Raw genomic sequence first — 70,901 nt, 5'->3', positions numbered from 1 at the left:
GCCGGTAATAAAAACAACATCTGGTCATCGAGTCTGCCTCCTGCTTTGTCATTCATTTCGCTATTACTGTAAACTGCCCTTTTGTTCACTGTGTCTTTAAATGAGGCAAGGCAAGGCTTCTGTGTTTGTTTGCAGCCCTTGCATAAGCTATTCTCTGCTTTCTTTGTGACAGTTGTGCCCAGCAGAAGAAAAACAAAATGCATACATAAATGTAATTAAGGAAATCCACCATGGGGAAAAAAACAGGAATCCATCACTGCTAAAAAATCACACCAAAGGAACACAGAGCACCTTCCAACCTACCAAATACTGACCCTTTCCTAAGGAACCATCTCCCTTGGCTCTGGGCAGCTGTGCCTGGCCCTGTGTGCTGCGTCTCCGCCAGAGAGAGAAATGGGGAGGGCTAATCTGGGGCAGATGGTACATGATGCTAATTAAGAGCCTTTGCCTTCCCCACAGAACACATCCGTCAGCGCCACCGCTGCTTCTGCGGAGGAACCCAGAGCTGACCGGACTGGACAGGGCCAGAGCGGATTCTGACTGATCTGGACTCAGGATCTGTTGTGTGTGTTTCATCAAGTGTGTGCCCACTGAGCAGGCGGCTACAGTGCTATACTCTGGGGGCATGATGTTAAAGATGCCCCCAGAATGTAGCACTGTAGCTGGCTGGCTACTTTAGCTGTTGGCTGCAGCAACTCGAGCTGGGTAGCACCGTTTTTTTTTTTTTTTTTATTTGGTACCGACAGTACTCGACAAACAGAGATCTATGTGAAAAATCACCGGAATTCTCCTTTAAGTTACAGTACATTAACTGCATTGCTACATTCCTAAAATACAACATTCCTGTTTTTCTAATCAATATATGGCTTCTAGTGATGCTAGAGGCCCTTCCACTTTATTCTTTATGTTTTTATTTGCTCCTGAACCTTAACAGATGCTTTGCAATGTTCTACTGTATGTTATGTCTATACCAAACTGTTTAATATTACAACTGTTTTTTCCCTTGAGTACTGTGCAATACTTAGACATCAGTGTGGCCCCATAAAGATTATAATCTTCAGAATTTTGTAATTTCATCATTATTTACATCACTTAAAAACTCATGATTGACAAGCTAGTTTGGACTTGGCACTACGTTTTAACAAAGCTTTATGTCTACCATCCAATCATATTTGCCCTGCTGCACACACTCTGCAAGTTTTATTGGTCCCTTGAAGTGGAGTCTGAGGAGCATTGTAACCATTTTATTACAGTTATCTTGCTGGCTTTGGAAATTCTGCCAGTTGAGCATGGAGAACTGATAAGCTTGCTAATGAAGACATGGAAGTGCGTTTAGGACACAGTGGGGGTGGCTTACTCATCATTAGTGCTCCAAGCATTACATTTCACTGGGCAGAAGGAATCATGAAAAACGAAATGACACTGAATCACACCGTCTTTTCCAGTCCCAAGAAAACACATCCCGTCCCAAACTCCCATCCCGAGACATTCACCCCTGCACTAAGATGGCAACACTGAGGAATTCAGCCTAGCAGAAGCAAGAGAGAGCACAGGCTGTCCAGGGGGAACAAACCCCCAATTCATCCAGGGCTGGTGGAGGGTAAAAAGCATCTTCATTAGTCATACACGTCTCCTTGTGTACACCTTCATTAACTTTCACACCACTTATCAGGCTAATGACCCGTGATGAGCAGGAGAACTTTCCTGTCCCCTGACAGTGTGCCAGGTCACAATTCACCGATCAGGGTCAAACTGGACATCAGCGTTAGCTAATTGATGCTAATTGTTGTTAATTATTTATTTTATATTGGGAAAAGGGCAGAAGTGAAAAAAACATTGGCACTATAACCAAGCTCTCTAAATAACAAATCTAAATAGAAAATGGGAGTCATAGAGTTTATAGTCAAATGTTGAATCAATTGGTGCATTAGTATACATTGATTCACAGATTAAATTTCATTCCATTTCATGAGATTACATTCTATACTGGAGTACTTTGGTAATCTTACCCATCTCTGTCAACTCAAAGTAGTGTGGTCTAAGAGCCAGACAAGATCTTCACTGTGCCCTTGTCACGGTGAGGCATTGATCATTGTGAATACACAACTCTAGAAGTGGGGAACATGAAAGTGAAGAGAAATACCTGACTACGCTGAATAGTCAAAACTGGATAAAACTACAGAAATCACACAAAGGCTGGCCCGTATCTCACAGCTCATACGTGCTGAATATCAAGTGTGAGCTTGTTGTCAAAGTGTGCATTTCGAATGTATCTCTTGCCAGTCCTACACACAAGCACTGTTTTGTCGTGGCGTTAGAGAAAGCTTGCCCCCACAAAGGGCACATAATGTACTTTCACTGTACAGTCTATTAACAGACACAACACTAAATCCCTATATCTTATGCCACATTCATAAAAGATAAACAAACCCCTCTTCAGCACCACTTGCTGTGAATACACATTCATTCTCAGTTGCAAAACAAGATACATTAAGGGTCAAATACAAGGCCCCATATCCTTGGAAGTCGTAAAAATATGCATTTCTGCATTTCTAGGATTTTTGGCACTATGGTAAAAGTAAATAGTAAAAGCTGTGCCTCATATGACTTTGCTATGGCACTTTGAGTACCTATCGTCAGGTCATGACAATTAAAAAATAATCAGCAGAGATGTTATGCCCCTTGTCTGCTCTATGTTAGCAAATGATTTTACATTGTGTATAACCTCATTGGTACATTTACACATACTATACTGCATATCAGGGCAATTCATTTGCAGATGGGTCATGGCTCTTTCTGCAACAATTCAACATTAGAAAATGGGAAGACATCAGTTTTTCTGAGTAAGCAAGGGGAATCTATAACTGCATGAGATCCCTGCCACTCTTTACAAAGAACAAAGAACTTCCTCCCCATTAAACCAGCTGGCGCAGTGTACTCCTTCACTGATGTACAGAGCAAGAGAAATGACTGAGTTAAATGAGGATGATTTGGAAGAAAATAAATTAAATCTCTTTGGACTCTTTCCCATCAAAACAGGCCATCTGAAGTTGGACAGGAGAGATGCATATACACACACAGACATCTGTGAGGGTTCCTGCACATTGAGTGACCCACTTCTCCTGCATCCTGCTGTGGCTGAAATGCTCGAAGGAGCACACAGGAACTCTCACTGACACTAACACCTCATTTCAGGTGCAGGAGACAGGTGTGATAATGAATTATCACAACCTATGCCAGGCCCTCCTGTGAATTCAGGAACTATGGCATTCACAAAAGTTGTGGAGAAAACACATTTATTCTCTTGAGCACTATTTCTGGTACCTGTCTGTGTAATATGTTTTGCAAGCATGCATGTGTATTAGACAAATGAGCAAGGTGGAAATACCCCCAATATAAGATACATTAGAACCAGCAAATAAAAGAGGCTATGTATATGCAACCAAGGTCATTAAGGAATATAAGTCAGTAGTGCCACTCAGGACAAAGTGTACCCTCATGTTACAAATATCTATAAAAGACTTGGGTCTTTGCATTCACGCAGTGATTGTAACGCTCATATTATCCAAACGCAACTACACGCGTCCTACTCCCTCTCGCTCTCTGACTCCCACACCGTCCAATGGCAATTAGAGATGCTTTACGAACAGGAAACCTTCCGTCCTCTGTGTGTTGTGTGTGAATCTTTTTAAGAGAATGCGCCAGTGTCTTGTCATCAGGACAATTCTGCCTAATGCTGAACTTGGCTTTGAGGTTAAACGTGATGGATCACGGTTCGCTGTTTGTGCAGATGAACCGTCAGCCTGCACTGGGCATGAAGGAGAGGCACTGGCTAAATTTCTGCTTAACTTTTAAATTGCAATCAGACCTGCAATGCATGCTCTGCGAATAGCAATATAAAACGAAGACAGACAGACACAAAAGACATTTAAACGATTTTTTCATCTCATTTAAGAAAATCTTTCCAGTAAAAAAATCTTTTCAAGTTAAGTGGGTAAAGTGGTGTCAATATGGGCATTTTGCGCGTCATAGTAAGTCTTTGTTTTGTGGTGGCAGCAAGTGCTTGATAATACATTTTAGCCATGTCCTTACCCTCAACTGCCACTGCACACTGCAGCAGAAGTAGGAGCATTCCTATGGATACCATACATTTTACGAACATTCCCTGCTGACCGACTCTCCGTCCGTTTTTCCATGAACAAGCAGCTGCTCCCCAGCGTATTGCTCTCACCGCGCACCGGATTCGGGGGTCCCCTCCGCAGGTATCCAATTCGGCGAAATCTCTCTGCGCACTCCTTAGACTGGAAGCCATTTGCGTTTCCAAAGGATGCGTTGCAGCAGCTGCAACCGTGCACAAGACATCTGATCAGTTCGTGAGCCTGTGGTGATCGCTGCGGTCCTTCAGAGCCTTGTCTGTGCCTGCAAGGAGGCAGCAGCAGAACTGCAAATTTAAGGGATGCTTTTGTGGAGAGCTCAGCACAGTCCACCCATCACTGCGACGCAGCGTGACGGAAAGGGATCCTGGAGACGCATGCAATATCGCTTGCGCGTTGGTGACTGAAGAACTTGAGTACCTACCATACGAGGTAAACTGTTTCTGCGGTCACCACCGAAAATGATACACAAATATAAGTGGCATCGTTTTACCTGCCAAAAACGAGTAAAGTTGTGGCTGTTCCACTCTAATATCCGACCCCTTGTGGATAGAAATAGAAATTACACCAGTAGGCGACTAAAGAATGCACCACATTTTAATGTTCTGACTAATAGGGCTTGAGAAGATTGATCCCGGTAGCTCGATCAGTCTATCTAGGCTACTTTACTGCATGCCTCTAAATAAGCACGCATAAACTTAAAAGCCGTAATTTTGTATATTACTGTGCCAGACACTGGATGTCACATTACATAAATGTGCACTGACACCAAACATACATACATATATAGATTACAATAAATACATTTTTGGACTATACAATGGGGATACTCCATTGCCATGGCACAACCAATTGTCTTCCAAATCTGTATCAATGATTTCCATATGCACATGCAATATATCCCAATATGTGCAGTTTATTGTTTATTTGTGTAGTAGGATACACTGTCCAAACTATGACAACTGGTATAATATAAAATCATTCACAGCAATTTAGTTGTGTAGGCATCTAAATCATTACTTCATGTCAAGGAACCCAGTTTTGTGTAGCTTTGAGTGTTCATCAATAACCTTAGCCACAAGAGGGCAGTATATATTACTCGCCATCCGAAGCCCATGTGCTCACCCTTTGTTATAAGGTATTACGTAATGCTGCTGGAAACCACTAACACTCCAGATTGCAGATCACTCCCGTCCCAGACAATAATGAAACACAGACTTCAGACAGAATGCAGCAATAGATTTTTTTTTTTAATTCAAAGTGAATCTTGACGATAATACACCATAAAGTTTTATTTTGACACTCACCAAAAAAAGTCACCTGGAAAACCCGCTCAATGTGACAAAGGAGAGAAGGCTTGGTCACATCTAAATGACTGAGAACTAGAGGAAACACTATCGCAAACTGTAGACATTACAGAGAGTATTTCTTTCCCAGTCCTCATTCTGTCAAATATTGCACAGTGCAATTGCTACATGGCAAACTAGCGTAGCATTAAACCAAAAAAGCAAATCAAAAAGGGGAACAAAAAAGAATAAAGCCACTGAAATAAAATCTAAGAATCCTTAAAAACAGTAACAGTTTGGGTTGAGTGATCAAGCCTATCTGATGAGTAATCTTAAGATGATGATTCTATAACTTGCAGCGTGAATTAACTTTTACAGACTTCAGTGAGATCTTAAAGCAACCAGTAGAACTGTTAGAAGTAGATACAAAAAATGAAGCTCACATGAGGAGTATGGTCATCAGGATAACAGTAGCAATGTCAGATTAATATAAAGACCCTGAATTCACTTTTCTAAGAGCATAATACCATTTGAAAGGTGTCAAATCACATGTTAGAAGCAATCATAGAGGCAATTAAAAACGGCTGTTTTTAACACGTCTTGTTAAAAAAAAAAAATGAATAGGTCAAATACATTTTCATATTCTTACTGCTGATTAGTGAAACAAAAGAATACAAAGGGGAAAAAATAGTTCCGTTGATTTTCTTTTAAATATACAGAACATTGTACATGGGAAACTGTGCATGAATAGTCGCTGGTGATTGCCACTTCACAGGAATCGAAATACAGCTATGGTTTAGACACAGAGCAATTAGGGGGTTGGGAGGGGAGGGGGGGGGGGGAAGAGACAAAGGCCATGCTTTTCAGGTCAAACGAAATAACACTGGTCTTTGCCCCCTCCTCAACAGTCAAGCTGATCAAACCCACAACCATCCAAACAGTGTATTTCACCTACTAACACCTACTGTTAAAGCACAGAGCAGCTCAGCAAGCTAGTCATAGTCAACAAGACAGTCAAGGCAACAACTGCCATCTGTTATTTAGTTTTATACAGCCCTAGGAGTCAGAGTATGAACAGAGGTGCTCAAACTTTAACTGTGTGTGGGTGAACCTCACTTTCGACATGCACAGTGTGTGTGTGTGTGTGTGCCATTAAAGGTACATGTGAGACAGCAGGTTACTGCAGTATGTGTTGAACACGTGAATACGTGTGTGTGTGTGTGTGTGACACACCTGCAGTCCTGGGGTTCCGAGCCTGTGAGGAGCTAAGCTGGACCCCAGTGAGATCTAAGAACACTTAAAAGAGTGCAAAGACTGCAAGGCCAAAAAACTAGGGAGGCCACGTGTCCAGCACTAACGAGAAATCAACAGTATAGTAATACTGAGTCGCCGAGCTAAAGGAGAAAAAGAGCAGGTTTCACCGCTGAAACAGCAAGAGTGCAAGTGCCCTTTTTGCTTGAGGTCTACTTGAGGGTTTTTTTCGTTATTACTTAAGCTGTGGACAACGGAACAGTCTAGGGTGCGTGGAGAAGCAAACAAGTAACAAACAAATCTTCCGTAAGATGTATTTCGATCCCTGGAATGACTGAAATTGTTTTTTTTTTGTTTTTTTTTGTCTATTTTGTGTTTCTTTTGGTCAATTTGCCCCATGTGTATGTGCATGTGTGTATTGTATCATTTTTGCATGGGTAAACTGATCTGTAATGTACACCACCTCTTACATAAATCTTTTCCCTTTCTTGGAGGACAGGGAGAGACCAAGAGATAGAGAGAGAGAGATGGATAGAAAGAGAAAGACAAAGAGAGGGCAGCAACATTCTTTCAATGCTCTTAACCACAGATTCTCAAGGCACGTAAACAGTAAATAACACCAACTTCAACATCAGTGAGGAAAAACAAACAACTGGCATGATTTGCTCTTATACGTTCTGTTTTTGATTAAACAACTGATTCATCCTGTTTTTTCCTTTCCACACTAGTTTGTTGATTAACAGAGACATTAACAGCTTGAACTGGACTAAATTGGATCTCAGTTAAAAAAGAAAAAAGAAAAGTAGACTGAAGATTTCATGGTTTGGTACGCGAGAGACAAATTCACATCTCATATCCTCAACAGACAACAACCCTGGGTGACCCCCGATTCCAACGGCAACTACTGCATTTACTAACAAGTGCTTTGTGATGAGTGATGTAACAAAAGCAATCACACGCACACACATACACACACAACCCCTTCACCAGTATCATTCACTCCAAAACATCTCAGAGCAGTGCAGAGCCCCATTCAAAGCCTAAACGTCTGTTAGTAGAATTTGATCTACTATAATGTAAAAAGTTAAATCAATCCTGCAAGCTATGACTGTTACATGTCAACAACAACAAAAAAAAAAAAAACACCAATATGAAAACATACAAAAATTAAGTTACATCGATACATCCATTTATATGCAGTGATGAGCCCAAAAAGGTTAATGAGGATAAAATACTGATTCCAAACAAACACACACCCTAAAACATAAACAAATGCAACTAATATCCATTATCATCATTACAGTAGTTACAATGACACTCCAACCAATGAAAGCCAAAAATATATATTAAAAATCAGAAAAAAAAAACACTTCTATTTCAGGTAATTAGAGAGACCTACACAAAAAGAATGCTAGGTATGAACAAAGAGAAATCACCTCATTTCACAGCTATTTGAAGTGGCAATCATTATATAGCAGCTTAATCTATGATACATTCAAGATAAATGATACAACTTATTACTCGCTCAAGAAGCTAAACATAACCTCAGCCGCTTTTTAAACGCTTTTTTTTTTCTTTAAAATTTACCCCCAAGACTAAAATTCCTACAGTATACTTGAGTTCTACGCAGACAAACAAAAACAAAACAAATGAGTAGCTACCTTGCTCAGGAAATGAATTACAGTCTTTGGTGCTGCACAAGCAACTTCATTGTAAAAGTAAGAGACAAAAGAAAAATAAGGGGAAAAAAAACACACACACAACCTTTACACACACAACTAGCAAAACAAACTGTAAAATTAAAAACCCACACAGCATATATATATACTTTTCTCCCTGACGGAATGTATAAAATAAGCAGTCGACACCAATAAGCTTTGAAACAAATGGTAAAATAAAGAGGGGGTGAGGAGGAGGGGAGTTAAAGTCTCGTCACACATGCATAAATGAGAAAATTGCACACTGTATAACTCACACCTTTGTCAAGCTTCAGCACTAAATAGACTAGCTCTATATAATATATATATATATATTTTATATATATTCAGATATATATGTGTCTATATCAAATACTGCATGGTCTTCTCAGGCTAAGATGAATCCATACCATGAACCAAAGACCGACTTGCATTTTTGTCTTCATCTAGTCAAAGCCATGCCCACCATACTTCTAGACAACTAGGAAAATGAAAAACAACCCAATCAAACAAAATCAAAATACACGTACACGAAAAACAAACAAAAAAAAATCAACAACTATTTAGATTGTATTGCAGTTTCATTAAACAGTACAAATACTGTTAGTAGTAAGAGTTTTTACTAAATAGAAATTGATTATCAAACATTAAGCTATATTCAACGTTTGCTCTTTGTACACTAGTTTCGATCAGGGAAGGTAACAAAAAGACAAATTATGAACATTTAAAACTGAACAGCGAGCATTCGCGACAGCAAAGCATGCTGTTCTCCTATTAAGGAACAACAAGTAACTCACTATTCTCCAATATACACTGAATCCAAAAATAAGCACTGCCTGTATACGCAATGCATCACATCCATGCCTATCTATGCATGAATACATATATCTGAGTGTGTATATACATATACATATACATATACACACGTCGAATGCAAGGACTGATCTGAATTTCAAGTGCTGCAGTCCAGTACATTACATTATATAATATATATATATATATATATATATATATATATATATATGTATTTGTATATAAGTAGTAACATGAACGACTTACGAAATATTTAAGGCACTATGGGTGGGGACACATCAACAATGCAGCAAGTCTGGTGACACAAACATTAAGAGCAACGTCTAGGCATCTTTCCGTTAACATTTCTGCTCATGCAAGAACACATGCAGCGTGGGGGGAACAACCTTTTTTATAATCTGGTATGTGACTAGACACTGAAAACACCAAGGACACTGAAAAAGGTACAAATACTCGAAACGGGAAACACCAAACTGTGGACACATGTGCATCTGTCGGCCATTTTGAACAGGATAACTCTGTGGTTTTACAACTGTAGATGTGTCTTGCACAAGTTAGAAGAAGGCAATATAGAAAAATAGGTTTGGGATGGGCGGGACTGTGATTTTTTTTTCTCTCTAAACGCCCAATATTTTTCACCTGTTTAGAGGAGCACTCATAGAAGATCCGATGAGAAAGTGTATTAAATGTGCAAAACACATTAAAAGTGTTTCTTATTTCATTCATTTCATTCAATCATTCGTCCATTTTCTTTCTGTGAATTTCTCGGTCTTGTCTCAACTGACCCCTCTTCTGCTTGTTTTGTAACCGGCACCTGTCCAGACTATTTTATTTTTCCCCATTTCAACCATTTTTTTTTTTTTAAAGCTCAAAGTTCAATTGCACCAAAGTCGACATGATTCAAAAATATAGCTTGCTTTCTCTGATGTGCCATGGCTTTGGGCATGAGAATCAGATGGTGGCTTGTGTTCTCAACAAAGGCCCCTCGCAGCCCCAGAGGGCCAGCGGACATGGAGGTGGAAATAAGGGGGCAGACGTAAGGGCAGCAGATGCATGGGGGGGCCCTTGTCCCGCCATAGAGCACCTCTGGCGGAGGCCTCAGATGTAGTACTGGCTGAGCTTGGTGGGGCTGAGGGGGAAGCCTGCGTAGGCGGGTGAGGCGATGTACGAGTGCGGGGGGAAGAGAGGCTTGAACTGGCCCTGTGGGTGGAGGGTGGGCGACGGCAGCAGCCGCGGGTTGAGCCCCACCGTCACCTGGTGGACGATATGCCCGGCGGCCGGGTGCGAGATGCTGTAGGCCGGCTGCAGGACATGGGAGCCCCGCGTAGCCCCAGGCGAGGCCAGCAGGTGGGCCATGGGGGCGGCGGTAGCCAGGGGGCCGGAGGGCGGGTACGAGAGCAGGGCCGGCTGGGCGTGCGGGTGGACGCCCAGGTGAGGGGGCGGCGGCGGTGGGGGGTGGCCCGAGGTGTGGGTGGGGCTGCCGTGCTGCAGTGTGAAGGTGTGGCCATGCACAGTGGGCGGGATGTAGGCCTGCGGCCGCCGGTGGGTGTAGTTGCCGTTCCACTCGTGGTGGGAGGAGCCGTAGTGCTGCACCTAGAGGAGGACGGGACAGAAGATAACGGGTTAGAAGGAAGAGAAGCAGAAGATTCAGTCCTCCACTGACCATTCCACTACACAAAAAAACAAGAGGCCTGACGCATGTTGTCCATCTGTGCTAAAGGCAGGGATACCCAGCTAATGTTCTGTGTAAGCCTCCTTCAAGAATAATCAGTATTGAAGTTACATTATGGCTCTATAGCAGGGGCAATTCTAGGATCAAACCTTTAGGGGTTCTTAGCCCCAAACAGGGGCGTCACTAGACCTTGGGCTGCACTGGGGTAGAAGACCCCCTAGGGGAGGCTGGGGGCATGGTCCCCCGTAAGAACATTTTGTATATTTTTATGCTTTTAAATGCATCAATCTGGTGCACTTTGAAAAGAAATTCAGGAGGTTAGACTTGATTATTTTTTATCTATGGGTAGAAATATTTGTGCTGTAGCCTTAACTATTTTGCACTTCAGAATTTTAACCATGCACACACAGGTGGAATAGTTATGATGATTGCAATAAGTTTACAACCACAAAGCATATTTGCTACGTTTCAAAGTTCAGAAATGGTCAAAAATAGTGTACATTTCAGCACACCATGAAACTATAGTAGTAGTGGTCACCCGTGTTGTTGCCTCAGTAAAAAGGGTCCAGTGACGCCCTTGGCCCCTAATGAGCAGCTGACAATGGATCTCATCCCAAGAAGTGGGCAGTTTTGTCCAGTTTGAAGATATTTAAGAATATACCTACATGAACAATCAAAATATGATTGTTTGAACTGTAGCCTATTTATTTATTTTATTTATTAATTATTTTGAATGGTGTTGGGACACAACTAAAAAATGTGGTTATGTAGGTGTTATCACCAAAACATATCATATCCCCCAGTAAATAGCCTCTGAGTGACTATCAGCAATTGTAGTATAACAGGCATTGTATAAAATGAGTTAATCAGCTAGGTTGATGTACAAGAGATAGGCCTAACACACCCTCAGGCTGGTAGGCAAGACTGCACTGGATCCCTCCCATGTGTTACATAAGGAGTACCAGCTCCTGCCATCCGGAAGACGCTTTAGGATGCCCAGCTGTAGGAGAAATAAATACAAACACTCTTTTCTCCTTCAGTCTGAATCAACAGAGGAGAGTAAAGTAGATCTCTCACTCCTAGTCTAATCAACAGAGGAGAGTAAAGTAGATCTCTCACTCCTAGTCTAATCAACAGAGGAGAGTAAAGTAGATCTCTCACTCCTAGTCTAATCAACAGAGGAGAGTAAAGTAGATCTCTCACTCCTAGTCTAAACAACAGAGGAGAGTAAAGTAGATCTCTCACTCCTAGTCTAATGGACATTATCTGTGCGTAGGCTATACCTGTTACATGTGGCATGAATTATTTTATGATCTTGAATGTTATTTTTAATGTCTTTCTATGCCGATTGCTGAGCTATAATGCAAAACAAATTTCTGTGTAAAAGTATCATCATATCTTAACATTAAATCACTGACCTCGATGTCCAGCTCTTATCAGGTGATTTCTAATAGTCTAGCAGTTTCATTTTGTCTAATCATATTGACTTATTTTTTGCGTGTTTTTATTGTTAGTTTATTTTATAATTGAAGTAGTTACCATTTCAACTCGTAAAGGGTAAAGTTGTGTGATGACACAGAAGGTTTCAGTTTGGTGAGCTAACTATTTTTTATAGGCTGTAGTTTGAATAAAATAGCAAACCCTCATTGACAACAGTTAGCAACTTAGACTGAGAGAGACTGATGTGCTGTCTCGTCCTTTGAGCTATGCCTTTATAATAAATCTCATCAATAAAGGTGTGGATACTGAACATTAACTACATGCCATATTGCAAAATATGACGCTCTATTAGCACACACGCTTCACTGATCTTCGTGTATAACCGTACAGGAACTCGCGAATTTCGTCATGTTCAGATTATTGACAACACCATTTTTGCTAGACTAGCTTCCCCTTGGGAAGCAAGAAAGAAAGAAAGAAAGAAAGAAAGAAAGAAAGAAAGAAAGAAAGAAAGAAAGAAAGATGGATTCTATCTTGTTTGTCGTTGTTAAGCTTAACGTCTGGGGCTAGGCTATCTGGTCAATTGCAAGATGCATCAAGATATTATTCATAGTGGTTTAATGTCATAGCAGTGTCAAACAATGCAGAGACTTAAGCCACCCTGTGTATACCTGTCGTCAATGAGTGGCACGACATGAACGCTGCTCCAAAGTATGCATGCACATTAATTTCAGTGATGGCAAATTGGTGGTAGACGCCAAGGTTGCAGTCTCGCGGAATTAGAGCTAAGATATTTGGCACGCTATAGTCTACGTATTTCACTTATATTGAATGCCCTAATAAATAGTTTAAAAACTTGTGAAACTAAACTCATCAAAAGTCAGAGAACTTGAGCACACCTGGGGTCAGCCTGTGCACACAATTACTTATTGTTTTTAGGGGTGCTGAGATTAAATTTAGGGGTGAGCCTAAAAATAGCCTAAACTTTACAGAATGCTCTATAGAAATAGAGCTAGAAATAGATCTTAAAATTAATTTAATTAACGACTGATTTAACTACTGATCCGATCACTTTACATTTATTCATTTAGCAGACACTGTTGTCCAAAGTGACTAGGGATGTAACGGTATGAAAATTTGGTAACACTTTACTTGACACACTAGACCAGCTCCTTAACCACTACATTACCCCCTACTTGGTTCTGATATTCACCGACATACCCACATAGAGCTGGAGGGTCTGATTCCGTTGCATGATCATACAGCCCACACAGTGCACGTCATGCCTCAACCTCAGCCTTGGTGGTTCTGATTTGCTTACCTGGCCATAGGTGAGGGGAGGCGGCGGCGGATGATGCTGGGGAGTTTGCTGTGGCTGGAATGCGGGGGCGATCTTCTGGGAGCGGTTGAGGAGGGGCGTAGAGTGGGGGGCCTGGCGGCCGGGCCCATTGCGCCCTTTGGATGGGCATGAAGATTCTAAGACTGAGAGAGGAGGGAAGAGGGTAGGCAGACATTAGCATTTAAGAAGCAAAAACAACCCTAAATCTTAAAGGCCCACAGCATAAAACACTATTTAACCATTGTCAACCCGCTTCAAGGAGGGTGGCAAAAGGCATAGCTGTCAGAAATCTAATCAAGTCTTGCTGTCCGATCTTCAGGCGAGCTAGCGGCTCAACAGATTCATTTTTTGGCCACCTTCCTGTCTGATCTTGTCAGACCTCTCTTGCACTACAAATATGTCACCGTTTATGCAAAACAGGGCCAGTGATGACAGTGGCACTTGCAAAAAGCCTGGAGCTGAGTAAAAATAAGACTTGACTTGTCATCGAGATCTCAGGGAGAGGGGTGGTGGGGGCTATGAGCCAATTGGTAACTAATCTCGTTCGTGTTTCGAGTTGTGGGTCATGCCGCAGTCTAAAAATACACCGTGAGCAGGCCTAGAATAGTACACTGTGGCCTTTTAAGAGTGCAGCGGATGGGAGTGTTTGAATGTGAGAAAGAGGAGAGATGGGGGGAGGGGTGGGGTGGCAGGAGAAGAGCGGGAAGAGGTATCTGTTTCAAGGAGTCAAATGTCAAACCGTGTTCCGTAGTTGACCTATGCTGGACAAAGCACTTACATAGGACAGAGATACCAACAGAGACAGGCAACAACTCCTGGAAAGGTTACATAAGGCATGCATGGCACCTGCACGTTATGAGAACGACACATCCACAAGCTCATAGGCTCTGAGAGGCAAGAGGCCGTGGTGAACCCATGAATGCATAGGCCAACTGTGAAAACATCTGTGGAGGTGTCGCCAACGCCACTATGCACCCTTTTGAACAACATGCTCAGAGTCGACACGCTCAGGACCAAACATCAGAGAGAGGGGGAGGGGGAGCAGGTGGCTCTTAACACCTCTTAAAAAAAAGAGATATTTCGAGAACAAAGTGTTTGTCAGTGTGGAAAATAGGCAACTAAACAAGAGGACAGAGTCAAGCACAGCATCCAGACACGCAGAGCAGCCAGGGGGGCAGGCTGGGCCGCCAGTGACGCGGCAGCCGTTATCACCTGCGGGAGCCTCGGTGACCTAGAAAGGCTGCGTAATCCCACGACAATTCACCTGCGGAGCAGACAGCAACACTGGTGATTGCGTCTTTGACCTGTTAACAGTGTGCCTATTAGCCCTGTGACCAGGGTGGAATTAGCCATGTTCCAGGCCTCTACTCAACAGTTTGTAAAGGGATCAGGGATCAGAGATTAGCACACCGTTATCCAGACACATGCACAAGGGCAGACTGACAGGCTAGAGGACCAATGAACTAGCAAATGAAACATGGACGGGGGCCTAGCAGACTAGTAACACACTTTTGAACTAGCAAATGAAACATGGACAGGTAACACACATTTGCTGATAACCCGTGGAAAACTACAACTCCATGGCATATGCAGCTAGGATTTTAATATAAAGTTCCAACAATAATGCACTAAGATCAACCATTGGCAACTCTATGCAATATACACATATCTAAATAGCGTCATCATAAAAGAGAATACATGCATCTACCCATGTTCATACCCGTGTACATGTTTGTTTATTACAAATACTTGCAGGCCTATTCTATGCATGACTCTACAGTTCAAGTAGGTACATAGAGTATGTGCTGCTTCTCCATCTCCTCTTTAGTCTCAGGGTGTGGCAGCGTGGGCTCACCTGTGTTGGTGCTCTGCTGCCTGACCATGTTGTTGTTCTGCATCCTCATGGGCGGCACCACCATGGTGCGCACCGGCGGCTTGTTGCGCTCCATCTCCGTGGTGACGCAGGGCTTGTGGTTCTGGTTGTCGTCGGCGGTGTAACGGCCCCCCAAGAAGGGGCTGTCGTTCCGCCCGGAGGAGTCGGACGCCGGCGAGCCGTCTATCGTGTCGCAGCCACTCTCCTGCTCGTCTTCGGACACGCTGCGAAGACGAATGACAACACAGATGAGCTGAAGAGACGATTCATCACGCTACGCGTTTAATCACACACTTGTAAATTAGACACAGGATCATGCACTGGGACACTACAATGTAAGGTCTTTTCACATGGTCGCCAACCACATTAATACCATCAAAAAATGAGCCATGAGTCTTACGTGACCCAGCAATAATATGTTTGTGATTATTCAGTTACTCTTGGATGATGGCGTACATGTGAATAGGATGTGTGTGTGTGTGTGTGTGTGTGTGAGTGTATGTGAGTGTATGTGAGTGTGAGTGTGTGTGTGTGTGAGTGTGTGTGTGTGTGTGTGTGTGTGTGTGTATGTGAGTGTGTGTGTATGTGAGTGTGTGTGTATGTGAGTGTGTGTGTGTGTGTATGTGAGTGTGGGACAGAGCAGAGTGAGAGAAGGACGGAGAGCAGAGTCGTACCTGTTGGGCCGTTTGCAGGGCGAGCCGCTGGACTGCACTGAGGCAGAGGAGCTGGTGCTGAGGGTGGAGTCTGGGCTACTGAGGGAACACACACGCTCCATGGTCAGCGTGCTCTGACACGCCTCACACTCAGGGCTGCCCTTACACCTGACACACACACAAACGCACATACGCACACACACGCACACATACACGCACACGCACACACACACGCACGCACACGCGCACATACACACACACACATACACACACACGCACATACACACACACACGCGCGCACACGCGCACACACACACGCACATGCACACAGAGAAAGCAAAAAACAGGTCAGACTCAGCATCTCAGGGTTGTAGAAATGAATGCCAACAGAATGCAGTGCTTATTGTGCTGAAACTGCTCTTCTTGCACTGAGCCTGACCAGCAGGCATTAAAAGTTTCATTCATAATCTCATTAACTATGTAAGTAGAGTGTAATAACAGTGCCACAGAAATGTAGGCAAGCTCGAACAACTGCTTAGGCAAGTATTAAATAAGATTAGCTGGTCATGACTTAAATATCCAAGGAGTTGAAAACCCAGTGAGAACATATACAGGCTTTAACTGCTAGGAGTGTCCCTATGAACCAAGCCTGCCAAAATCTACTGCAAACATCAGGTAAACCACTCATTTGGCAGATGCAGTCCTGTTCGCCCTGTCGGGACTTATTTTCCCCATAATGACCGGCGTTCTATACATTATCCCTTATTTATGAAATTAGCTTTCAGCCGGCACGTCTGACTTACTCTCCCATCGAGTGCCTCTGCGTCCGGTCCTCCTCGTCCGTGTCGGAGCTGATGCTTATGACGCTGACCGCTGGACTGGGCGAGTCGGTGATGACCATCGACTGCCGCTGCTGTTTCTTCGCCACCACCAGCTCCTCCTCTTCCTCCTCCTCCAGCTTGCAACAGTTGCGCTCCTGCTGTTGCTCCTCCACCGCGTCCTCTTCCTGTCGTCTGACGTCCGTCCGGTCGGACGCGCACTCCCTGCGCTCGGCCTCGGCGTACCTCCGCCGCTCCTTGCTCTCCTCGGACTCCGCGCTCTTGGTGATGGTGGCCATCTTTGGGCTCTGGCACGCTGAGCTTTGGGTGTTTGTGCTGTGTGTGAAATTGTTGCTCCTGACATGAGAACAAACGCACATAGTCAGCCATTAGTACACACACACACACACACACACACACACACACACACACACACACACACACACACCACAGATGTTTAAGTCATCATAACTTAACCTGACTGAGCTGACCTGCCCCATCTATCAAAACCACGATACCATAAGCCAGATTTTAATATTTCAACATCTAAGAATAGCCAGAAACTCACTGGAGAATGTGAATGTGTTCCTCAATGTGTTTCTAATCTCTTCTTGCTCTCTTTACTCAACACGTCAGTCTACTGGCACTGGCACAGTGCACTTCGCAATCGCTTGGCTAACAGAAACCTTGTGTGTGTGTGTGTGTGTGTGTGTGTGTGTGTGTGTGTGTGTGTGTGTGTGTGTGTGTGTGTGTGCGCGCGTTTGTGTGTGTAGTTGTTGAGCTGGCAGTGGAGCTAGTGCGACTGCGCTGGGGTGAGGAGCCGAACCTGTTGACACAGGGCTTGTTGCGTTTGTTAGCAGCGGGCTGTGGCCACACCACATGGGCAATGCCAATGCTGATGGGCTGGTGGGCTGACATGGTCATTTGGTTGGTTAGGAGTGGCTGGGGGTGGGGCAGCATGGAGCTGTAATGGTTGCCATGGGGACGAACTTTCCTGCAAAGACAAGAAACAAACACAAAAAAGAGGGTGGATGAAGTCATGGGAAGGTGTGAAGAAGGGGGAAATAGCCAATTCCAAAAAAGCATGGAAACAGCATGGTATTGATGGACACTGCATTGCCACCAAGTACATAGATAAATCACACAGACAGACACACACAGACAGACACACAAGACTGAGACAGGAAGCAATGAACTGAAGGCTTTTGGAGACTACCCCATCACGAGGTGCCGGGTCTTACAAGCTGAACACTAACCCCCAGTCTGCCAGTCGCTGTGGACCTGCCACAGTGTCCGCGGCTAGCGTTGTGGGTGGCGGTGCTACCGGCGTCACCTGCTGCCAGGCGGGGACCAGGATTTGTTGGGGGCGATTGGACCAAGCCTGCGGAAGCAGAAGGACCGTTGTCATTCACAATTCAGGCAAGTGAGACATGCGGCACTGCTGCAACAGTACACATCTCTGCAAGGGCACAGCAAGGGTGCCCACAGAGTAAAGGGGCCATTTTAACAGAAGCTGGCACAGGAGGAGGCATTGTGCCAGAGTCTAATGTTTGACTTCCAATGGCTTTTAGGGCAGGGGTGGACAAAACACAGAGTTTTGGCAATGGACCTTGACCTTGTCTCATGACCCACCCCCCTCACCTGAGTGATGACTCCTGGTCGGATCTGTATGGGCTGAATGGAAGGGGCCTGGGTGACCAGCGGAACGGTCGTTTCCATGCGGACCGAGTAGCCTGCCGGTTTGCTGGGGTTGGTGGGGATTCCTGTGGCACAAAACACAGTCACGATGCATTACACAACACTGAAAAAGTTTCATGCCACAGAATAATTTCTTGTGTTTACCCATTTGGTAAATATTGAGATAAGCACGAGACAAGCTGTCTGACATACCACTGAACAAAAGCTTCCTTCTACAAAAAAATACCACAAACAGCACATCTAAAACACACCTTCTGTGAATAACACTTTTCTTTATCTGTGCAGGCATTCATCTGGTGCCGTGCAACCACATTAAAACAGCACGGAGACACGAGACGTGAAAAATGTTCCAGAAGAGAGTAACTGCTTGATAATTCTAGGGTACTTTCATGGGTGAAAGCCAGGCAACCGCTTATGAAAGTCCCCAGTGTTCCAGCGAGGGTAATGGAATGTACCTTGGATAGTTGGAGGACATAGGATGAGCGCCTGCTGGAACGAGTCAGTGCAGCCAAACTGCGCATTTCCTGTCTGCAGAGGTATCCCAGGGTGCATTTGGGCTGATGGGGGTAAAGCCTGAAAAACACAAGCGAATAAAAGGAGTAAGACTCAGGCGTGAGGATGAAACGTGCTGTGCACGCTTTTAACTCCCAACACTCTTTTGGGCGACACTTACACCAAGCTACGATTGGGCGGATACATCTAAAATTAGCCGATTTTGTAACAACGCAAATCATTACATCACCATGTTACAGTGCAAAACTATTGTTACATACTAACTCCAGTACACAATATTTGAACTGTTTCAACGCCTGAATAAGTGCACATTCTGACAGACATTATGACAAGAGAATCGATGAAAGAGAATGCAGGGCACACATGATAAGAGCTAGAACTAATACTGCTCGTCAGGTCATTTGTTTACATCTGTGCTGAACTGTACATGCGGTTCCACTCTGTAAATACCAGCAGTTGCACAATACTATTTCTCACTTGGAGTAATGCAAGAGATACAATGCAATTTAGGAGTGGCAAAGCCAAATTTGAACCTAAATAAATTGTATATTAAAAGGAACACAGATGGGAGAAGGTGTACAACTCAAATCAGTCATTCATCTGGCAGCAGTGCTGCACAATGGCCAGTAGGTGGCACTGTTAGAGCTTACTGCGAGAGCCCATTCCCATCTAAAAAACCTATCTTTGGCTCAAAGTTCACTCGCTCCAGTGTAACTGCTTAATCAGGGTTATTGAATTATGCCCATAATGCCATGGCAGCTCAAACGTGATGAGAGCACTGTGTGAACGCCAGTTCTAGATCAGGAACTAAAGGTCGTACTCCATTACCCTTGATTACACCCAGCAGGATTGTTTTTGCTTTGTTCCTCATGGAGTAACAATGAGCAGACCCAGTGTTTTTCTCTGCCCCCTTCCCCCATAACACTGTGTATTGGTCCTAATCTGGGTGTACCTATTCCGCCGATGAAAATGTGATTTGTGCTGTCGGCTCTGACGCACGGGGGGCTACACATGTGACACAAAGTGCTCTTCATGTTCCTCTATTTGATTATTTCATCAGAAAAGGACTTCTTGAGCAAAAACAAAAAATTCTAGCAGGTCAATTTCGTAACAGCTACAGGAGTGCAACTCAGAACAGTGACGCAAAATCAAAATGACTACCAAAAATGACTACAATCCTGCACCATCCTCTTCTCTCCCCTGGCAACCAAACGCACGCTCTCGGCGTTGCCATGACGTCAACGCTCTGGCATGGCAACGGAGCGTCGTGGCAACGCAGTAAGGTGACACATTAGCCTAGGCCTTCGAGAACAATGGTGCCAAGGTAAACAAGCTGGCGTCACCGGAGAAGGCAGCGTGCGGGAAGACTGACTGACATCAGCACCCATCTGGCTTGCCGCCGCCCGCTGCTTCCTAGAATAGGGAGCGCCGCCTCTGAAGGCTCAACCTCATTCGACGACACCAAGACGCCCCAAAAAAACGCCCCCAGGTGAGCTCAGTAAACAAATATTTCTCGTCTGGGTTTGGAATTCACCCGTGTGCCATGTTTGACGTAACATCTCTCGTCGGGGGCGTCTGAGACAACATCAGAGTGCAACACACACACACACACATTATTCAACATGTTATTATGACCGCCCGGCATAGCGGTCATATAGGTTTAGTCAGATTTTTTTTTTTTTCTTTTTCGCATGCCCAAATTTCCGTCAATGATTCCCGGGACACTGAAAGACCGGGTACACGAAACTTGGTGGACATGTAACCCCACATGGATAGCATGGAACCATCGTTTTTTCGTTTTGATCTGTAGCCCCCGCTGAATTGGACCCCGAAAGGAGGTAGGGCAGACACAGTTTTCTGTGAATATCTCGAAAACCGTGGGGTTTAGGAGGACCATTTTTTTTTATATGTTGATCTCAAGGGGCCATGTCAACCCATTCCATAACCACTCATTTCATGTATAGCCCACCTAGTTAAACACAAAAAAAAAAAAATGAGGTGGTGTAATTGAAGGTATCTGTGACCTAACATAGTCAAAACTGCACGAAATTGGAAGTGTAGGATCATTATGACACCCTCTGTATGCACGCCAAGTTTTGTGGAATTCCGTTCATGGGGGCCACACAATAAATTAATTTATGTTACTATACACCAACTGGCCTGTAGGTGGCGGAGACAGTTTTCTGTGAATATCTCGAGAACTGTAGGGCCTAGGAGGTCCACCTTTTTTGTATGTTGGTCTTAGGGGCATGTCAACCCATCCCATTACCACTTATTTCATGTATAGCGCCACCTAGTTAAAAAATTAAAAGCAAAAAATTAGGTGTTTTCATCTCAATATCTCTGGCCAAAAAAGTCAAAAGCAATTAAAATTAAAAGTGTAGGATCATTATGACACCCTCTGAATGCATGCCAAGTTGTGTGTACTTTCGTTCATGGGGGCCTTACAATAAAATAATTTATGTGTACATTTAGTGGCGTACACCAACAAGGATTCCCGACACTGAAAGACCGGGGTACACAAAACTTGGTGGGCATGTACCCCCACATGGATAGCATGGAACCGTCATTTTTTAGTTTTCATCTGCAGCCCCCGCTGGACTGGACCCCCGAAAGGAGGGTAGGGCAGACACAGTTCTCTGTGAATCTTTTATGGTATGTTGGTCTCAAGGGCCCACATCAACCTGGCTCATAATCACTCATTTGTGATTGGCTACTTCATTCGCGCTTTCATTGACTCATGGAGCTGCGTGAATGTTATTACAACTTTTCGCCACGATATGACAGTTTAAGTCCGCTTGATACTGTAAAGTAAGCCATTGGTTTCAAAGGAGATTTTATTTGTGTCGCCAGCATAGCCTATTGACAATTTATGTTGTAAATAGGCCTACCTTATAATCCTACCTGTAGCTTAGGGAAGCCAACAGCTTTCTATTAGGATCTAGTTTGTTAGTTACCGTTTTGTCATAACTCCCTGATGCATTTTTGCATTTAGAATAGCCAGAGCGTGTATATCTCAATCGGAAAATTAAACAATATCGGTGCCTATGGACTAGGCTGGGTGAACCCAGCCTGATCTGCCCGCTATTTATTTTTGATTTCTTAAAAGATTGAGCTTGGTCTGATGAAAGCCAGACTAGCCATGGACCTCAGTTAAACAATGCAAGGGAACATGAATCAGCCTATATTTGCACTAACAATAACGGACAAAAAAGCTCTTCAACTTTGGCCCGTTAAAATGTGTATGAACAGTCTAGCTGACGCATTTCATCAAGGCCCATTTGGACATGTCAGTTATTTGCACCACTGGTTAGATGTAAAACAGCATTTCGTTTCAGACTAGGCTACTGTTACTTAATTTGTGCATTAACAATAACGTTTCAGACCACTGTTACTTAATTTGTGCATTGACAATAAAGTATTACATGAACTAAAGATGACTAAAATCTTATGTAGAAGAAACATTCACAAAAAATCCATCCATCCAAAAATGACCTTTGTTTTTGATAGCTGTTGAAAACGGCATGGAACTGACAGAGATGTTTTTGTTTAAAAATACATTTAAAAAAAAAAAAAAAAAACACCTTATGCTGATACCTTTTGCTTTTCCCAAATACAATGTAGCCTACAGGTGTAAGTGACCTTTCATCAATCCAGTTGCAATGGATGAACTGTGATGAACTGCCCTACTTGTGATTGTTTAGAGATTTTAAAGGTTTTATAACAATGCTACATCTTCTTTGGCTATTCTACAATCTATTCACCTTTTCAGCACCAGTAGGCTACTTTCTGTGCAGCCGCACACACACACTCAGGCATGCCAAACAAGCATACACAAAAAGTTTCAAGAGTGGGGATGGAGTAAAATATGGAGACAAATTGAAGTGTGATTTATTTTCGCGGAACGGATGTACAGGACTGAGCGGCGGTCATATTTTGTACCGCTATGCGGTACATCTAGTTTTACAAGCTGTAATGACGAGTGGGTGGATAGGTCGTAACAGAGAAAAGGCTGAAGCTAAGCCCATCAGCTCCGCCATAAAATCCTCGCCATAAAACTGGGGGGAAAAAACACGACGGTGCGTTGGTTTCGTGAGTACCCAGTGCTGCTAATGCAATCCAAAAGTGTTTACATTTAAGCTGACGTTGCTCCCGTGCATTACAAAGTTAATGAGAAGGTTCGGTGACATTTACTTGTGTGTGAACGCCAGCCATTTTGCTGAATGGCACAGTGTGGCTGGGCCCCGTGGTGGTGGTCATTGGGCGGATGTAGGGGGCCTTATTGCGGTTGGCTGTGTCGTGCGTGCCGGGGCGTGACAGGCAAACGTCCATGATGTGGAAACAGGACTTCACACTGTGGAGTGGAGAGGGGAGAGAGAGAGAGCGAGAGAGCGAGAGAGCGAGAGGACCAGTAGAGGAGAGGTGAGGGAATGAGAGAACAAGAGAATACAAAACAGAAATAGGAGGTTAGATTCACACGGCATTGGATTCAAGGTTCATCTATTTCCAGCATCAACAGAGCTACATAATTAAATGCACATCATCAAGAGTAAAACTTAAATCTGGGATATCCAACCGTTCTGAAAAACCTACACCTCCACAAAGCACAGGCCAATTACAGCTCATCTGATTCAGCTAATGAAAGCTCTTCAGGAGCCTCTACGCCTACTAATGCTTTCAACTAGAAACAGCCGGGAGAAAATCAGACTTTCAGAGTCTTGTTATTGAATGAAAACAAACACTGATCATATGAGTGTGCTGACGTCTGTTAGGGCATCGGAACACTAGCTCAGGGGTGACTTTAGCTATGAACTTCACAGCTCGACTGCATTTGAACAGAAAGATATATGGGGTTCAGGTGTGTTATGGGGGATAAATCTCTCTTTTACAGCTGTTTTACTGTCTTGAGGGCTGTGTGTGTGTGTGTGTGTGTGGCTGCTCACTGGTTGCTGTGGGGGAAATCCAACAGGTGTTGCATTGTGACAAAGGGGTGGTTGAGTGCCTCACTCGGGGCTATCCTCTTCTCCGCATCAATCAACAACATCTTCTTCAGCAAGCTCACAAACTCTCCACGATCCACTTTCTCGGCCAACAAGTCACTGCCTTCCAGATTCATCACCAAATTCACCTGCAGGACAGTTCAACAGGGTAAATCAGGAGAGTAGACGTCAGCACTACGGCCAGTTCTGAGAATAGGTCAGGGACACTTTGACACAGTTGTTGTGCCGTTTTTGCTTGCAATTTCTATTTAACAAAACACTGAAGACAATCGCACTTCCTTAATATAGAATCAGGTTTTTCATCCGGCAGACACATTTAATAAAAAGTCAACCTCCCTTAAATAACAGCCACAACCTGACAACAGTTCAAATCAGGCTCCTTGTGAACATTTGTGTCATTTGTTATAAGCAGAGACAGCCTTCAGCTTGTCTACATGCTGTAAAAACAAAACAAAAAAAACTGCAAACTGGGACATACGTGCGCAATATCATCCAAACAGCTGAAGATGTACTTTCTGGCTTCCTTAGATTTCATCCCCGTCTCTGTCTCGTGCTCCTCTGTGGACTGCGGGAAAGAAGGGGGTCGGGAGAGAGACAGGAAATAAGAGAGAACATTCAGCAAGAAGGCAGGGCTTGCAGACACATCCGCATGACAAAGCCTGCGGAAAGGCCAGGACTAAGAAAGGATGAAGTAGGCCAAGCGGTACCGTGCACAGTTCCTCTGTTCGCTAGAACAGTGGAGGTAGTGTTGTGTTGCAGGTTAAGGGGCCTTGACTGTGTGGGTGAGTGTGCGTGTGGGGGTGTGTGAGAGAAAGACAAAGAGCGTGTGTGTGCGTGTGTGTGTGTGTGTGAGAGAGAGACAGTGTGTGTGTGTGTGTGTGTGCGTGTGTGTGTGTGTGTGTGTGTGTGAGAGAGAGAGAGACAGTGTGTGTGTGTGTATCGGGGTCGCGGCCTTACTTTCAGTCTCCACGCTGCATAGGGGGAATCAGGCTCCCGGCAGAAGAAGCGAGACGTCTTTGTCCCCACTTTCAACAGGTGCTCCCCGGGCAACCCCTGCGTCTGAGAAATGTAACGGATCTGGGGAGAGGAGCGCACACACACACACACACACACACACACACACACACAGAGGTCACTCGCTGAAGATAAACACAAGCAATCCTGCAGAGAAAACGCACACTATTCAGACTTTGACATCGACTTTGACATCGGCCTCGTCTTGCCAGCGCAACACTCCCTGCATAGACTGTGCCAATCAGCTCATATTAGCCAGAGCCCCTGAGACGAGGCAGCGCGGCATCAGACAGCCAGGGAGAGCTGCAGGGGGCCTGGGACAAACATCTACCGCAAACAGCAAAAAAACAAAGACAGAGACGATGTGTTTTTGTATATGGGAGTGTGTGTGTTTGTGTGTGAGAGAGAGTGTGTTTGAAACAAACAGGGTGATCGAGAGCAAGAGAGAGGGGAAAGAGAAAGAGAGAGGCAAGTGTGTCTCTGTGTGTTTGACAGAGAGACAGGATGACAGAGTGTTTGTAAGAGACAGACAGAACAAGAGAGAGAGCGACTGTGTGTGTGTGTGTGTGTGTGTGTGTGTTCTGACGTCAGTGGCGTCTGTATGTGAGAAACAACATCCATTAGAGGTGGGCTGTGGTGGTGGCGGCGAGGCGACTGGAATCCAGGCCTCTGGAATTTCAGAGCCTCGGGTCAGAGGCGCCCTTCATCTTTAACTTCTGACCCCAGAGGAGCCCACCAGCCGTCAAACTCCTGGAAGGTAAACACTCACATAACACTCCAGGGCTCGCCTGTGTGTGTCTGAGTGTACACGTGTTGACCTGGGCTTGCGTGTCAAGGACTGTCTAGGGTGGTAAACACGTCTTTGCAGTAAAAACACAGGAACTCGATCTACGTCTGCCCTTGAATGGCATGAGAAATGCTCATGACGTGCTCAAAAACAGGGTAAGGGAGGTGCACTGGTGGTGATGCGTCCCATATCTACACAGGCCTAGAAGATTGGGTGCCCGTAGACAGCCGAGTTTAAGTCTGACCTCCTGTTTCTTTATTCAACTCAACTCATTTCCTGTCTGCTTGGGACCATTAGGATAGGGGAATAAACGTGAAAAAGCTGCAAAAACCAATGCCAGTAATGTGCGCGCACTCACACGCACAAAGAATTCCGAGGGCAGGAAGTGAGCGGTGCTTCCTGGGATAAATGTTTTGATTGGCACGTTGTGCGCGGCTCCGCACGTCCCCATTGGCAGTAAAACAGACAAGGGGAGTCCATTCATCAACATTCCAGTCTGTTACATCACAGTCAATCTCCTCCGCTCTACTCTCCTCCACAGTCTCTGTCCCGCTCACCTCTGCAAGCCAGCCATAAACATACACAGCTCCCCGGCCTAATCAAATCCAACCAACCAATCAACACGCAGTAGCACAACCAGACCTCCAGCCATAACCATACACAGCTCCCCGGCCTCATCACATCCAACTAACTAACTAACGCGCGGCGGCACAACCAGACCTCCAGCTTATTAGATAACCACTCTCTTATGCTGTTTAGCTTTTTCTCTCTCCCTCTTCCCTTCTCTCTCAAGGATTCTCTCGCTCTGTGCCTTTGTCAGCTCAAACAAAAAAAAAAAAAAAAAAAAAAACAGACGCCAAGAAAGGTCAACAATCCATCACAGGCAGGCCAAATACAACCTCATCTCCTCTCCTCTCCTCTCCTCATCTGTTCAGCTCTCCTTGTGGCCTTTTCAGTTCCGCTGCATTGACTCCACTCTCTGCTTGCCAGCTTGTGTAACCTTGCGTTTGGGTGTTTTTACATCTTTGACATCAGGAGACAAAGGAATAAAAACACTGAGTGTGACAGTTTGCAGGACTGTGTGCGTTTGTGTGTGCGAGAGAGGGAGTGTTTAAGAGTTTGTGTGTGTGTATGTGTGTGAGAGAAAGAGAGAGAGGGATGGAATGTTTTTATGTGTGTGTGTGTGTGTGTGTGTGTATGTATGTGTGTGTGTGTGTGTGTGTGTGTCACAGAGGGAGTATTAGTGCCCCTATATGAGGCTGGTATCAATCCCAAGCCTAAACTCCTCCCTTTCTGTTACAAGTCCTCTCGTTGCTGGGGAGGTAGGTGAAGGCAGAGATGTGGCCTACAAGCCTGGACCTGCACGCTGTGCTGCTCTGCAGTCAACCAAGCAACAGTCATAACGAAACCAATATCTTCTGAAAGTTCCAGCCAACGCCCCTTCATCCACCCACACAACACAACACAACACACACATGTACAGAAGCACATGGTTACATCCCCCCCTCTCTCGTTCTCCCAAACACGTAATGTATATGCTCACAGTCATAAGGGACATTCCAGGGACGGTATGTCTGATGATCTATAAGGGCCGCTGGTGGGCTGTCGTAATGTTGCAGGAAGGCTAGATATCTCGCTGAGCTGACAGGCTACTGATGGAGCTGGGCCTTGACAGGGAAAGCGAGCTGGGATCGTTGGGGGGTGTGGCATTGAAGTGGGTGGTTGGGAGGGAAGTTATTAATACATTCTGCTGTGTGGGGTGGAACTGGACCCCCCCACCCCCCGCTGCCTTATAGGCCTCATGGCATGGCCGTGTCCCTTACCACTGGCTCGCCCACCTTGACCTCTGGGGCCTGACACCGACACCGACACTCCAGCGCGCGCGGAGCTTTCCGTAGGTCAGGGGGCCCTGCAGGACAGATGACCCGCCGCACGAATCTACGCCTGTTTACTAATAACAGCTCAACAGCTCCCCATGCCAACCCCCCGGCCCCCTCTACTCACAGGTCTCGAAATATGTTTTAATTTCTGCTAACCGCAAGCTAATGAGAAATAGCTGGGGCCTACCCTCGGCTCCCGGCCATCTGGCTACGGAGCTAACTGAATATTACCCCCGGGTCTCCCACGCAGCCGTCCATTTGCATAATTTCTTCATCAGCTCCGTTCAAAAACTGGGTTGCGTCACGGAGTTGATTCTAGCGCCTGCAGCCGCTGCGTACAGAGCAGTCAGAGGTCTGGTCGGAGAGAGAGTGAGATCGCTCAGGCCTTCAGGAATGCTAACTGTAGCTCTGCGAGCGCTGCCTCGTGTCCAGAAGTCCACCGGTTTGCTGATAAACAAGCTGCTTTTCCAGCGTGAGGTCAGAGAGATTGATCTGCGCGTCCAGAGCTCTGCTCTCACGGCTCTGCTCTCACGGCTCTTTAACAGGCTATCAGGACTTGCCTGGTTGGTCTGTTCAAGGACACGGTGTTCCATCCGCACGTAGAGAGCAGCATCATGCGTACTGCCTGAAGGCTGCGTGATCTATTACTAGGCCTATATTTTTATTTACTCTATTCTATTTTGATGTAGAAAGCACTTTGAGATCCGCATTTGTTGTATTGAAAGTGCTATAAATAAAAGTGTTATTATTATTATTATTATGATTACTGTTATGATGAGGTGGGGACATTAATCTACCTCCTATCCTTGTTTCTTTCCTTCGCAGGGCAAATCAACAAGACGCAGCACGGGGCAGCACAGCTACGCATTGGCTGCAAGGAGAGGCTCCCCTCGGAATATGCTGATCTGTCCGTGTGAAAACACGCTCCTTATTTTTAGTGTGACCGTAAATTCCCAGATTCGCTTTCGAAGGTGTTCAGTTATCCCCCCCACTGCAATGAGCAGAGGTGGTGTTAGCATGGAGTAGGGAGGGTCGATGGATGGGTGTGTGTGTGTGTGTGTGTGGGGGGGGGCGGCGCATGAAAAATGATGCTGGGCAGTAAAAATACTGTGGCGTCTGCACACTCTGCTCAGGCAGGTCTATAACGCAACGTGGTGTGATGCGTGTGGAGAGTGGGCAGGGCCTGAACATAGGGGTGCATTCCTATGGCATTTTCTGAATTCCTGAAAGCCCCATACGCTAACTTTGCACAGGAAACACTGCTAGGGGTGAGTGTGTGTGTGTGTGTGTGTGTGTGTGTGTGTGTGTGTGTGTGTGTGGTGGTGGTGGTGAAGGTACTGCTGATGGTCACAGCGGGTGTGAGGGAGGATCCAGCACCTTCCTCCCCTCTCTGGTATCACACCACCCCCCTGCTCCCACTCACAGGGCCCCCACCTCTCGGGGGGATTCCGAGAGAGAGATCTTCTCGCAACATGCCCTCCCCAGAAACAGTGTGCTAATCCAGGCCTGTTGCTGCCCGTCAGTTGCCGCTCTACCTCCCCCTTTCGCTCCCTATCTGCACAACCCCCCCTCTCTCTCTCTCCTTGCCAGCAGGAGTGTGGGGAAGGGACAACCCCCCCATAACATCGCAAGTGAGCTCCTCGTTGTAGACACACTAGGCTGAATAGAATTAATGTCAGACTACTGAATTAATGGCATCTGCCTGCAATAAAAAGCTTCTACTGTGGACCAGTCAGTGTAACCATGCACACCGAAAAAAAACAAACAGAGGGAGAGAGAGAAAGCACTGAATGAGAGAATGAGAAAGACTGAGCAGAGAACTGAGAGAATAGGGAAAGAGGAAAGAGAGCAGACAGACAAAAAAAGACACACATAAATGGACTGAGAATGTGAGAAAGAGAGGGAGAGAGAGAGAGAAATCATGGCATCTCATTCCTGGTTTGTGTTGGCCTGGCAGCAAATTCCAGCCAGCTCACGCTCTAACTCGCGCTTTAATAGATGACATCAGCATGAGGTGATGTGGAGTGGCTGGAAACAGATAGCTTGGGTTCGGGGAAAACAGAGGAGATGAAAGTGTGAAAGAGAGAGAGATAGAGATAGAGACAGAAGAGGGATTGTGAGAGAGAGAGAGAGACAGACAGAAGAGGGATAGTGAGACAGAGAGAGAGAGAGAGAGAGAGAGAGAGAGAGAGAGAGAGAGAGAGAGAGAGAGAGAGAGAGAGAGATAGAAAGAGAAAAAAAGGGGGAAAGGGGGACAGAGTGACAGAGTGAAAGATTATGAACACATGCTTCTGGACGTTTTCAGACGCCAGGTGCCTTTGCTATTAGTGCCACTGCACTATGCCACGCTCTGAGACGTGCTAATAATACGCTTGTGAGCTTCTGCGGCTAGGGCAGGGCTGGCCAGCTGCTGTCTCGGGTACGACATGAGAGGAGAAGTGTAGGTGTGGGCGGATGGGCTGTATGATTAGAGCTCCAAAGTGCCATCAACACACCATGGGAAAATAAGCTCATCAACACTGACACATGCCAAGGCCCCACGGACAAACCTTTACCTTAGGTCTCTGAGCAACTCTGCTGCAAGACTGTTTGCAAAGCATTCAGGAATGAGTATACAGACCATCATACGATGAGGTAGGTGAGGGGGGTTTCTTTAAAAAGTACTGTGATTCACCACCTTACAACTGATATTGTGCTATAGAAATATGATAATGTAATTCATTATTTTCATCAGTTAATCTAGTTGTCTTTTTCCAACCAATTAGGCCTAAGTAGTGTCATTATTCTTTTGTAAATTATTGTTTCCCAACTGTCTGCACTCAGATTTTTAGTGTGATTTTTAGTGTTTAGTGCAATTGCCAAAAGTGAGCAAAACACAGAAGATGATTATCTTTTGGTCAAGATAATAGTGTAGTGAAAATCTGATGTCGTGACAACTCTACTTCTGTGTTTCACTTTCCAGACCTGTGGAGAATTTTTCCCTGCTCCAGTGACTAGCCAGCTGAATTAAAAAAAAAAAAAACATGTTGCCTGCTGCCTGAGATCACTGTCAGCAGGACACCGGTGGGGACAAGGCGCTTGCTAGCCGAGAGATAAAAACAGCATTAATAAAATGGCTGGAAACAGGTGTCTCCCTTTACCCCTTCAGCTCCCCCTGAGGCTGTTTAGCAGTCACCACTATGCCTCTGTGTCTGGAGGAGGTGAGGTTATCCCTACCCTTGATATGTGTGCGAGCTTTTTCACAATGGGAAAGTGTGTGTTGCATTTCTGAACAATACTTGGATACTGTGTTGGTATTTTGCAAATAACTACATATTATCAAATCCGACCTGATGTCACTGGTTTTCAATGTGTGATCTGATCATTGTATCTTTTATATCGAATAACTGCGGGTTTTGGAGAAAATGGTGTGTGTGTGTGTGTGTGTGTGTGTGTGTGTGTGTATGTGTGTGCACGTGTGTATGTGTGTGTGTGTGTGTGTGTGTGCTGGCATGTGTTTGTGTACCATAACTTTACCTGATCATACTCCAAGGCCCCAGGGTAGAGTGGCCAGCCCAGGAAGAGCTCGGCGATCACACAGCCCAGCGACCACATGTCTATGGCTTCACAAAACGGCAGCCCCAGAATGATCTCCGGAGCCCTGCAGAGTAGGGGGTGGGGTGGGGAGGGGGGGGGGGACAAAAACAAACCAAACAACAGTTAACAGGCGTGAAGCTCTGGCCTTTCACCGGCAAAACAGGAACACTCCTGCTGCTGCTGCGGTGGCTGCCACCCGCGCCACCCACCGCCACCACCAGCGCATCTGGCCAACACAGAACAGCCCCGCAGCAGCGGGAGTGGGCCTGTGCGTTTCATTCTGGAAACGTTGGGCGCTTCATTGTGGCCCCGGGGTAGCGTCTGGCAGGTTATCACGTGGTTCACTTTAGTGTAGGGCGATGCGGTGTTATACGACCAGTCATGACAAGGGAGCACCAAACAAACGAGCGGCTAAGGTTTACGGCCCGAGACCTAATGTCCGGCAGGGAAATGTGAAGGCACTGACGGGGCCAGATGGAAGCAGCATCCCACTTAAACACGTCTGGAGGGAATAAATCTGAGATGACGCAGCCAGAACACCACAGGCTGTGGGGCACTGGAGGTTGCGTGACGCTCCCTGGAGCCTCGGCTTGAGCTCCCTCCCTGCCCTCCGTGGCCCATATGAAGGGTTAGCAGGTCAGCCAGCCAGCTCAATGGCCTCCAAACCCAGCCACTCTGGCTTGACCTCTTTTCCTTTTTTTACCTCTTCCGCTCTCCCGCTGTCTGTCTCCCTCTCGGCCTTTTACATAAGCGTGACCATGGCGACGCGAGAAGCCCTGGCTGCTTAGTGACAGATCGCGGCAGTGATCCCTCTGAGTGGTATTAACCCACCCGCTCCACGTGAGCTTGCCGGAGCAATGACGCACTAGCGGTGTCAGCGCTCATTCTGCTAAGTCAGTCTGACAGCGGCTCTCCGCCATTACTCCCGTTAGAGAGGCTTGACTCGGCCCCACCGCTGTAACGCACAGAGGTTTACGAACCCTGGCCTCCGGCACGACGCGACGCTGTGCGGGCCACTTCCATATGCACCGCAGAAGAACAGGAACAGACCCTCGGCTCGTGATGGCATTTTTCCACATGCATTTCAGGGGCCCTCCCTGAGCTCGAAAGAGAAGTTCGCGAAATGAAAATGTCATCTGCAAAGAGTAATTATACCGGGTGTTAAAAAACGGCCGGCAGCCTAAAGGCGGACAGATGAAGCAGTTATTTCCGTGTGGAGAGAGGGAGAGGAATGCCTTTGGAGAGACAAATGGCCATAGCATATATACATACATTCAACCGCAGCATGCGGCTTTAGTCCTCATAGCCGTTGGATCTCGGATGTCCTGCCTAGAGTTTCCATTATAGATGTGAATACCAATAACTCAGCAGAGCAATAGCGTTTCGAAAGCCCAAGGAGGCATTTCTTGGTGAGTTCAATCTTTTGAGGTTAACTGGAATACACAATATGCAGGCGTGAGAGGGTGCATTCTCCCAAACGCAGAGACGCAGAAGCAAACACGTAGACAAACAACTTGGCAAAGTTAAGTCTCATACAGCTGTGCTAAGCTGGGATATAAATGGGAGGGGAACAACAGCTGTAGAGGCCTTGAAACATTCAATAGTTTAACCTCTTTATTCACTGGACTATATATAAAAAAAGACACGCTTAATCCAATGGGAATAATGGAACACAGAGGGCTGTGACCAACAGGCCAGATGACATACAGACAGAAAAAAGAGAACAGGGGAAAGAGAGCAGGAGGGAAGGGAAGGGAAGGGAAGGGAGGGAGAGAGAGAGAGAGAGAGAGAGAGAGAGAGAGAGAGAGAGAGAGAGAGAGAGAGAGAAGGAAAAGATGTCTTTCCATTCCAAATGGTACATGCTGTGCTCTGTCCCATCCAAAACTTGCCTATTGCCCACACTAAACACACACAGAGCTCCTTGGAAGACTCTAAGCCAGGTGTGTCCATGGCTCTCTGCCCTTCTGGACAGATGGAAATAATTTAAGCCATTTCTACGTCTGAGGGAGACTGATAGCACTGCTGATGTCCTATTGCCACAGATTGGGCACATTAAAAGGAGGATGGAATGTTCAAAGCTGTACCACTACTGAGGTTGGATGTCCCTGATGAACGATAAGACATCTCTGTGTAGTCAGGCACATGGTCGGACAACACAGAGTTTCACATCTACTGAACTCGAAACAGCCTTGCCATCACCTCATAGGAAACAGGCAATTCCACGGAATTGGGGTGTAAGGGAATAGAGAGAAAAAGGGAGTTGGGCTGAGAGAAAATCAAGAGAGAGGGTTAAAGAATGAGATCACCATGAGGTGTCTTGTTAGGGTCGCATGCAAAACCAGTTAGGGCTTAACATATGCTGTTAGGGCTTTAATATGGATGTAGAGGTTGCATAACCCTGGCTGGAAAATTCACAGAAACACAGAGGGCCTCTGTCTGCCTGTCTCCCTGCCTGAAAACAAACAAACACACACACACACACACACACCTCTGGAGAGTACCTACATGGCCCACTCTAGTACCACTACCACACATGTTGGCCCTGCAGCTGGCATACGTGCATATGTGATAAGCTTCAGGTCTCAACATGAAGTGGTTTCCAAATCAGAAATTACACTGGGGTCTTCTTAATACAGGGCTTTGCGCGTTTGTGTGCTGTGGTTGGTTGTCTTTATTTATGCATTAGACCACAAGCAAGCTTTCACAGAAAATGCTCCATCGACACCAGGGAGCTTGAGCAGCGTGCCGCCTGTCACCAGATCTAAATGTAGCTCAGAGAGATGAGAACATCAATTCAATCCAATGAAACAAACAGACATGCCCATAAATTCTGTGAAGGGAACTTATTTAACAAAGTTTTAGAACAACTATGTACTTTTCTGCTGAAATTGGAATGGATTGATAGATTCACAAAGGTGATATATGCTACTTGCACCGAACACATTAGGCAAGTCCTTAATTATGGTCAAATCACCAAAAGGTAAGAAATTTCACCATTTAGGCCACAAGAATGATTAGCAAGGACAGCATCAAGGATTATATACTGCTCCTGGAACAGTCAGGGAACAAAACAAATTGCAACAGGGTTAGCTGATACCCCTTCAGAGACCCATAAGATCCTCCTTAGCAGACTAATTAAAACTAAAGTAATGAAAACAAAAGCTCTGTAGCTACCTTCAGCAGTACGCTCGGGAGTGCTAGCCCGGCTCATTAAGAGCGAGTTAGCGGGGGTGGACTGTCATTAAAGCCTATATACAACCAGTGAGCACCGGCTTGCTATAGACACAGATAATACTGTCAACTTCAGAAGGTGCTTCTGCCCCATTTAGAACAACTATGGTGCAGAGGGAGCAAAGAGTGGTCAGACCATTCTCAAGAGGAAAAAAAAGGTTTTCCTTTAGACCTTGGCACAAATGAACATTCAAAAAGCCAGGGCCTCATGTCATGAGATACCACTAGCACAGACAAGAAAACCTTTCTAGGACTAGTATAACTGGGGGAGGGGATGTGACTCTTAGCAGAGAGAGTCGTGGAGGTTTCCTCCTGCCACTCCGTGGAATTGACTGAGGTGTGGCTGAGAAGTTTGCCGCAACAGTATCTGATTATCTGAACGGTAAGCCTGGGATCGAGTGTCCACGGGAAGCTTATCCACAGCCAAGTAAAAACATTAAGGGGAGCTCTGAGTCAACACAGAGTCAAAGTCCACTTTGGAGGTGTTAATCAGAGCAGAGAGCCAAGGAGAGAAAAACAAATGGGGAGAGGGGGGAGCTGGAGGCGGGGGGTTTACGCCATGAGTTTGCAATGAGATTGTGCTCATTGCCATGACGACAAAAAACCCTCCATCTCTCCTCTCATTCATTTTGGGTAGAGCATCTCTTTGGTGACTCCTTTTATCTGGAGAATGTGATGTAAGGGCCATCAAGACACTGGAGGGGAGGACATCTCAACAATGCTTGAGCACATGCTGTTCCGTGTGTGTGTGTGTGTGTGTGTGTTCATTGTACTTAACAGGTGAACCATCACTGCTCTCTCTGTCTCTGAATGGATGTCAATGGATGTCATGCCATGTCTAGCACCTCTCAAATGAAAGACATTAATCAGCTGCTATTCTTAATGACATCAACAAAGTCACCGGGGGGAGGGAGGCTGTGCTCTCTGACAGCCACAGATCTGCAGGCGTCTGCTTTTCGTTCCCAAGATAGTCACACCCTGTATCACAAACACTGAAAGGAAGGAGCATTGAGCATCATGCTTCATCATCACACCTTCAGGCGTTCCCAACCCACCTTCTCCCATTCAAGACCAGACTAATGGATCCCTAACACTGTTAGCCTGCTGTTTGGCTCAGTGTTCTCGTCAAAGTTGAAGGCTAATGGACTCTATATGCTCCGAGTCAGTTCAGCTCTTCCAGAGAGTGGCTTATTAATCTAGTGCAGCTGGGGCCATTTCATAGAGAGCCCTTGCTAATGCTGAGGACTTCACAGCTTAGCATGAAGTGTGTCCACCCCCCAGCACAACATCAGGAGGTTTTAGAGAGAGAGAGTTCCTCATCTGCTGTTCAGATACAGGGTCAGAAGTTCCTTTTCTCTCAGATGTGACCGGTATAATATAAACTCACAATAAAAAATGGCCATACTTTTTCCCACTGCCAAACCATGATGAGGCTATAACTAAATTGGAGGAACTAAAAGGAGGTAAATAAATAATCAGACTAGTCTACATCGTTTTATCATAACTGCATGTTAAACAGAAGATAAGGGCGATAACGGCATAACATCTTCACATGATTAACATTACATTTAGCAGTCTCAAATAACAAGCGTTCCTTTATGAAGGGTAAACATTCGAGGGCTTCACAAACTAGCCTAACAAGCATAATGCAGCAAAGTGAAAGGACCAAATTTCCCCCTGTGTGCCTGGGGTTAGGCTAAAGCCAACGAGCTGAAGCAAAGTGCTGAGCCTAGCAGCAGCACTCCATGGTGTCAAAATCGGAGCGCAGGCATCTGGCCCAGCCAACTGGGCACGGACTGAAATACGCCACATCACGGAACCGCGGGCCAGTGCCAGGGATCCACCCTGGTACGAAAACAAGCACCACTGGTCCGTGGAGCGGACGAGCAAACGCGCCTTTCTCTTTTTCGCTGCGCCGGCTATAGGGCTTGATTTGGTCGGGCGCAGCAGTTCTTGCTGATGGGTGGCTTGTTGCCTCGCGCTCCAGAGTGTGTGGCGTGCTGTGCGAGGGCTCACGAGCTCAGCGGCAGGCCTGGGAACCGGCAAACGCGCAATAAAGAACCGGATCCTGCAGACAACCGGGGGGGGATGAGCACTTCCTTTCCATGACCTTGTGGGAAGGAGTCTCTGAAAAGCCGGGAAAAAGGAAGGCGGTTCGTCACTCACTACAAACATCTGCTGCGCTGATATCCCACAGACAGAGACGCGGTCAGCTGCTATTTCGGGGGGAAAAAACGAGAAGAAGTGAGGGGCCTAGCATTACTAGCGCGGTTCCCATTACTGCCAAAGCACAGCCAACGAGATCAAAGGTAGCGCTAAAAACTATACCCAGACCGAGAACAACCCCTTTCTGTCCACTTAATTTACATAGACAAGCAGAGCAAACAGTACCTCACTACTGCGCGTACGGCCATAGATAGTGAAAGCTAAAATGAAACCGATTCATATTAAAAGGCTCAGAATGAGAGACAGACACCTTTTGAGGAAAAGTAGTACTACATTTTTTTTTTTTAAAAAAGCAAGGAAATTTGCATAACAGATTGCCCCACAAAGCAAAACAGATAACACCCCTGCAAACACACAGAAACATATACGCACACGCAAAAAAATGAATGTAGTCAGCTTGCTGGAGGCCTATGCACCTCTGTGGGACTATCTAAATAGGCATTATTTATTCATGGCCATGATCTCATAGCCCAGAAATAGTCCTCTCGTCTGTGTTGACTGCCCAATGTGATCTGATCCAGGTACCAAGTAACACCCAGAAGGACTCAGTGACAGGACTGCCCAGTCTTAGAGGGAGGCGTAGATCGGCTATGTCAGCACTGACACCGACCACAGTCACGGTGACCACCAGAAAACAAAAAAAAAATAAGGTGCCCCAATTTATCCCCGTTCTGCAGCACAACTCCTCCACTGTTTTTTTTTTCCCCCAGCCGATCTACCTCTAAATGACACAAGAGCTTCTTTCAGGCCTGGCGCGGTCTATGTTGGGAAACATAATGCCCCAAACTCCCACTGTGGTCTAAATTATTCACCGGGACAGAGGGACTCCACCCAGTCAGTAGGGCTTACATGACCACCCCACAGCCACCAACCAGACCAAGCCGATACGTCTTCCCCCCACAAGCACTGTGGAAAAACACACACTGAGGATAATGAAGGCTGAAGGCAAAAACATTTACATCAATGTTTGCATGAAGTGGCTTTTCTTTTCCCAGTTTTATTTTGAGCTGATGAGGACAGGCAAGAAATCCCTACTAGTCCATTCCTAAATAAAATTTGATTGAAAAAAAAAAAAAAAAAAAAAAAATACAGAAGGGGTTTCAGAAGAATTTGAGCACCGGTATTTAATCTAGTTCCTCTTTCTCGCAACATGGAAAAACAGAGAAGGTTAGAGCGGCCGTTCAATGCAGTCAATGCAGCAAACAAGATTCACGGTTCAAGGTTCACAGGCAGCGAGATTAATGGTTGCTGTTGTGGCACGGTGGCCCACAAGTTGCCCTTTGGATCTGGAAAACAAACATGAATGTGCAAAAGATAACCCATTACGCAGACAAAAACACCCAGACGTAAAACAGCCGCCTATGGTTCTAACACGTCTTGTTCATCATGCATTTTAGCATACGCCCGTTCAATAAATTACATAATACAGAAGTTTTTTTACCCCTGCCTGTCTCAGTTTCTCTCTCTCTCTCTCTCACACTCTTGCTCCCTTCAACAAGCTGGAACAAGATGCACTCTGAATGTTCTCCCTGAAGAGAGAAGACGCCACTTCCGTTTCAGTTCTAAAAGCCAAACACGCTAAGGCTAATTCTGCTGCGCGCTCAGAACAGATATGCAACTTCAGCCCGGCTTGCTCACTCAGACGCACAAAGGGGAAAAGCACATTCTGTGACGAGAACAGTAAAGAGCCCCAAACAGCTTGGCGTGAAAAGGCCACGGGGGGAGAAAAAGAAAAAGTGTCAAACTAAGTATCTTCATGCTTATTTTACCGCCATTCAGTCTGTGCAAGCGGTTTAACGGAAGTCGAATTACATAATTTTTCACATGGTGGCCTCTCTAACGGTCCTGGCTTTATTAGTGCATTAGTGAGGCCGTTTCAATTCTAAAGGGAGAAGGAGGGGGAGCCAGGCGTCTCTTCAGTTGGGAAAACCCAGGAAAGGACCGCGAGTGCCAAACACAGAGAGGCCCCCGTCTTTTGCACGCCACAGCCGACCGCTGCTTCCTCCCTCTCCTGAGCGGCACATTTTCACTCCGCCATTCATTGTTCCTGCCGACCAGGACACTTCAGTGAGGCGCTGCAGCCGCGACAAAGCCCAGCCATCACGCTGCCCAGTGGAGCACAAAGTATTCAATTAAATCAAAACCCAGCGCAGACAAAACACTGGGGCCTAACGAGGCACTTGGTACCATGTCTACAAAGCTTCTGTGCACCCTGACTGACATACACACACACACACCTCCCCTACTCCCATTTAATGACATACTACATTTCTTCTTCAATCTACTGCAAATCAGTCCTCCCGCTTACTGGAAAAACCCCAGGCTTCACTACACTGAAGCCCCGACTGCTATTTCCAGTTAGAGACGGGCAACAGGAAGTCTGTTCTTTCCAAACCGCAGTGAGAGGGGAAGAGAGGGGGGCGCACATAAACACACCACAAACATCGTTGATATTCAGCAGGTGAGTGAGGACAAGAGGTGAGGACTGCAGAAACTCCACCATGGCAAGAGTTTCAGGATATGGTCAGTTTTCCTGAGTTCGCCGAGTTTTAAAAAATAAAATCGTTTTTATAAAGTCTCTGTTGGAGAGTGTTACCTTGTTAACCTCTAAGTGGATTTAAAGGAAATTGAGGATGACCTCAAACGTGTAAAAAGTGTACGAACATGCAGAGATGGAAAAAAAGAACAAAAAAAACAAAGTGAACGTCTAAGAATATTGGATGCATTAGTGTAAAATAATTTCCATTACGAGTAAACTTCCTCCATGAGGGGTCAGGCGAAATGGCTTGCTACTTGCCTGGCTTCCCACCAGGCAGTGGAAACCAAGCCTTGTTAAAATAAATGACCAGTAATCACATGGTCTCCAGCGAGTGCACTCCACACTCCTGCCAAGAGTGCCCTTCCCCGATCCCCAAACTCAGGCGGAGTCAAGGCCTTTCTCACATCTGCTGGGAATCACTTTTGAGAGAGAGAGAGAGAGAGAGAGAGAGAGAGAGAGAGAGAGAGAGAGAGAGAGAGAGAGAGAGAGAGAGAGAGAGAGAGGTGAGGGAATGAGAGAACAAGAGAATACAAAACAGAAATAGAAAGAAAGAAAGAAAGAAAGAAAGAAAGAAAGAAAGAAAATCCCAATAAGCATCAAAACATGGTGTTTTTCTGATGCTTATTCTTGTGGTTTCCATAGGCTGAATATGAATCCAACAGGGGCATTTGTGTGGACGATGTCTATTGTTAACCTCTGGCTTCTGTGAGTTAGACATAGCGAAGCTAGCTCATAGTGACAGTGTCACACACACTCCACATCCGTCAGCACTACTCCATATGTTTGGCACCACTGAAAAGGTCATCAATCTGGCTAGTGGGAGCTTTGGTTATAAACTGACTACGCATTAGGCAGTAAGCAATTGACAGGTCATAATTTCTAACCACGACAGCTTACTTGGTATTCATACGGGCATGCAAATGCTTTCTCCCGCTGCACTAGGAGAGATTTGTTTTACATTATGCGGAGAGTTAAAACACTGCTAGAGCTCAAATATAGAAGCCCCAATTGGACAAAGCCACAATCCAAACTGCTGACCCATCATGGCATGCAACAGACTGCCGCACATTCAAACACTACTTTGCAGTCTGTTAACAGGCCTATCAACAGGTCACTGAGGTAAACATAATCAAATCCCTACTAGTCCATTCCTAAAGCAACCAATACATACCCATGTTAGGTGCAGCAAGGTCGCAAGGTTTGTTTTGTTTATTTTTGTCCTATAAAGTCTTACATTATTAAAACACTTATGGGCATGACTTGGAGAGACTCATTCATCTATGGGGCATAACTGCCTTGGTCATAGACCACATACAGGGTCCACCCCCACATGGGCCATTTTGTTCCTCTTCTCATCTAAACCAGGCTATAGGGCAAGATTCTTTAACTGGCAAGGCTAATAATCTTTTTTTTGTTTGTTTTCAAAGTTTTAGAAGAGGTAAATAAGGTAAGGTAAGACCATAAATGAGAAATAAAGTGAAAAAAAATGTGAGAGATAATGTCACTTCTTTTTTCAGAGTCAATCAAAAGATTTGTGCTTTGTGAATTATTTGTGCTAATAAATTACCCATTGAAAACACACCCAAAGGAAGTGACGTCATGCCACTCAAAACGAACAGCTGGTCTTTCCTTATCTGTTACCAGTTATTAGTGACAGAGGCCTCAGCAACATCCCCACCAAGCACTGAAAAAGCCTTGACACTCTGCACCCATGACAACTAGAGGCCTTGAAACATGATGCAGTGCTGGTTAGGTGTTTTGTTTTGTCTTTTCAATAATGTCACACAGCAGCCTATGGGCTTCCTTTAATATTAGCTACAAAATAATGTTGCTTATATTGTAGTCTACATTTTCAAAAATTATGTTGTTTCTTTACATGTGAAATGTACTGCTGGAACGGACTGAATAAGAGGACTCATGTAGTGTGTGTGTGTGTTTCAAGCCCTTTGGCAATGATGGAGGATAAACCAACCTTGAGGTTGTGGGATAATACGCCACTGGCACCCTCAGCACTCCCAACATAAACAAACATTTTAAAAAGACAATAAATTAAGTGACCGGATAAATGTGCCTTGTTGCCCTTGTAGAACATCGTCTGATTGGTTTTGTTTACTGCGTTGCCAACATAAGCAAGTTGAATGGCAGGTCTTGATGAATGATTGATGAGGGTGCCTCTCGGAGAAACATGGCACCTCAGCAGAACCAGACGCAAGTCACCTCTTATGTACACAACACCAGACTTAAGGAAATCTACAGCATGCTAACAAGTTTCAAAGATAAAGTGCTGATTTTTTTCCATCTACAACACACACACACATAGGTCAACTGTCACTTTTAGATGAGGAAATGGTTTAACAGCAAATCAGTTATCAGTTTGAGTTCAGATGTTGATAAGTGCACTGTGTGCTAGAACATGTTGGCTCTACACGCAAACTGAACACACAAACTTACAAACCACACACTAACCCCCCCCACACTACACACACACACACACACACACACACACACACAGAGGAGCAGAGACATTTCAACAGATTTCTTTGAACCTCTAATGAAACGAACCACATTTAAGACAGAACAAAAAGTGCCTTTAACAAATTCAATGACAATAATTGTACGCTTTCATGTCCGATTTCTTTTTTTTAATAGATTCCAGAACTTTTCTGGTCTTAAAGAAAGAAAAAAAAAAAGAGATGAAATGAAGTGGAATTCTTTTTGGAACCTTGAGGGAGCAATTAATCATGCATTCTCACAACTAGTCATCAACACCACCCTCATATTAGGGTTTTAATTAAGGAGACAGACGCATGGGTGGACTGCTAATGCCACTGATTTTGAGCTAATGTGATTTCCGGCTAAAGCGTCTTTTGCTTTTCCTTTCAAAGTTTCAGGGTGCCCCTGAAAGCACCCTCAAAATCCTCCACCCTCGAGTCACCCCTTCCTGCCTTCCTCTTTCCCCACCCCTCCAACCCCCGTCCAACTGAAAGCTAAGTATATTCCCCTTCTCTGAAAGCAAATACAAAACAGCTGACGTTGGAGGACGTTGACCTTGAGTGGCTGGCTGGAGCGAACCCGCTCTCGCTCTCCAGCATTTCCCCGCGGCTGCCAGCGAGCCTCACCATCTATAGAAGTCAACGCGGCTCTGGCTGTCCTCCCGCTGGTTATTTTGGGCTATGCCCACCTCCCCTCTACTCTACACCCCCACACCCGCCAACCACCCCACCCCTTGCCTGGAGCTCTAGCCGCTAGTGTCAGGAGAGGATCACCATCATGTCACGCGCTGGTCAATGGTGGGGGGTGGGGAAGCCCTGGAAGATGGGAATGTAATGATTGGAAGGGGGTTCTTGAAGTGATAGGTCGACTCATCCATGCACACCGCATCCACGAGCAGTGGGGCTGTTAAGCTGATGGCACAGGTCCTCACCACCTGCGTCATAAGAGCCCAGCAGTCACTACGCTAGAGTGGATAGCTAGGATTATATGTGGAATACCTGGTGGCAGTTATGTATTATTATGTAAAGAAATGACAGCTTGTTAGCTTGACTCTCAAAGGGCATACTAGCAGAAGTTCTATGATGACAAACTGTAAACAACTCAAACTACAAACCACAAAACAAAAACAACAAAAAAAAAAAAACAAGCCAACGGACTGTTTCAGCTGCCTTTGAAAAAGTATGCACGGTTGACCGGACATCTATTTAAAAACTCATTTGTGCTGAACAAGCCTAACCAAATGTTTTATCTGCCACTGGTAGCATTGTGAAAACTTCCACTACCCACGAGTAACCAGAGTGAAAAATCTGATTAAGAAACAATACTATCAGCACAGTAAAGATTTTTTATCCTCCTATAGCTTCATTGCCTTTTGGCCACAACTGAAGGACCAATCAAGTATAACTGGCTAATTTGGTTGGCAAGAGACATCAGACAGAATGCTGAGTAGCCGCCTCAAATGAACATCAGAACGTTAATAGTAAGGTTTACAGTAAGCAAACATATTTTGCTTCACTAATGCAAGTTAAATGAAACAGGGCTATTCTGAATTAGCGGAACAGTCTGTGGTATGCAAGTATGAGTACATGTGTCTGCGTGTATGCTTCTGAATGGGTGTGTGTGTGTCTGTAGTGTTGAAATATCCGTTTTTATATCAGACATTCTCAAATGTGACAGTATACACCACAGTACACACATCAAACCTCTTTAAGCTTTAACGTATACAGCCCAATGACAAAACCACAACAATGAAGCATCCAAAGCATTTCCTGCCGTTCATCTGTATTCGAAAACCTTCCGGTCATCTCACTTCCCTATCTGAGGCGCTCCTTTAAGTTTGAAGACGAGCACTATCGGAGAAATATGTCACACTTCGACGACACAAAATGTTCTGCGCACAAGCAACAGTGACGACAGAAGCTGAAGACCACAACCAGCCTATATAAGGCGCCCCAACAGCCATGACAGATCATGGGGGCTTTCTGAAGGCAAGATGACAGACCTGAAAGTCTGTTAAGTCTTATTGTTCAGGAGCATGACGTTTCCATTTAAGAAGAGAAACATCAAGAACGCATTGCACTCTGCTCATACAATTGGCACATAAGGGGAAATGATACAATCTTTCTTTTGCATACAAGGCCTACGTAAGGGATCATCTAGGGACCTGTACTATGAATCATTCAAATGTTAAGCAAATGTACTGTGGGTTGCATGGAAAAAATGTAATCAAACAGCTCAGATGTTCCTTCTTACCTTTGGTACCTACGCTACAATCAGAGCCCTACTCAGTATCCAAGACTCTACCCTCTGGTATCTACAGATTTAAAAGATACAAGTTATGCTGATGTGTTGAGGCTGATTAACTAGAAAAGCACCAGCAACTACCAGGCCAGCAATGTTGCGCTGTGCAGTCATACTTGCCACTACTTGCCATAGAGGCAAAAAAAACTTGGCAGGCCTCTTTCAGCCTGGTCAAATGCTTCAAGCAAACATGTAAATTTGAGTTCAGCTCAGAAAATTTGAAATTTGAGTTCAGCTACAGAAAGTACCCTGCCACTTGTTTACCCCCCCAAGAGTTCTGGCTAAACACATACTGTACCACACAGTATCTTTCTTAACGTTTGGCTGCTGGAGAGCTGTGCAAACATACATCTCAGCAATGGTGGCCTCTTGGCATGGGCACCAGCCATCCATCAATGTAGCCAGAACTGTGCCACTGTGGTCGTGCATGGCACTCACTCACGCACCAATGTGCCAGCTAATGAGGTACAGGGTGGCGCTGAAGAGACGGGGCATGAGAGGCTACGCCAGACCCAAACTGGATCTAATCTCAGTGGCAGCAGCGAGAAGGTCTACGAATTAGGCACCTGTGCTACCTATAGTGGGGTAGCCGTCCATCACATTCCCTGGGTGTCAAGGGAAATAGCAGATGCTAACCCCCTCTGCTGTGGATGTGCTTGTGTGTGTGTTTTTGGTCCCATGTGTTGGAAAATAATAATGGCACAGGCAAACAGGAATGCAAGGCCTTTTGTACTTGCCCTCCAGTTATTATGAGAGCATATGCAATCCTGTGGGATACACATGGTAAATATAGAACCTTTATGGATAGCTTGTAAAAACTCAGATGTTTAGCTGCTGCAATGGATGCACTCTTTTGAGACCGCAAACTGCTCGTCTTGATGAAAGTGGTTTGGCACCAGTTTGTGTGGTGTACTGCTACGGATTCCAGCCTCAGACTTGAAAGACACGCTGAAGAGGTTTTAAATGGGGTGACACAAATCAATTTTTAGCCTGGTGACTCACGCCACGATGCCAAACGTGTCTCTATGTGGCAACCAGTGGAGTCCAAAGGGCTTACAGATGGACTCCCACACAGGAAGCTTTCTGTATGGGTGTGGTGGACTGCAGCTGTGCTGTACCCATAGGAAAATGTTAATGCTCATTAGATCATACATCATTTGGCTAAAGAAAGAACCTGAACAAAAAACCTACTAAAAAGTTACAAACTAAGTCTGAAGACAGAGACTTGATAGGGTTGATATGGTATGGATACCTGGGCTCGCTGTACCAGCCAGAGACAAACCAGCTGACAAATATGAACATGAATATGACTGTCCTACACTGAATTTTTTAATCCATCAATAATTTATTGATATTCACAAATGAAATTAGATGTGTGGCCTTTACCACCTCTAACCAGCCTTTTCAGCTGAGAACAAAACTATGTTTAAAATAAAACTATTCCCTTAAAAAATGTCTCCACTCAGTTTCATGACTCCACTTGAAGACAGGAACAAGATACAATTCCACTGCACGAGACGCATTATATTTCACAGGCATGAGATGAGAACCTTTGAGATGCCAGGGGAAATCCATATTTCTGGGCTCCCATTCAGCCATAATATATCTATAAGCATCAGGCCCAGCCTATAGGTTGAATCTTTCTCACGAACTCCGAGTGAAATTAATAACATGAAGGGTAGAAACAAACTCAAACTGGCCAAGAGCAGAATTCTTTTCCACCCAGTCAGTGCACCAAAACAGGGTGCTGCTGTTCAGACATCTTGTGTGACTCGAAAGGCACTGAGGGTTTGTTTGTGTCCGAGTCTCCCGAGTATCTAAGGAGGACACTGTATGCAAGTCACGAGACAGTCATGCCCCTGCTGCAGAGCGGCTCATCTGTGCATGTTAAGAAGGGCTGCAGGCCAGCGTGGCGTATCAATACCCAGGTTGGGTACTGCGATTCCATGAACGGCCCAGGAGTAGAAGTCCATAAGCTCACCCACCCACCCCAGCTCAGCTCGGCTAAGCCAAGCTATGGACCCTTTCAAGAGAGTTCCATTATCAGCATCATAGTTGGCCCCACAAGACTTCCTTTTTAACATTCCATATGTTATCTTAAAGCAGAGGAAGTAGATTGGGGCCCAAATAGAACGTTCAAGCATTGTTTTTGTTTTTATTGATGAAAGGGTCTATAACCTATCCATGTTCAGATCACAACAAAAAAAGCCAAAGGAAACACTTTAAAGCTATGTCAAAGATTTAAAAAAAAAGCTCTTCATAGAATTGCTGCACTTGAATATCCAAGAAATCCAACAGAGCTTTAAAGAGCTGGACTAGTTGTTGAAAAAAACTGGGCCATGATGAAAAATGAAAAATGTGCTCTCAGGAAAAGCCAGATGGCTACAGGTAGCAGCATAACAGGCCTAATAGTCTAATGTGACCAGAGCCTGGATAGTCTAATAAAAGTAGTCTAATTGCCCCTAATCTCAACCTGCAATCTACAGAGCCCCGAATAATATTACATGATCTCAAGAACCAAAAGCAATGACAGAGACTATTTAATGTTTCGCACGACTAAATGGAAATAAACCTCGCTGTCATGACAATTTAAGAGGCATGCTCTAGAGGCCAGCAGAAAAACTATAAATATGGCCTTTACAGAATCTGTATACAACCTTCATAAAAACCACTGGGACTCAATACACAGACCCAACCACAGCCCTGTGAAAATAAGAAATACTTGGTCACATCTTACATTAAAAATTCTGTTTTAGTCTCAGAATGAGCCACATTACAGTCAAATAGGTAGACCATTTCTATTAATAGTGGAACACTCAGAGTGACAAATTAATAACGCAACTGTCAGTCTGTCCAAGCCAACTGGCCACCACTTGCTGCTACCCAGGGCACTGAGTTTGCAGAACTGAGTCTGCCGTAGCTAACTAACCAAAAGCTGTGTGTGTTCTTTACACTGTGAAAGTTTGGGCAAACAAGCTTTTAACACTCATTTTCTTAAACGACTCCTCTCTTTCAATACCATTTCAGCAAGGCCAGTCTTTTCTATAGAAAGCTAAACACATAATGCAGCAATTCAATGGTGTAGTAGACTGCACATTTGCCAGTAACGTAATGTCATAAATGGAGTCTCTGTCTAACTGGGAAGAAGTACTAGTTCGGACTATTTGTTAGTGAACAATGAAGACATTAAAACCAGTTGGGGTTGGACTCAAGCAAGGCCCTAGAACAGCCCTAGAACAAGGCTATAGGCTGTTTGGTCACACAGCATGCAAAGTCATGTCATTTCTATTTATGGTCGAAGGCCTTCCGGTCACAGAAGAAGAAAAAAAACACACAGAGATCAATGTGTTGTTCTCCCTCCGTAGGACCGCTGGAGTGGGCAGCTCTCCCTCTGCAGGTCCAGAACCCAAGTAAATACTCTCACCACACTGCAAAGTTCTCAGTGAGGTACAATCACAAACAATGAAGTGGGTCATTTCTGGGGAGTTACATAACACTTGATATCATCACAGGCCCCTTTTTCTGAACACGAGACGAAAAAAAAAAAAAACACCAGCAGACAACCTCAAATCGCCGCCAAGAGTAATTCTTTCTCAGAGTTTTCCATTTGCTGGGCCAGAAGCACGGCACTCCTGTTAACATAAACATGCAATGCTATGCTGGCATGTGAGGAGGCTGCTTTCAAGGTAGTGTTGAGAGTGCCATTTGGCCAAGACCACGCAGGACCGCACAGCTGAAAAAATTCAGCCTGCTCATTCCTCCCAAGATATGAACCCTTCCCTCTTCTCATGTGCACAGACAATTACACAACTCAGATTTTCAGACTCATACCAACTGGTACCCTTTTTTTTTTGGCTTCCAGTTCTCAAGTCCATTGTGTGAGCATCTGTTTTCAGAACACCATTTCCTTTCCCATGAACAGGAGAAATGAATGGCTTACCCCCCGCCACGAACATCATGGGGTCAAACTTTTGTCAGGTTAGTATGTGGCCCTTGTGTGTAGACAGGATGTCATTTTTCACCAGTGACATTTCTATGCCAACAACTCCACAGGGCAATACCAAAGTCACTATTTACAGGGGCATGTTTTCAAAAACATTTCAGCTTTTGATTTAAGCAAATTGTTAGTTCAGAGCAACTTTACACACAGCATGGTGGCGCTAAGCTGGAAGGAGTGTGTGTGTGTGTGTGTGTGTTAGGGCTGTAACGATATACGATTCGAACCCGAAATCGCGACATTCATATCCACGATACTGTGTCGCGGTGTGAAAAGGCAGAATCGCAAATAATCACATATTTGTTTAAAACTCTTGCATTGAAGTTGACTGATCATCTCAATACCAACGTTTCCCAAAAGGGCCTGTCCCAAGGAGAACAAGTATTATCTTGAAACTTAAACACACATGGGGAAACTGAACAGTCCAATCAGTAGACTATGATAGGCTAAGCTAGCCAACTATGCTACTTTGTTTACAACATTTCCAGGCTTCAACCAGACAGCTGAATTAAAGAGGTAGAGTTGTAATAAAAAATAGTAGGCCTAGGCTATAGGCTAATCTGAATAAAGTGTGCTGTCATAAATATCAGTCATTCAGAAAAATATAAAGGATATAAAATAAAAGATATATTATATTGTAATTTTCTGGTGTTCTAAGGGAGACTATTAAAATGTTATTCAATAAAATGTCTAAAAAAAAAAAAGATTCGTATCGAACCGTGGGTCAAAAATCGTGATAAAAACCGAATCGTGAGGTTGGTGTATCGTTACAGCCCTAGTGTGTGTGTGTGTGTCCTTTCATGGTGCATTAATCTCATAGACTACGGGTCAGTGGGACGGCATTTTTAGAATGTAGAGGATTTAAAGAGTCCATACCTGTAGTACCGCGACTGGAGGTACGTGGAGCATACTGCTTTGGAGACATGGCTGGCTGAGCCGAAGTCTATCACTTTCACCCGGTAGGGCTGCCGCACAGGGTCCACCAACATGATGTTCTCCGGCTTAAGGTCAGCGTGAATCAGACCCATGGCCTTCAGCTTCTTCAGGGCCGTGGCCACCTGCTGCAGGATGGGCCGGATCACCTTCAGCGGCAGCGGGCTGAACTTGTTCTGCTTCAGGAAGTCGTACAGGTTCTGCTCCAGCATCTCGAACACCAGGCAGGTGTGGCTGCGGTGCTGGAAGCACTCCAGCGCTCGCACCAGGTTGTGCTCGTCGGCGTTCTCGCCGCTCAGGCGGGCCAGGATGCTCACCTCGATCTGGCCCTGCCGCGCGTACGACGGGTGGTTCTTCAGGATCTTGACCGCCACCACCTCGCTCGTGCCCCTCTTCCAGCACTTGACCACCTGGCCAAAGGTGCCCCGGCCCAGGAAGTCCAGAACCTCGTACGTGTTCTTCATGGAGCACAGCACCTCGTGCTGTACCAGCTGGTAGTCTCCGTCTCCTCCCCCGGCCCCTTGCTTGGCGGGCGCTCCCGCTACCGCCGCCGGAACGGCCACCGCCGCCGGGTTTCCCACATTCGTTTGCAACATCGCAGGCAACATGGACAGGTCCTCCACTATCTGCATGGCGCTCCCCAAGTTCTCTAGTTCCTCACTTTTACGTTTCAGTCCGCATCGCTGGAAGCTTTCTGCCAAATTCAAACCTCCGCAATCTTCCCCGTCCCCTTCGCCCCCTCCTCCTCCTCCACCACCACCACCTCCTCCACCACCACCACCTCCTCCACCACCACCTTCTCCACCACCACCTTCTTGTCCTCCTCCTCCTCCTCCTCCTTTAGCTTCCTCAGCGGTAACTCCCCCTCTACAGCTGTTTCCCTCTCCCCTGCCCCCTCCGACTCCCCCTGAAGCTCCACTGCTGCTCCCCCTGTCCTGATGCCCTGGCCCCTTTCCCTGCGAGGGGACACCCCTGTTCTGGGGCTGTGCTGCTGCCGTAGGCTGCTCACGCTGCACACCTCTCACAGCAACCGTCTGCAACGAAAAGTCCTGCCCGCCGCGCGGTCTGCCGCCCGCAGCTTCTCTTGACTGAAACAAAGGCGCGAGTTTCGTTGGATGAGCGATACCAAGGGTTCTACCATTCAAATAAGTCCGTGGGTAGGCTCTTTCATGGTACACACAGTTGCTGGGCTCGACTTTGAGTTTCTTCACACTGCAAAAGGCACTTGTCTGAGTTTGATAAACATGTGGTGGGTAGACCAAGACTTGTGAGGCCATACCTGTGGACAATGAAGGAAAGAAGAAGAAAAAAAGATTAGTTTATCAAATTTTCCAAACTTCAATACAAAGCTTTACCAGTAATATCTTACCTGAAAAAGCATATAGCATTTAGCATGAACATATTTCAGTACCAAACAATATCCCTGGATGCAATCTGTGTCAACACAACGTGTGTGTACAGTGTGTGTGTGTGTGTGTGTGTGTGTGTGTGTGTGTGTGCGTCAGTCCAACACAAAAACAGTTAACTGCAATGAGACAAACTTGCACTGGGGACCCCTTTTCTATAGTCATTTACCATCTACTCCAGCAACTGGCCTAAGGAAAAGGTGAGAACACTCCATGGATGGCTCACCAGTTTCTCATTCCCTCGGAAACCAATCTTTCAAATTAGTACAAATACCATCAAACGCAGAATATAAACACCATCAGCCTTGTGTCACATCTTCCTATTAGAGCATCTTTGACCTGGCCTGACCTGAAGTCATTCAAAGAAGAAACACTCTACCTGGAAATGAAGATCTGAACCACAATTACTTGAATATCCAACTACAATAACTAACAAACAGGCAGTCAGAAAGAGCCAAGAGCAGAACATCTCCAAAAAATACCCTCCCTATACGTCTAGCAAATGAATTAAAATGTGGACTTTTCTTGTGTCTTTTTGCATTGTTTCTTCAGCCCTGGCACACTGACCTTATCAGTGGCTGTCCATTGGCCCTGCTGAAACAGCTGACCTAGTTCCTTTTCTCTGGAGCTCTTCCAGTGATATCAAAAGCGCTAAGGCCCTGCTGGCTCTTCAACTTTAATCAACACGGGTATTCAGGAGGACAGATTTAGAAAGCTCTGCATGCCTCATCCTGGGGTCGAGTCTCAGCCAAAATGAACCCAAGACAGTGGAGTGTGGTCACCTATGCGAGGCACCTAGCTCTGCACAAAATTCACAATTGAGAACCCTCCTTTTAATTTAACAGCATGGCATGATTTTAGCATGGAAGAAAAATAATATTCAGGCCAACATTGGAGGTTTCCTTATAACATGTATTCTTAAATCACTACTTGGTATCTGAGGAAAAAATAAAAAATTAAAAAATTAAAACACCTTGCTATGCCTAGGACATACTACTCCACGTCCGTTTTGCCAGGTGCCACATTTAAAAGAAAAAGAAAAGTGGCGTCAACATTACGGTCACACACAGAAGAGACGGTCTGAATGCAAATCCCCCTGGACACAAAACAACCCCTAGGCTACACGTTTGGCTATAGCAGTTTAGTGTGCTACTTGGTTGCCCTGTGCACCAGCACTAGCTTCAAACAAGAGAGAAAACAATGACACAAACACTATCAATAATACTATAGCTCAGCAGCAACTGATCCTACAGTGCAACTGATCTGGGCGAGTCATAGTAAGTCTCAGGAAGTCCAATAACTCCAGTCAATCACACTGGACTGACGTGTTGTCACAACCCAATGGAAATAAACATAACAATGGTGTCCATAACAGATAACAGTATGAGTGAAAACCAAGGCTAGTTAGACACAGACTTCACATGTAGGGAAATAGCATGATAAAGGTTGTTAACCACATAGCTTGTGACTGATCACAATGGTGGCCCATAATGTTTCCAGTTCAAATTTGAACGTTAGAAATATAAGTTAGAGAGTACAGCATTAATGACACCTTCAACTTAAAAAATAGGTTTGAGGGCAATGCTACAATTACACCCTGGCAAACCAAATGCGATTAACACAACCCAACACATGTCCAATCAGGTAACACCTTTTTCCAATGGTCACAAGTACGCACCTGTGGGGCCGCATCCTCCAACAGACACGTTTTGTCTCGAATGGCAACAGGAGGCCACTAGGATGGGGCCTTGGGTGTTTTGGCCCTTTAATTTAGCTAAGCCAACAAAGTGGCAGCTGCAGAGCCTGCTATTATTACCGTCTGTAGCATGATACTCCCCCACTAGTCAAGGAGACTCCTTCTGTGGAGTCAAGTTACTTGACTAGGAGCTACACAATTTTAACAGCTACGATGCTATACTACTGCTATACCTACTGACCCCTCACCCTACCGTATCCAAATCATGCGCTTGACAAATGACCAAATGCCCCTCCACTCATTATGCGAGTGGACACAGCTGGCTTTCAAAGGAAAAAACAAACAACCTATTCTCTGTCCTTTCACCTAATGTGTGACAATGAATAGCTCACACCTCGCACTGAGCGACAACAGAAGGCCCAAGACTATGAAAGATACAGTGTCTTCAAATGGGTTGACTCCAGATCTGTCACTCTGTGTGTTCCAGATTTCATTTCAGACATTGCCCAACAACCCAATTAAACATACCAGTAGTGTAATTAAGGATTGCTTTCTGTCCACAGAACTATTTTAATTTGCCTGTGTGTATAAGGATGTTGCTATGTGCCAAACCATGTCTACGCAGAAGCCATGTTATATGTGGCAGGTCAAAAAGTACCCAAACTGTTCTGCAGTAAACACAAGGGAAAACAAAACAGGAAGTGGCTGTAAGGCCACTCAGAAAAAAAACAAGCCTTTTTTATGGACAATACCAAGATGAGGTCTGGAGAAAACACTCAAATAAAACATTTGAAGAGAATCGGATAAGCTCCCATAGTAGTATAAATTGACATGTTTTGGATTTTTATTCGACAATAAGACGTCGTCATAAAAAGCTGTCCACCCCATAACATCAGGTGACATCCCAGTGTTACCAAGTTAAAAAAAAATGCCAGTCTTCTTAAACCTTGCCAAACATCTTCACAACCGACTCGGCCTGGCTGTCATCATCAATAATGGAACTTCAGATTAATATAGTCTGCATATGGATAAACTACAAACCCAGAAGAGCACAATTTATCTGCAGTTTAGAGTTATAGCCTACTAGCTTCATCTGTATCTGGTTGAGCCCAAACTTACCACACTAGGCAAAGGGAAATTCCAAGGGAAAAACTCACTGCCTGAAGTTGCGCCCACACAGAGATCTGGATTCAAACTAGTCATACTGCCATGGTCACACACTCATCCCTTGACGCCATCCAAAATGTTATGGACTACTATGAAAAGGAAAGAATAGTTCCCCTATAGGCCACCACTCAGCATCTATAACACAACAAGAACACTATCAAATTTTCAAAGCAAGCAGCATATGAAGTAGCCATGCAAAAACATTAGGCCTACTGTTCAGATCCCTATTCTGTTAATGAATTTAGTGATATGAATAAATAAACGAGGATTACAGCTAAAATGTTGATATGGTATGGATGATGTTAAAACCAGGAAGTATTTAGCTGGGGGGGGGGGCTTAAAAAGTGGTATGCAACTGACTCTAAGAGAACAGAAGGGTCTTGTGAGTAAGAAAAAAAACAACTGAAAAAAGTAGAGAAAAAGATTAATGACTAAACGAAGGCTACTACACAGCCAACAGCAGAAGGCATGGCCCACTTACAAGGAAATGTAAAACAAATTGATGGCACGCTGGGTCAATAAGATCAATATAGCCTGGTGACGCAGTGTGCAAATCGGTAGCAGAGATAACAGGAAAACAATGATATTGCGCCCATGTTATAATGCAGATAGCCAATTTGCCCATCCATAGCATGTAATTATGGGGGGAACTGACAATTACTGCAACACATTCTTTCTTACTGTCAGACAAAAAGAAGTTAAATGTCTGATAAAAGATTTGTGTTGTTGAACACACTAAAATGCTGAGGAATTCACTATCTCCTATGAAAACGGCATTCTCAAGACAACTCTGGCTCTGAATACAACATTTTAGACACACTCTAACCATTTCTTCTTCTGCAATGGCAGCAGGATTCAGTGGATGAAGTCACAATTATGCCAAAATATGAGCAAGAAAAGGCCCTATACAGTTGCAGAATGTGTTCTTACTTAAACACTTGAGCTTGTTTGCCTTCTTTTAAACGTGGAAGAGGTGAACTTGAGACAATGAGGCAATAACTGCCCACAGCACAGTGGACAAATTCTGTGCAAGACCACAGAACAGAAGTGGCAATGAATAGTCATGTTTTGCATTTCATATAAAAGCCAGAGGACCGCATGTCACTAGCCTTGTCTTGTTGATGGCCGTGTTAATTGTGGTGGCGTGGAATATTTGTGGCTCTGAATACTTTTATATCTATGCAGTTCTCAACAATAGTTCTAGAGTGTGATGGCAAGAAGACTGACACAATCAACTGGTATCACTTCTACTGAGCAGACTAACGTCACTTTCGACAGTGACAAAGACCAGAAGATTTGGCTGACAGGAATTATATCAGCCTATGCACAACTGAAACAGCCAGCGTACTGGTGCTATCGTGTGACTTCTATTTAACTTCCAGCTTCTAAATGCGCTCATTCTTCTGAAACTGCCGTCTCGCCATTTCCATGTTCACTCCAGCGCAGCGAGGAATTAGGACCACCAGATGTAAACAGAAATGGAATGAACTTGCAGGATATGTTAGACAAGCATCCAAATTATTTTTTGCAGGTTATCCTACATGGCTAACAAATAAGAAGTAATGGCAAGCAAGTCAATACCATACCATTATTGGAGTCTGTAATGATCTTAGACTATAGTGCGCTAACTACAAGATTTCTGTGACGTTAATGGAAAAGAAAACAGAAGCCAGGCCATGGGTGTTGTCAGCTTAACTATCTAGCAAATAGCTAACTTGGAATCTAATTACCGTCTGCGAAGAGGGAAATGGTGCAATGCATTTAACGTTAACGTTACACGCTGCTAACGTTACCCAGTCGAGTCGCTATTTTATTCAAACTAACATTAGTGAGCTTTAGGGATTCCATCTGACCCGAGACTACATCGTACACCATGCCAGATGAAACGAGGCAAAATAAAGCCTACATACGCAGCAATAGCTATTTAGCAAACTAGCTAATACAATATGACCAAGCTACGTTGCGTTGTTTTATTTTTACCGAGGTCATTGAAAAGGAACGTATGAAGCAGAAGTTCGAGGTAACGTGAATTAAAAAGGTTGGCTGGCGACGTTGTGCCCAGCCCTGACATTACACTAAAAACAAAAACAATATATTCAAAGTAATTAGTATCGTTGAAACAAAAAAAATATGTTGCTTTTCCGAATAACTTTGGTAATTTCGGCTCTATTGACGGCTATAACCAAATTGCCAAAATTGCATGTTGGACAGCTAACGTTAACATTAGTTTAGGATTTTGCGGAACGCCGTTAGTGTATGTCAGTTGTTACTTTAACTTATGAGAGACATCACGGCGATAAGTCAATTTAACGTAAAAAGACGAACACCACCATGATTACAGCTATTTGTCTTGAACCAACCGAATGCAGCTATTAAACGAACATTTAACATTTTATCCAGTTAACGTTAGCTCATTGTTGATACTGTTAGCTGGCTAGCAGTATGTTACTGCCCTCAGTGGAGATAGTTTTGGTCTTGTCACATAAGTAAGTTGGTCAAATAGCTGTTAAAATGTCAAAACAAGCAATGTGATTATTCCATTAAAGCCAGTAAATACCTTACCTTCATATAGAGTAACAGATGATAGAATCCAAGGCCTCTCCGAACATGTTATGGACTTACAAGGTACCCATACCATGCACAGTCTGCCTGCTGCACTGCTGCCATCTTGTCCTGGACAACAGGAGAGGAGACCTCGCTATCGACAACACCACCATCTCCCACATTTTAAAGTTCAAAATAACAACAGCATATAAGCAGATTATGTCATCAAACTTGGTCCAGGACGTAGCTGTGAGGTTCAAGTTATTCTTTTGGTTAAAAGGGCAGATAAGCCCATTTTCTGGAAGGGGTAGACAAGCCCCTATTCACCGTCCGTGCGTTCCGCCCGCTCTGTCAACAGCTAACATATCCCTACTCTCTCTTTGGTCTCGGCTGTGTGAGAAATGTTTGTGATGTGAGACAATGGTATGCACATAGACCTAAGCAATCGACCGACTATCCAAATCCTCTGGAAAAGTACTCTCAAGTTTCACGCCCATGTGCTGGGTAGGAAATTTTAAAATAGACGAATAAAAGGTCTTTAGAATAAGGAGTTCTGTCTGGAACTTTTAGTAGATACTTTGAGGATTTTTTTTAGGGAAAATAACAGGCTAGTCATGTCAGATATGTAATAAACAGTGGAGGTAGCCTACAAAACAGTGGATGTACAATTAGTTATCAAGCATCTTAGCAATTATTCTACAGCCTATGCATTCTCAAGGAAAGGCATTCAAAGTAGAGGTCAACAATGATTTTCACTGAATTTCAGGATATAAACAGGGGTTACAATTAGGCCTATGTCTGTTTGATGTTTTTATATGTAGGCTAATTAACTGTAATTTTCCTTCTTGTGAAAAAGTCACAGGAGCCAAGTGGAATCCACGTTTAGCACTGTACATGTGCTGCATCCTTTTACATGTATCGTTTTGTTCTTATCATTAGGAAAACATATTATGGTAAAGTTTCAGACATGACACTCCACCTCATACAAAGATGACCATTAATGGAAATCATGGTTAACCCATAACAATTGGTTATTGCAAAGCAGTTGCAAGTTTGAAACTGACATACATAGTATTTTACAGTATCAAAATCAAACAAAAAGTGTAATCTTCCGGGAAAGTTTTACACTCCCTTATAGTTACTTTCCCTCCTCGCTTCTTACATCTATTGGGAGTAAGATCCCTCTGAATCACTGGAGACTCTTGTGGAGGCTTTTTCAAAAGCTATTTTTAATAGAGGAGATAAGTGGCCTCTGCATTGCTTCAGCTGACAATTCAGCCTGACAGTGGCAGGCACACTCAGATAAAGCCACTGAATTGACAGAACATGTGGAACTGACTGATTTACGCAGTAGTCAACAATGTGCCTGCAATGCCCAACTGGTGGTAATCCGTAACTATATGGTTGACAGAGAGAGCAACTGTTATCTAGCATGGATAAGCTAGCCCTGGTCTCAGGTGGTGACAGGTGCTAGCCAGTGCTCATGTCCTTTAGTTTGGACTGTCTTAATGACCTCTATTTGCATGTAGTTTTAAATCATCAGTGGGAAAATAAAATGTGCTCTCTTCAATTTAAGGTTTCACAGACTGTCACTCCACTGTCACCACCACCGGTGTTGGAAGAGTGGATAGATGTAAAAGGCCCAAGAGGCTACATGCTGTGATTAGGCATGTCAGTAGCCTAATTGTTACATTCTCAACTCAATTTTCAGCTATGCTGGTAAGCCTATCTCTATATTTTAGTAATTTACTGGCCTTTGATAAAATAGTGAATTACATAGGCCTACCAAATACAATTTTCAACTAATATCAATTTTCTTTAATGTTTAGTGTCAGCTTTTGCCAAGTCATCAAGTAAAGTATCTCAAATGTTGACCTAGGCTATCTTGTGTGTTATTTGTTATATGGGAGTAAGGTGAAGTCTGTGCATACTGCGTTCTGGGCCCAGTGAGTAACTGACTCCACAATAAATCTAATAAGATAGTTATTCTTTAGGCTACTTTATGATTATCGTTTTCTTCAAGCCTTTAGAACTTCATTCCTAGTCAACATTATTTGCCTTCATCCATTAATAACACCTGGATATGGATAAAGTGATGATTGTAAGGAAACCTGCAGTGAATTAAGGAATCCTTGAATGATGTATAAATTCAGACTGAAAAAAAAGAAAATAGTCAGACAGTGGTTTGTAGATACACCCACTTTCAATACTAAATAAGTCAAGTAGTTAATGGCAAGGATCACCATTTCTGCCTTTTGGTTTTTCATCAACAAATTCAGCAAATGTGCATAGAAAAAAAGAGTAAAGAGAAGCTAAAAATACAGATAATGGCATAAACACGTTTGGTAGGGCTGCTTTAAGACACACACACTCACATACAGTGCACCTGCTGTAATTAATCAATTGCCAGGCCAGTACTGCACAGTTGGCAAGTTGAAGCAAGCTAAAGGGATTTTGTTCTACCAGCACGTGTTAAGATGAGCAGTTCGGAGATCGACTGAGCGCCCTGTTTCTTCATGTGTCATATGCGTGTCTGTTTCTTCATGTGTTCCCTGATTATGTGTGCTGCTACCCTCTGCTGGTGAGAGCTGGTAATGCGAATTACGAGACGTTCATCAGGACATAAAAACATTACAGGCTGCCATGTGCAGACAAAGTACCTAGTTGTGCTTATAAATAAATCTAAATCAACCTGCATACATTTTCCTCCTGTCAGAAATGGTAATGGTTATTGAAGGCCTAGACCCTTACAATTGTGTCATTGTACAGCAATTTCTTGGTCGATTTATATTTGAGAATATTCTTCAATTATTCAATTTGGCTCACTCAGTTAAACCCAATAATGTGTGCCAGTTTACTAAATCTGATATTGAAAGATCTTGGCATGTGGTTTAGATTCCTAATGCATGCCCCTGAAAGAATATCCTCTTCAAATGGTGGCTTTCACCAACTCCATCAGATAAAACCCTTGAGAACCACTTTTCCCACTAAATATGGCCAAGAGCTGAATGGAAGACTGCTGACTGACATGCAAAAGAACCAATGCAAGTCTGTTGTCTTGAAAACTTATGATTGATGCACTGTGTACTGTAGTTGGTTGATGGTACACATGTACCTGGTTTGACCTCAGCCCTGCTGCCCACAGATTTTGCTTATAACTGTATTTTTATAGCTTGATGGTGCTTAGAATGTGTTTGATGTGCGAGGGTCTCACTCTGCTTCTTTCTTCTCCGCTTGACTGTTTCACCTGCTTCAAACCCTGCACCTCCTCCCCACCTGACCACAGCTGCTTCAAACCCCGCACCTCCTCCCCACCTGACCACAGCTGATTCAAAGGAGATCTCTCACCAGTCTTTGCACAACTAATTAATAAATTATGTTGTAAAGAGACTTTTGGCTGGAACTGGTTCTGGTCGTTGGTGAATGATAAATAATCAACAACCACCCATGATAACCTGGAGCTCAGCTACATTACACTATAAGTGATATCAAAACAAGGAAATCGAGTCAGATATAGGCCTCTGACACAGCTCACTGCTGAAATTTCAACAAACTATCTCCAGGTGTATAATCAAAAGGAGCAGAGCCCAATTGCCTAAACTATATTTCATTAGTTGACTACACATTTATACGGAGCCCAGGAGATATTGTGTGTTTACTACATAGTTCTCTTGTAATACTAAATTGTGGTCTCATTTTATTATATGCATACTAGGGCTAACCGCTTACAGTCCACATCAAGCCTAAGCATTTGTTAGTAAAGTCTATATATATAGGTCTACATACTAAGTATTTCTGATTGCTGATTGGATCATAAACGGCCACAGAAACAAATTATTGTGTGACATGTTCCAAATGTAAAACACTTTGAGCTGCATTCTGTGTATGAAAGGTGCTATACAAATAAAGTGTATTATTATTATTATTATTATTATTATTATTATTATTGCTATTATTATTATTATTATTCTATTAGATTGTGCGCTCAATTTAGTAAATTGTGCACTCATTTTATTAAAATGAGAGCACAATTTAGTAAAATGAGCACACTATTTAGTCAAATGTGTGCACGATTTAGTAAATTGTGCTCACAATTTATTAAAATGTACGAACGATTTACTAAATTGAGAGCACAATTTAGTCAAATGAGTGCAAGTTTTCTGGATATACACCAAAAAATATCTTACAATGAGTAAGTATTCCGTAAGTATTCGAACAAGACAAAATACAATATAGGCTTGCGGTCAGACCCAGTAAACCTATTAGCCCTACACGATTTTCCATGAATTCTTTATTCTTCAATTTTCTTTTTTGAGTGATTTGTTTTTATCCAAATATATAATCGAAATAGCAAGACACAGTTTGTAGCTTATGGAAATAAGGCATTTAGCCAACCATTCGTTGATTCATGGTAACATTTATTTTGTAGCCTTTTTTTGCACGGAACTCTTATTATGACACGTTGAAGCCGGCAGTAGTTTTCTGACAGTGGTCATGTGAGCTGTAGGCCTACCCTTCGCCTTCTCTGCCGCTTCCTCAAATTTATTTGGTTGCTAATCTACATTCTAAACGTTAATGCATTTTTTCTACAAATAACTAACCATGCGGAGACGGCCAGTGTCGACCGTTCTGAAATCTGCTACAGAAAATAGGTTTGGACAAAACAATTGCACACAATAGGCTAGCCAATGCTATGTTTATGTGTTGTAATAGTTGACAGGACGGTGCTGTAAAGCGGGCTTTTTGGTTTCTTCTGCTATTATCGATTGATAAAATGTCATACATGTCATGACCTAGTAAATGGTGTGCATCAATTTATTTATTTTTGTATATCTAGGAATTACATAGGTTGTTCACATGAATTACATCCATTTGTTGTCAGTTGTTGCATAATAATAATAATAATAATAATAATAATAATAATAATTTAATAATAATTATGTTATTAGACAGTTGTCTAGTATTGCTAATGTATGCTAATGAACTGCAACGTGTTGTTGCTTGTGATTAAAGAATTTGTGTTAAGGTTATTTGTCTTTCAGGTCTGGTTGGGAAAGGAAAGAATCAGACATGGTAAAACCACAGTTCCACTGTGATCTGTGGATATATTTTACCATTCAAAACTGGATACTTGACTTTGGCAGACCCATTGTAATGGTATGAGTCCAATACTACTCTTTAAATTGGCAATTTTATTAAACAGCATTGTGATTAAATAAATGTATACACTTTGTGTATCCTTAGATTATTCTTCCTCTGGAATGGTTCCCTCTAAACAAACCCAGTGCTGGGGACTACTTTCATATGGCTTACAACATCATAACACCATTTCTTCTTCTGAAGGTATGGTCTTGCACATCATGCCATTATCTCTTCATTATCTGTTTTACTTGTCCAGAGATGAGCAGTATTATTAAAAGCAACAACAGATTTTAATGTGGGGAAATGGTTAATCGGATTTAGTTATCTAAAGTTATTGTAAAGCTTTGCCTTCGAAATGTCTTTGAGTTTTACATTTTAACAACAGCTGTAATATAACTTATATTTTATTATGTTTGATTGAATGACCAACATAATACTACCATTATAGTCACAGTTTATTGTGTTTAAGGACATCATTGCTGAGGGGCAGCCGTGGCCCACTGGTTAGCACTCTGGACTTGTAACCGGAGGGTTGCCGGTTCGAGCCCCAACCAGTGGGCCGCGGCTGAAGTGCCCTTGAGCAAGGCACCTAACCCCTCACTGCTCCCCTCGAAATACCGCCCGTTGGGCGGGATTAGTGTGTGCTTCACCTCACTGTGTGTTCACTGTGTGCTGTTTGTGTTTCACTAATTCACGGATTGGGATAAATGCAGAGACCAAATTTCCCTCACGGGATCAAAAAAGTATATATACTTATACTATACATTGCCTTTATCGTTAATGCATATCTTCTTTTTGCATGCCATCCAATTTTATGTAAAGTTTCTACGATCAAGTAAATGATGGAAGAATAGTCTTTAACACAGCTGTCAAAAAAGGATCATGAATACTTTTGGTAGTCTATAGTGATCAGGTAAGCCCTGATTGATTGGCAGAACATGTGTTTTGTTTTACAAGCTGATTGAGCGTAGTCCTACTGCTTTACCTCGCTCGGCGGTATACATCAGCATCATCACCTTCGTCATGGGCGCCAGCATCCATCTGGTAGGGGACTCTATCAACCATCGCCTCATCCTGAGTGGCTACCAGCTACACTTATCAGTCAGAGAAAACCCCATCATCAAAGACCTCAAGCCTGCATCACTGGTACAAAGAATTTCCGTTATACATCAGGAAATAGTTAATTTGGAGTGGAAATCTGGTTCAAAATCAGAGGTGATGATTATTCTGTAAATCTTTCACCATTTCCAGATTGACTCATTTGAACTACTTTACTATTATGATGAACACCTGGGGCATTTAATGTGGTGAGTAGAATTAATGAATAGACAGAATTAATTCTTGTCTAGTTAACAATGCTATGTGTGTATATATGTACACATATGGTGTGTATATACTGTGTGTGTGTGTGTGTGTGTGATCATTTAGTAATCAATTAAGCTGCTTAGTTGAACACTATTTACAACCCATTGGTACGTTGAACAACTGGGAAGCCAATAATTATGGCATGATCAATGTTCTATAAATTTTAAAAGTAACAGAACAAATCTTAATAAGGTATGAATTTATACCCATGCTCTAAACCAGTTGAGACGATTAAGGGACAATACACTAAAAACAAAATTGATTCATGCTGTAATTACCCAGTTTAATCAAGTAATTCCAATAAAACTTTTTAAAGTTTAAGTGTACTTTAAATATTCATAATTTCGACATCGTTATGTTATACAGGTGGCATGTACTGAGAGTAGGCATCCAGGTGTACTTAGTATTTCAACATCAATGTTAAAGGAAGATTAATTTGATATTTAAGACTTCAAGATGAAGTCTTAAACTGAAACATGCTGAATGTTGTGCCACAGTATTCACAAAGCATGGTTCATTTCAAAGATACAACTCAGCTCCAAATTAGTCTCTACACATAACCCTCTTTAAGAAAACTCAGGCGAAAACTTTTGTCACCACTGTTAGCTGCGTGATTATCGCAGTGCTTTTCTTGCAAAGGCTCATGGGAAACAATGAAATGATGACACCAAGGCATCCCATGTGTTCATTTGCCTACCGGTTGAGTACTTAGGTGCTTCACATTGATCTCACATGATTTTGTTGGATAAATTCATTGCTATGATAAAATAGGTCAGTTCAACGTAATAACATTTTGTTTGAAAGAAAAACATGGATTTGCCTACTTTCATGTTTTTCGGTTTAGTAACTGTGACAAACCCTCTTTTCCTTTTTTCCCTAGCATATATGCTTACATGATTCAATTAGAACAATGGATTAATCAATTGATTTGACCATTTGAACACAATACGGTTGTGTTTTATTCAAAACTAGACTGTTTTATGCAATTGTATTGTAAAATGGTTTGATAAATTGGACAACCCTGACTTTTTGTTTTTTTACAGTGTATGATGTCATCACACTACTAAAGTGTTTTATTAAAGTATTTTAAAAATACAAAACACTGAAGTATTATGATACAAAATATGAAGGCATTTCCATCATCCCAATCAAATACAAATTACAAATATTTTGTATTTTGTATTCGTATTGTAAATGTATCAGAAATACTGCCCATCCCTGTACATATGTGTATGTTTATGTGTTGTGTACATTTGACATTTCACAATGATCTGTCTTTTTTCCAGGTATATTCCATTCTTTATCATTCTTTTTCTTTATTTCACTGGCTGTTTCACACATGTGAAAGGGCAGCAAAATATGCCTTTAGCTGGATGGATTCTCTTGGGTCCTAGTGCCCTGTACTACTGGTTAGTGTCCTCCACTCTGTCGAAAATAAAACCAGACAAAAACCTTATATTAATACATTGTTAAATATAAGCACATGTATAGTTACGTACATTTAAACAGTGGTCAGATGAATGTGGTGTGTCAGGAGTGTAATTGTTGTACAGAAATAACTGAGTCTGCAAAATTAATTTGTGTAAATGTTTAATAACAAATCTCCCCCTCTTCACTCTTTCCTTCTTTTCATTACAGGTATCTTGTGACCGAGGGCCAGATTTTTATCTTGTACGTCTTCACTTTTTTCGCCATGGCAGCTACAGTCATTCAGCAGAGGCAGAAAGGATTTGTCCTGGACAGCAATGGCCTGTTCCTTTTCTACAACTTCATTTTAACATTGGGCCTGGTGGTGGTGTGGGTTGCATATCTCTGGAGTGATGAGGTTCTGCGGAAGAAGTATCCTGGTGTCATATATGTTCCTGAGCCCTGGTCATTTTATACATTATACATAAAAGACAGCCATTAGGCTGTACTCTCCCATTTTGCCAGGCAAAATGCTATGGAAACTTTCACACAAGTGGAACAGCAAGATCTGAATCTATTCCTCTGACTTCCAAAGCTGTTACCTTGATTGCTTTACCCTGTACTGATGGAGGTTGTGTTACAGCTGAGCTAAGGTTGAACGTACACAACACAGAGATTCAACCTTTGCCTGGTGTGTCCTTTCTTATAATGAAATCATTTGTTATTACTGAAGGCCAAATTTACATGTGATATAAACGGTTAATGCATTCAACCTGAGGTACAAATGTCTACTTTGCTGTAACTTTTTTAAGACCGATTAAATATTTTTGTTTCACCTTTGTTGTGCATGTTTATTTTATATGTGTATTTCATTAAGATACATATATTACATTTCAAATATCAGACTGATTAAATCATGTATTTAATCTCTTTTAATTGTTCACAAACTGTATATATTATTGAAGGACTAAATGTTATCAGCTGTAATGTTGATTTCAGAGGAGGTACAGTTTATGCTCTGAGAAGGAAAACACTAGCCCTAAAGTGATTCTCCTATGGGCTGCAACAATTATGGCCTATTCATGGGTTTATAGCAGGGTGGTAACATAGGCTGTGTCTTGTCTGCAGGAATAATATGATACATCGTATCCAATATCTCTGTTGCCACAGCAACAGCCTATCAATTACGTCTATCCAGTGGTGGACTTTAGAATGAGCTGGTGTGGACAGCAGTTAGGCAAGGGAGTGACACTACAGGAAGTAACACACACAAATCCGTCCAACATGGTAAGTGAGGAATTTCAATCTTTTCTTTTTCAACTTATGGGCTTCGTTTTAAATAACTAAAATAATTTATGCATATGATGTGCTGTTTTCTCTCTAGGCAAAGTTCCTTACACAAACTCAGATCAATGGTAAGATATTCTTGTAACACAGATGAAGATCAAATGGTGTGTGTGAAAGTGAAATACTATTCATCTTAACTTGAGGCTACAAGTGTGATTTTTGAAGGTGTCAAATTAAACCATGACTGCAGGAATAGCAGAAAGATTTGTCCTATAATGTTTTCTACTATAATCCTTTAAGGTAATGGTTCACTACCATTACACCTTAACAACATATGAAATGTGTACATGAAATATTAAGTACTGGAATTTCTACAAATACAGGTCTACTGATACAGTCAGATGCTTTTAAAGTCCAAGTTTGATGTTAATTGAAGTCCTGTTGTGGTTGAAATGATGTTCCATTTTGATGACCAGCACATTTGAAATGGCTCTGAAGTAGTGATACAATAATTTGTTCAATGCGTGTTGTCCAATGTAATTTTCTCTCCTCAGAATTCAAAGAATGTTTTTCCCTATATGACAAGAAACGTAAAGGGAAGATTGAGGCAAAAGACTTGATCACTGTGATGCGATGTCTGGGAACAAGTCCAACCTTCAGTGAGGTGGACCGACATCTACAGGTTCATAAGATAGGTACAGACACAAATCATGAAAAGTTGTAACACATTGCTTCATTTGTTGGCTGGCACACAACAACAAAAGATAAAACAAAGGGTTTTCTTGGAAAATAGACCAGGACACATTTGTAGGAAAAAATGACATGAGTTGTCTTACATTTGACTTTAGGGCTCTTAACGCAATAAAAACACAAGCATGCAATCTCTGTGTTCTAGATCATATTTTAACAACGTAAAACCAACAATCTGTTTTTTTTTTTTAAATATACCCATAACAAGAGGCTTTCATAAAGCCATGGCTTGATCCAAAGAAAAAAGGATACTCTTGTTTCCGTGCTTTTATCTCCAGTCAGTGAAGTGGTCTCTCTCTTTTCCCCACAATAATAATTAAATAGTTACAGCTCACTCAAGATTCTGCTGTCGAGAAAGCTGAAAGATACTGAGTACAGTTTATCAAATCTATCATTACAGTACAATTTACTTTATCCAATCCATCTGGCACTGATTTTGAAATTGTTTAAGATCAAAATGCTAGTTGCTATCAGAATATTTGTCTCTCAGATCAAGAACAGGTAATGCGCTTTAGGAAAATCAATAAGCTAGTTTGCCATCCAGAGCTGAACAAAATTCTGTGTCAAGTAGCCTTTTTTTTTTTAAAACATTTTCCCCAAATTGAATTTAATCAATATGGCTAGTCTTTTAGGGCTTGGACCACAACACACATTTGCCATGTTCTTTCATTTTTGTATGCTTTTAATCTAAACTTGCATTGCTGCACATGTCACGAATCATATCTGTCTCCCCTATAACTTTTGCCAATAGATAAAAAAGGTGAGGTGGACTTCTCCACTTTCCTGAACATGATGCACAGACAGACGCAGCAGGAGGACCCAAAGGCGGAGATCCTGGAGGCCATGCGCATGACAGACAAAAAAAAGCAAGGCTACATCCTCGCCTCTGAGCTACGAGCCAAACTAACAGGCCTAGGAGAGAAATTAACAAACAAAGAAGGTACTGACTTCCATGCACCCATTTGCAAAATATAGATAAAATAAATATTTTTCAAGACTTCTGTCATTCTCTGGCAAGTTTCTTGCCTTCTATTTGTTTTACATATTCTCCTAAAAGACACCATACAGATCATTAAACTTTTTGTGCTCTCAGTGTCACACATTATTGACAGTATGTTTTAGTAATTATATCACAATGACTTTGCTCCTTACAGTGGATGACCTGTTTAAAGAGGCCAACGTTGGTCGTGATGGACTTGTGCGTTATGAAGAGTTTACCAGGATGGTGACGCTTCCTCCAGTGGATTACTGAGAGAATGTTCACTATGGACACATTTTGAATATATTTACAGACAAATCATTGCATCACTCTGGTATTTGTGACACATTGGAGATGCACGTGTTTGAAACCTGTTAAAATTGCAAATGTTGGAAGATTAAATAATTTACATACTGCACCACTAGATGGCGCTCCAGTATAGATTGACTCAGATACAGCTCTGGATTGACTCAGGGATTTATATTTGTCTTTCATCCTGTTGCCAGTTTCCTTTATGGGATTTACTTTGTCCATTAGCAGTGCAGTTACACTGATTTTAAAAGAACTGTCCTGTGTATGGTAATAATAATAGTAATGTATAAACAAATATAATAAACAATATCCAAAATAATGACACAACTGTTTATTTTTAACAAAGCAACACTTATAAAATAACCAAATTCAGAATTAATTACAAAAACACATTTTTTACAGCATGATCTGTCCGTAGTTATACGTAGAAGCCTCCACCAAAGTCCTTCAATAAGTAGAAGCCTCCACCAAAACTCCTCTGAGATGATGTACACTATGACTTTCCCCAATCAAGAGCTTTCATGAACTCCTCTTCTGTGAAGGCCAACATTTTGGCAGCTTCAAAATGCATCTGCAATGGTGACAAAGGAAGAAAAGAAAGTTGTATGAAAGTTGTAAATAATGTGCTATCAGCCACTGAGCATTATACATATGCTTTTACTTGACTATACCTTTTGTCGTTTCAATATATCAATTAGCTTCAATTGTTTTTTGAAGCCAACTAAAAGTTCAGCCTTTTGCTTTTCCAACTTCTTGTTCTCAGCCTGCAAGGCTTCTATTCTTTGATGCTCCTGGTGTGCAGCGTCCTTAAAAACCAGTCCAAAATGTATCATCAGTCAATAATATGAAATTATAAAAAAGGGCATGATATAATATTAAGGTTATACCAACAATAGTCTAAAATTTCCCTCAGGATGAATAATGTATCTTAGAGAAATATTAGACTAATCGACCCCTGCAATTTAGTATTATGGTTCACCCGAAGAAAAGCTTCCAACAACAGGTAAAAGCCAAAAGGAACGACAAATCATCTTTAAAGGTTGTATCAGCGATAGCGGGGATACATCACTTCTGTTGATGTTCAAACAAAACAGAGAGCTAGCTCGCAACTCCCTCCCCCTCCCTCCCGTGCAATTAAAACTCTCTTAAACGTGCATCTCGTTGGTTATTGGTTGAAACACTTTGTTTTGCCTTTGAGTGGGTTGCCAACCCTTGTTGATAGCAATTGTTTTTGTGTACAGATCTCGGAGCCTAGGCTGCCTACAGAGACACGTTTTTTTGACGGCCTGCTTATGGGGCAGACAGTTAGCAGATTGTTAGGAAAGATTAGATGAATGTGATCATTTATGTTTGGGCCTTTTTTGGGCCTGAAATCGCTGATACAACCTTTAATAAATTGAAAACATTTGTATATTTGTCCTAAGTCCAAACACCTACAAACATTTCTTGCACGGTCTACCTATTTACTTATTCTAGTCCAGTTTTTAAAATTTCTGCCCTTGACACTGTTACAATGATACAATGTAGTATCACTGCATTTTGTATACCTTACCCTGTTGATTAAGGGATACAGATGTTGTTGATATGAGAAGTACCTTTGTGGTCTGTTGAATCTTGTTCAGTTGCATCTTGTACTTCTCTGCTTCCTCCACAGCTCTGTTCAGCCTGACCTCTGTGGCACTGTACTTGTTTGCCGCCTGTTTTTCTGCCCTTTTCAGTCCATCAATTTCCTGGAATACACATATGCATAATAACAGATAATGATTGAGGACTCCTATTGTAAATGGGTGTTAAGATATATGCTGGTGAACATGCACAAAAAGATCCACAAGAAAATTACTTAAAATTACTGGCACTATGTTAGGATTAAGTAATGATGGCACAATAAGTAGTATTATCCTACAGTGCTATAGGCATTCTGAGAAGTGTGTAATATTTGTAAACATACATTTCATACATAACTGATTTAGATGAACCTTATGTGACCCCAAACCCCTAAATACGACACAAGCAACAACTATCCTACCACCAGTTGATACGAAAGTTCAATGACTCCATAAGAACTGTAAGTGTGCAACCTGACTCAACTCTGGGATTTATTACACAAGGCGGGTTTTACCCATGGTCTGCTAAAGACAAGGGCAAGTGAGTCTGGAGAATTTTCTGAGGGCCCAAGATAACCGTCACATAAGCCTAGCTGCTGCGCTATCACCAGCTGCAGGATGGCTTCATTTTACACAGCCAAGCTAATCATGTAAATGAGGCCATGGAGCACATTCCTCAACACAGACATTCAATTTCATCCGTCATTGGCAGCTGGGCAAAACCAGATTACCTGTTCCCTTCCTGTTTTTTTTTTTACTCATTATGACTGATAGTAATTTATAGTATGTTATCATATCTAATAAATCATATTATACATTAGGTGGATGTACCTCTAATAATACAGGTTTAGGCCCATTGACCTTTAGGTGTGACACTACTCTATGTTGGTAAGTGAATGTACAGCCTGGAGGGGACTCACTCAAGGTGTAATATTTGGAGACTACCGCATGATCGGAACAGCATATTTTCTCACATCGGCCACCTACTTTCTGTAATGAGGTCACTTGCTGTTGTAACCCATCACATCTTCTGTTGGCTTCCTCTGCCATGGCTCTGTGTTTCTCTATCTGGTTCTGTTGAATGTTTGTGGTTCTCTGGAGCCTAGTTCGGTCTTCTTCAGTCTGTTTCAGTTTGCTGCTCAATGCAATGTTTTCATCATCCTTAAAGACAAAGCATTCGTCTATATACATTAGACAAACTACATTTCTGTCATATAATGGTCTTTCAATACATTTCACTTATTATTGATCTTGCCTTCTTGTTGCATTCAAATGACAGCCTTTCCAGCTCCTCTTGCATCACTCTAAGTTTTGCCTTCAAAAAACGGATCTGGGCCTCTGTGAACAAACATAATATATATTTTTGAATGACGGGATTATGATTATCAACAAATACCTCCAACAGTTATGGTGTATGGTGATGATGGACAAAAACCTGACCTGATCCCATTTCTTCCCCAACACTAGGCATAACATTTTCCTCAAGATCTTCAGGAACAACTCCATCATTCAGTTTCCCCTCAATGTTGTTAATTGTGTTTACCAAAGAGAAATCCCCATAGTCCTCTATGATAGCAACATCTTCGGCCACCGTTTCGGAGACCTTTTTCCTATAACAGAAAGCAACGGTGGAATCAGACGCATAAAGCTGCAAAAGAAATGAGGCTATCTGACCATAACGGTGAATAAATAAGGCTATCGACAATGACGGTAAATAAATAAGGCTATCGACAAACAAAATCAAAAAGCAATATAGAACAAGACAACTTACTGTGATCTCTTTTTGGTGACAATTAGCGGTTTGCTTGGCTTTAAAGCACTTTTCTTCTTTTCAGACTGTGTAGTGAAGTGGGTAATTAATTTTTACAAACATGACAAATACATGACATCCTTGTTTCACTGTAATTCATTATAAAGTGTCTTTTTCCTATAAAAAATATTTGTTTGCCAGAGTGAAACAAGAATACCATTGCAGCGGTCTTCCTCTCTGAGGGTGTTATTGATATCCGCTCTCTGTTAAACAAGTAAGTGTTTTACATTATGAGTCATTCATTAAAT

The 70,901-nt window shown here is 43.4% G+C and overlaps 5 protein-coding genes and 1 long non-coding RNA gene across 8 annotated transcripts in view; 3 read left to right on the top strand and 3 right to left on the bottom strand.

The window, feature by feature from the left end:
• Window positions 1–4,669, bottom strand: part of kiaa1549lb (KIAA1549-like b) — a 76,449-nt gene extending 71,780 nt beyond the window's left edge. Inside the window, exon 1 of the mRNA XM_048263685.1 lies at window positions 4,093–4,669. Within this exon, the coding sequence (XP_048119642.1) occupies window positions 4,093–4,312 (220 nt within the window). The 5' untranslated portion in view covers window positions 4,313–4,669. The remainder of the gene's footprint in view (window positions 1–4,092) is intronic.
• Window positions 4,670–10,161: 5,492 nt separating this feature from the next.
• On the bottom strand, window positions 10,162–56,397 carry hipk3b (homeodomain interacting protein kinase 3b). Of its 2 annotated transcripts, XM_048262442.1 has the most exons (17): window positions 56,016–56,397; window positions 50,059–50,463; window positions 49,128–49,947; window positions 31,405–31,528; window positions 25,165–25,284; window positions 24,686–24,772; window positions 24,151–24,335; window positions 23,402–23,561; window positions 19,150–19,267; window positions 18,638–18,759; window positions 18,253–18,377; window positions 17,823–17,990; window positions 16,982–17,353; window positions 16,200–16,346; window positions 15,508–15,749; window positions 13,635–13,795; window positions 10,162–10,794 (listed from the first exon to the last, which is right to left on the bottom strand). In XM_048262442.1, the coding sequence occupies exons 1-17, from the start codon at window positions 56,089–56,091 to the stop codon at window positions 10,300–10,302; spliced, it is 3,927 nt and encodes a 1,308-aa protein (XP_048118399.1). In that variant the 5' UTR covers window positions 56,092–56,397; the 3' UTR covers window positions 10,162–10,299. The 2 variants fall into 2 exon arrangements, with proteins under 2 accessions (XP_048118399.1, XP_048118398.1); XM_048262441.1 differs by lacking the exons at window positions 50,059–50,463; window positions 56,016–56,397 and having other exon boundaries at window positions 18,238–18,377; window positions 49,128–49,904.
• LOC125306872 lies at window positions 30,149–31,216 on the top strand. Its single transcript, XR_007195619.1, has 2 exons — window positions 30,149–30,522; window positions 30,851–31,216. It is a non-coding gene; the product is annotated as an uncharacterized LOC125306872 (long non-coding RNA).
• Window positions 56,398–59,540: 3,143 nt separating the features above from the next.
• Window positions 59,541–64,746, top strand: cln6a (CLN6 transmembrane ER protein a). 2 transcript variants are annotated; one of them, XM_048262424.1, is made up of 7 exons: window positions 59,541–59,560; window positions 61,040–61,154; window positions 61,242–61,340; window positions 62,097–62,285; window positions 62,391–62,446; window positions 63,791–63,913; window positions 64,143–64,746. In XM_048262424.1, the coding sequence occupies exons 2-7, from the start codon at window positions 61,068–61,070 to the stop codon at window positions 64,411–64,413; spliced, it is 825 nt and encodes a 274-aa protein (XP_048118381.1). In that variant the 5' UTR covers window positions 59,541–59,560; window positions 61,040–61,067; the 3' UTR covers window positions 64,414–64,746. The 2 variants fall into 2 exon arrangements, with proteins under 2 accessions (XP_048118381.1, XP_048118380.1); XM_048262423.1 differs by lacking the exon at window positions 59,541–59,560 and adding an exon at window positions 60,481–60,649.
• A 126-nt stretch (window positions 64,747–64,872) lies between these two features.
• Window positions 64,873–67,558, top strand: calml4a (calmodulin-like 4a). The gene is made up of 5 exons (XM_048262425.1): window positions 64,873–65,198; window positions 65,296–65,326; window positions 65,753–65,893; window positions 66,700–66,888; window positions 67,103–67,558. The coding sequence occupies exons 1-5, from the start codon at window positions 65,124–65,126 to the stop codon at window positions 67,198–67,200; spliced, it is 534 nt and encodes a 177-aa protein (XP_048118382.1). The 5' UTR covers window positions 64,873–65,123; the 3' UTR covers window positions 67,201–67,558.
• tex9 (testis expressed 9) overlaps window positions 67,556–70,901 on the bottom strand; it is a 4,490-nt gene continuing 1,144 nt past the window's right edge. Inside the window, exons 6-13 of the mRNA XM_048262421.1 lie at window positions 70,811–70,856; window positions 70,615–70,679; window positions 70,284–70,453; window positions 70,099–70,181; window positions 69,831–70,004; window positions 68,835–68,969; window positions 67,911–68,045; window positions 67,556–67,810 (exon numbers count right to left, since the gene is read on the bottom strand). Of these exons, the coding sequence (XP_048118378.1) occupies window positions 67,733–67,810; window positions 67,911–68,045; window positions 68,835–68,969; window positions 69,831–70,004; window positions 70,099–70,181; window positions 70,284–70,453; window positions 70,615–70,679; window positions 70,811–70,856 (886 nt within the window). The 3' untranslated portion in view covers window positions 67,556–67,732. The remainder of the gene's footprint in view (window positions 67,811–67,910; window positions 68,046–68,834; window positions 68,970–69,830; window positions 70,005–70,098; window positions 70,182–70,283; window positions 70,454–70,614; window positions 70,680–70,810; window positions 70,857–70,901) is intronic.

The sequence above is a fragment of the Alosa alosa genome, chromosome 14 (genome assembly GCF_017589495.1).
Source record: "Alosa alosa isolate M-15738 ecotype Scorff River chromosome 14, AALO_Geno_1.1, whole genome shotgun sequence".
Taxonomy (NCBI): domain Eukaryota; kingdom Metazoa; phylum Chordata; class Actinopteri; order Clupeiformes; family Clupeidae; genus Alosa; species Alosa alosa.
This window is presented reverse-complemented; position numbering and strand designations above follow the sequence as displayed.

Bases quoted from the DNA above. Each gene is read 5' to 3' on its own strand.
- calml4a (XM_048262425.1), top strand. From the start codon at position 65,124: ATGAGCTGGTGTGGACAGCAGTTAGGCAAGGGAGTGACACTACAGGAA. The intron at 65,199-65,295 runs GTAAGTGAGGAA...TTTTCTCTCTAG, and splicing joins ACACAAATCCGTCCAACATG to GCAAAGTTCCTTACACAAAC. The intron at 65,327-65,752 runs GTAAGATATTCT...TTCTCTCCTCAG, and splicing joins TACACAAACTCAGATCAATG to AATTCAAAGAATGTTTTTCC.
- cln6a (XM_048262423.1), top strand. From the start codon at position 60,600: ATGCGGAGACGGCCAGTGTCGACCGTTCTGAAATCTGCTACAGAAAAT. The intron at 60,650-61,039 runs GTTTGGACAAAA...TTTGTCTTTCAG, and splicing joins AAATCTGCTACAGAAAATAG to GTCTGGTTGGGAAAGGAAAG. The intron at 61,155-61,241 runs GTATGAGTCCAA...GTGTATCCTTAG, and splicing joins TTGGCAGACCCATTGTAATG to ATTATTCTTCCTCTGGAATG.
- hipk3b (XM_048262442.1), bottom strand. From the start codon at position 56,091: ATGGTATGGGTACCTTGTAAGTCCATAACATGTTCGGAGAGGCCTTGG. The intron at 18,760-19,149 runs GTACATTCCATT...TTTGTGCCACAG, and splicing joins ATGTCCTCCAACTATCCAAG to GAATCCCCACCAACCCCAGC. The intron at 17,354-17,822 runs GTTCGGCTCCTC...TTCTCATGTCAG, and splicing joins AACAAGCCCTGTGTCAACAG to GAGCAACAATTTCACACACA.